The sequence below is a fragment of the Phodopus roborovskii genome, unplaced genomic scaffold, assembly GCF_943737965.1.
Source record: "Phodopus roborovskii unplaced genomic scaffold, PHOROB, whole genome shotgun sequence".
Classification (NCBI taxonomy): domain Eukaryota; kingdom Metazoa; phylum Chordata; class Mammalia; order Rodentia; family Cricetidae; genus Phodopus; species Phodopus roborovskii.
Genome location: NW_026125052.1, coordinates 29,434,380 through 29,503,290, shown reverse-complemented (window position 1 = coordinate 29,503,290; position 68,911 = coordinate 29,434,380). Strand labels below are relative to the sequence as shown.

Here is a 68,911-nt window from a genome sequence, read left to right as displayed (position 1 = left end):
TTTTGTTTTCTCTTTATGTGCATTGGTGTTTTGCCTGCATGTATATCTGTATGAGAGTGTCAGGTACCCAGGAACTGGAGTTACAGAAAATCATGAGCTGCCATGTGGGTGCTGGAAATTGAACCTAGGTCCTCTGGAAGAGCAGTGAGTGCTCTTCACTGCTGTGAGCCATCTCTCCAGCCCTAGAAAAAAAATTTTAAATAAATTATTAGGTTTGGGAATATACATAATACAGTAGTAGAACATTGGCCTACCATGGGGAGGCTGAGGTTTCAGTCCCCAGTAAGAGGTGGTTGGAGTTTATTATTTGGTAACTTCCATTGAACATTCACCACCTTCAGATTTCTGGGGGGAAATCTTAATTTTCTTTTTTTCTTTTTTAATTTATTTTTTATCTTGTGTGCATTGTTATTTTTGCCTGTATGTATGTATGCATGTGTGAGGGTGTCAGATCTTGGAGTTAGACAGTTGTGAGCTGCCATGTGGGTGCTGGGAATTGAACCCAGGTCCTCTGGAAGAACCATTGAGGCATCTCTTCAGCCCCAAAATCTTAAATTTTATTTTTTTTCTAGACAGAATTTCTCTGTAACAGCCCTGGCTGTCTTAAACTCACTTTGTAGTCCCGGCTGGCCTTGAACTCACATAGATCCACCTGCCTTTGCCTCATGGGTGCTGGGAGTAAAGGCCTATACCACCATGTCCAACTTTCACAGGAATCTTGATTACTTGGGCTTCAAAAGGGTCCCAGGTTCAATTTCCAGGGCCCGCGTTGCAGCTTCTGTTAAGATTCTGTTAAATATGTAAATAGGAATGCCTAGTTCAGAAAAAACAAGATTCCCATTTTCTAAAAGTATAGAATAACATGATTTAAAGTGACAAGATTCCTACCCACTTTGTGTATTTAATTTTTTTAATCAAAAACATCTTTTTAAATATGATTACCTTACAAAATGGATGTATATCTTCAACATATTTCCTTTTAATGAAAATTTCACTTTTAAACATTAAAGGCATGAAAAAGGCCAGACTCTAGTTTAAGTCAAGGAGATTCATTCATACTTCAGGTACTTGTTTTACTTTCATTTAGTAAAATCTGATGTAATTTTGTAAACCTTGATGTCTTCCAACACCATACTGATGAGCCATCAAATCCTAGGAGTGCATTAACAATTTCTTGTTTTGTTTTTCAACACAGTTTCACTGTGTAGCTTTGGAACTCACTCTGTAGCCCAGGCTGGCCTGGAACTTGCAAAGATCTGCCTGCTTCTGCCTCCCAGATGCTGGGACTAAAGGCGTGCCCCTCCAATGCCAGCTCAACAATGTGTCACTCTTCAGTGTGAATTCTTGATCCCATATATACTTGTCTACACGCTCCAGGGGCAGAGGCTGGTGTGGGTTTCAGTTAGCCCAGTGGTGGATGTCTCACATGGTTTTTAATTGAGAGGGAGTAGTTACAAGAGTCGCATAGCTAGTTCCTTAAAGAGTTAGGAATGACTGCAGTGGCTAAGAGCTGTTTTTCTAGAGGACCTTGATTCAATTCCCAGCACCATATGCAGCTCACAACTGTCAGTAGCAGGGGATTGAGACCAGCATACACCAATGAGTTATAGGCTAGCTTGGTCTACATAGTAAGTTCCAGGCCAACCAGGACTATAGTGAAATTATATTGAAAAAGGGGTGGGGCCTGATGGTATGCACATCCGTCTGCTTGGTGAATTCCATGGTTTTCTAGACCCTTCCCGACAATAGAAACAACTTTTTTCTAAAGGGGTAGGAGGAGCTACCGATTTGCCATAGCAGCCCGGGCAACTTGATATAACTGCACCTCCTACTTCATAGACCTAGGGATTCAAACCTGGACAGTGCTAGCCATCTCAGACTTCTGTGTGCTTTGTGTATGACTTGTAGAGGTTGAAGGACAACTTTTGGGAATCCTTTGTTTTGGTTTTTTTTGGGGGGGGGGAAACGGGACGGGTTTCTCTGTGTATCCCTGGCTGTTTTGGAACTTGTTCACCGTACTAGGCTGGCCTCAAATTCAGAGATTTCACCTGCTTCTGCCTCCTGGGTGCTGGAGCTAAAAGTGCCACCACACCCCCCAGCTTGGAGTCAGATCTTCCCATCCACCTTCACATAGGTTCCAGGGATTGAACTTGGGTTGCCAGACTTTCATGGCAAGACCTCATGAGCCATACTGTCTGCCCAGACTTGGGGTTTTACCTCTAGAAATCTCTATGGCATCCTCATTCAGTAATACAAAGTCTAAACATTGGAGTCCTTGGTATTGTCAGAGCTACCAGTGGCTACTACTGATCTGTACCTCCCCTCATATAACATACCACCACTTGGATTGTTACCAATATTGGGAGGTGCTATCAAATGAGAATACCCATATTTTCAAAATTTAGTTTAAAAAATTGAATGCCTTAATCTCCCCTTTTTTATTTGTTGTATTTTGTATTTTATTTTGAGATGGCTCTCATGTAGCCCATTCTGGTTTCCAAGTGCTGGTACTACTACAGGCATGTGTGTACCATCTTCATTTTGAAACAGGGCCTCTAAGCATGAGAAACACCATATGTTGCGTAGAAAATGTCAACAATTGCTGATTGTATACATGCCTCAATTTTTTTATGGCTACATTTATTTGTAGTTTTAGGAGAATGGAGTTTTTATCCAGCTTTGTCTACATATATAGTGAGTCCCTGATTCAAAGAAAGTTTTTAATGATTATGTGCTGTTTGCTTTTAATCTCGTTAGGGATTGTCAATGAGGCAGATCAGATTCCGGTTTGATGGACAACCAATCAATGAAACAGACACACCTGCACAGGTAAAAATCTCTGTACTATTTACGAGAATTATGTCTCGTGTACGATTACATATATTTATGCATGGTCTTGTGTGCGTACTGAAGCCAGTGAGAACATCACGGTGCCTGCTCTGTTGCTTTAAGCTTTGTTTCTTTGAGACTGGGTTTACTTGAATCTGGAGGTTGTTTGCTACTGATCCTCTAGTTCCTGCCATCCTTGGTGCTGGGGTTAGCTGTCTTAACAGCATGAACGCTGGGCATCTAAATGCTCCGCTTTTCTGTAGGTGCAGGAAACTGAACTTGGGTCCTTTAAGCAAGCACTCTTACTCACAGCTATCCAGCCTTGTGTTTTGTCTTGTTTGCTGGCTTGCTTCTGCCGCCATCTCCTGTTGTGTTTCTTTTTGTTTTTTGAGACAGGATTTCCTCTGTGTAGCCCTGACAGTCCTGGGACTCACTTGGTAGACCATGCTGTCCTTGAAACCCAGATTCATCTACCTCTGCCTCCTAAGTGCTGGGGCCACCATGCCCTGCTAAAGCGAATTTTTTTTTCCCCTTTTTTCTTTTAACTTTGTTCTTTTGGGGACATTTTTGGTTTTCATCTCTTCTTGTCTCAGTCTGCCCAGTCTTGTACACTGAGCTTGACTATGTATGTGTAGATGACTCTTTACAAACTTGGAGTCAGTAAAGGTAATTGATATGGCTGGCAGAGAGAGGAATAAGGTGGGGTGTAGACAATTTCAGCACTTTTCAGGTCTGAGGAGTCAGGTAAGAGTGACTGGCTGGCTGGTCCCTTACTTCTCTGTTCTTTCAGCTCCCATATCTTGACTCCTCTCTTTGCCCAGCCATATATCACTTACTGTCTGAACAGACCTCTAGACATCTATGGTTAACTAGTAGCTAGCTCCACCTTCTGATCTCCAGGCAAACTATTTGTCACAACACAAAATATTACACAACAGGTAATTCTGACATAGCACTGCAGGTTTATTGTTTTTGTTTATCTGTGCAATATATGGTTTCCCTATCTAAAGGCATTCATTGTATCCTTTTCTTCTGAAACTTCCTGAAAGTTAAGAATGTAAATCACTGGATTTTTTTTGTTTGTTTGCCTGTTTTTGGTTTTTTCCAGGCAGGGTTTCTCTGTAGCTTTGGAGCCTGTCCTGGAGCGCTCAGATCAAGCTGACCTCAAACTCACTGAGATCCCCCTGGGTCTGCCTCCAAAGTGTTGGGATTAATGGAGAATGCCACCGCTTGGCTGTTTTTGTTTTTTGAGACAGGATTTTTCTGTGTAGTTCTTACTTTCCTGGAATTTGGTCTGTACTATAGATTAGGCTGGCTTTGAACTCAGATCTCCCTGCCTCTGCCTCCCTAGTGCTAAGACTAAAGGTTTACAACACCCTTGCCTGGCCTGAATAACCTAATTCTTGTGAGGAGAGTTTTAAATTGGATCCTTTGTGCTTCTCGCTTTTCATTTTATTGTTTTGGGGGTTTATAGTGGTCATACCTCTTCCTCATAGAATTCCTGGAATTACAAAGTGTAAACTACTGACTGATTTGAATTTCAGCTTTAATTCTCCAATAAGAATTGGAGAAAAGGATATGTTGGCTTACACCTTAATTTAATCCCAGCACTCAGGAAGTACAGCAGGTGAATCTCTGAGTTGGAGATCAGCCTGGTCTATAGTGATTTCTGGGATAGCCTGAGCTACACATGAAACAGTTTTAACCCATCTTCACCACCACCCCAAAAGAGAAGGGGAATGAATGGTCTGGAGCTATGGTTCAGTGGTTAAGAGCATTTGTTGCTCTTGCACAGGAGACTTGGGATTGCAAGTTACCCAGAGCTACACAGAAACTGTGTTTTTATTGCTCCTGAAAACTATATACATAAAACAATTTTTTTATGATAAGATAGTGGTGAGGGCTAAGTAGTCAGGAACATCAGCATCAAGGTATGATTTTGCACTACAGAAATTCTCACAGCAGTCTTCAGCTGTTTTGTAGCCACAAGGGGGTGCTACCTTCTCCGTTGTAAATATGCTTCTGTGTATGGCCTGGCGATGGTGGTGCATGCCTTTAGTCCCTGCACTCAGAGGCAGGTGAATTTCTGTGAGCTCCAGTCCAGCATGGTCTACAGAGCCAGTTCCAGGACAGGCTCCAAAGCAATACAGAGAAACCCTGCCTCCAAAAACAAAAAGTGTTTTGAGGCATTTAAATTTTTATCATAAAATGATATTTTAATGTGAAAATTAATATGTATTCAGTTAAAATTGTTACATTGGAATATTATAAAATGTTTTTAGTTGAATTTGAAATTCATTTTGAGAATTGTTTTCTTCCACTGCTGTTTATTCATTCATTGATTTATTATAGCTGGGCATTGGTGGCTCATACCTTTCCTCCCAGCACTCCGCAGGCAGATGCAGGTGGGTCTCTGTGAGGCCAACCTGCTCTGCAGCGCTAGTTCCAGGACAACCAGAACTGTTAACACTGAGAAACCCTGTCTTGAAAAACCAAGAAAAAAATTTTATTTATTATGTATATAGTGTTCTGCCTGCTGGTCAGAAGGCATCAGATCCCACTATAAATGGTTTCGAGCTGCCATGTGGTTGCTGGGAATTGAATTCAGGACCTGGAAGAGCAGCCAGTGCTCTTTAACTACTGAGCTATCTCTCCAGCCACCACTGTCCCATCTTAAGATTTAAGAAAGTATGCTGGGTTGTGATGCCTCATACTTTTTTAATCCCAGCAGAGGCAGGTGAATTTCTGAGTTCTAGCTAGTCTTTAGACAGGGTCTCACTATGTAGCTCTGCCTGTCCTGGAACTCCCTCTGTAGCCCAGCCTCCAATTCATAGATAGAGATCCACCTGCCTCCTGAAGTGATTAATTAGAGGGCTATGACACTATGTCTGGCTTCCATTGTTTACATTTTTCTGTGTGTTCCCAGAATTAAGAAAACTTGGACGTGGTGGTGCTTACCTTTAATGACAGCACTCGGGAGGCAGAGTTCTGTGAGTTACTGGGACAGCCATGGCTACATAGCTACACAGAGAAACCCTGTCTCCAAAAAAAAAAAAATCCAAATTTTAGAGTTAGATTTATAAAACAGGTTTACTAAACAACTAAAGCTCCAGTCTGTGGTAGTGTACCCCTTAAATCCCAGAACTTTGGAGGCAGAGGCAGGTGGATCTCTGTGAATTTCAGGCCTGCCTCATCTACAGTGGGAGTTCTAGGACAGTCAGCTGTTATGCAGAGAAATGCTGGCAAGGAACTCTTATGTTGGCCAGGCTAGTTTCAATTACAGAAGCTCACCATTGTCTAGCTACTATGTAATAAATTAAAATTTAATTTTAGCCTAATGCTTTCTTTTTAGAGTATTTAACAAATAAGTTATTTCCTGAGAGTATTGAGCCTTATTTTAAAACTTTATATTGATGTTTAACTTATGATAGATAAGTCTTGGTTTTTGTGGAGACTGGGCGTCACATGTTATAGTCTAGGCTGGTGTCAGAATCTAGAGCATTGTCTCAATCTTTGAGGTGCTGGGGTTATAGGTGTATAGTGTACAGCCATGTATTTGATTAGGTTAATCAGCACTATTAAAATTCCAACATTTGGCAGACCGATGGTAGATTTGCTAAGTGTTTTTTGAGACCAGCCTGTGGCTGGTACCTCATTCATTTCCCTTTCTTGATCTCCATAATGCTGGGGTTTTACACAGGTGTGTGTCACCATTCCCAGTGTTTATGAAGCTGACTTCTGTAATAATGAAGCCTGGAGTGAACTGGGACTTTTCTGTAAATTTAATATGAAAATAGAAATTTTAAATTCTTCCTCACTGGTCTTAAATTTGTTTTCTTTTTTGTGCTAGTTGGAAATGGAGGATGAAGATACGATTGATGTGTTCCAGCAGCAAACAGGAGGTGTCTACTAAAAAGGGAACCTGCTACTTTACTCCAGAATTTTGTTATAGACCAAGAATACATTCGCAATTAGAAAGCCGCAATTTGGTTCCGCCACATCCTGACTACTACAGTATAGTTTTCTCTATTCTTTCATTTCCCTGTCCCCATTTCTTTATTGTACATAAAGTAACTGGTGTATGTGCACAAGCATATTGCGCTTTTTTTTCTTTTTTAAACTAAATGGCCAATGTTGTGTTTTGATTGACATCAGATGGAGATGGTCTGGGGGGGAAGTACTGGTTCTGTGAAAATATCCCCCTTTCTCCATAGTGGCATGCTCATTCAGCTCTTATCTTTATATTCCAGTAAGTTATTTTGCTCTCAATGTTTTAACAAAAGAACCCAACAACAAAATCCTTGCATACCTTGTTCGATTGGAGAATTTTAATGTTTTTCATTTATCATTGTAAAACCAAGGACAATTTTATAACTTTTTTGTACGTAGCTGTTACATGTAGGGCAATCTGTCTTTAAGTAGGGGTAAATTACTCTTGAACAAAATGATCCTAGATAGTTTTCCCTTCAAGTCAAGCGTCTTGTTGTTTAAATAAACTTCTTGTTTAAAATCAGCTGTTCTCTTTATTCTGAGGAATATTAAATAGGAAAATGTTTAATACCAAGTGTGTTGTCTCACACCTTTAATCCCAGCACATAGCAAGTCCTATAATATTCACAGCTACATAGAGACCCTGTCTCAAAAGGAAAGCTAAGTTAGATGTAGTGGTACATGCCTTTAGTCCCCAGCACTTGAAGCAGGGGCCAGGCTGATAACTCAGAAGCAAGCTGGTCGATCTGGTGTGTTTCAGGCCAACAAGGGGAATAAGTGAGACCTTATTTTGATCTTTAAAAGGGGGCAAGAGAAGGCTTTAGATGACTGTGGTTTGGTTCCCAGCTTCCCATCTGGTGGGTCACAACTAATTCTACTTAGGCAGATCGGATACCCACCCTCCTACCCTGAGTACCAGAAGTGTACACAAGAATCTGCATGCCAGGTCGTGGTGGCACACGCCTTTAATCCCAGCACCCGGGAGGCAGAGGCAGGCGGATCTGTGAGTTCAAGACCATCCTGGTCTACAAGGGTTAGTTTCAGGACAGGCTCTAAAGTAAGAGAGACCCTGTCTCAAACAAATGTTTTCTGGCTCACGTTAAGAATACTTGCTGGGTAACCATGGAAACTAAGAGTTAAGATTGCATTATCCACAATCTGGGTGTCCCACACATGCCTGTAACCCCAGCATTGGAAGAGGTGGAGACTGAAGGGACTTCTACAAAAGAATAGGCAGAGTGACAGGAAATTTGTCGCTTTCACATCTAATCACACAAAGGTGGAGGGAAGGCTGCCAAGATGACTCAGTGTAAAGGCACTTCTCACTGAACCTGGTCTGCGTTTGATAGCTGGAGCCCACATAGGAGGAACATCGATCCCTACAAATTGTCCTCTGGTCCATACACGGGCCCCGACATACATGTGTTCTACAAACATGCCTATGTACATTTATTAAAAATCCATTAAAGTGAGCTGGGCGGTAGTGGCACATGCCTTTAATCTCTGCCTCTTCTGACCACAGGCCTAGCATGCATATGGTGCACATACATGAGTGCACTCAGACACACTCCTACACACAAAAAGCTTTTTTTAAAACTAGAAGAATAGGCTAGGAAGCTAGGCAGTGGTGGTGCCACACACCTTTAATTCCAGCACCCTAGAGGCAGGCGGATCTCTGTGAGTTCGAGGCCAGCTTGCTTTACAGAGTGAGTTCCAGGGCAGACTCCAAAGCCACACAGAGAACCCTGTCTTGGAGGGAAAAAAATGTCCAGACATACTGGCACACACCGTTAGTCCTATCGGTGGGGAGGCAGAGGCATGAGTTCCAGGCTGGCTTGGTCTACATAGTGAGTTCCAGGACAGCCTTGTCTCAAAGAACCTAAAATAAGCTGGTAGCCTATGCCCTTTATCCCACACTCAAGGCAAAGGCAGGAGGATCTCTGTGAGTTCAAGGCTAGACTGGTCATCAAAGGGAGTTCCAGGACAGTTGGGGCTGTTACTCAGAGAAACCCTGTATGCGTGTGGGGGGACAAAACTAAATAATAGCTGGTGATAATGGCATGGCTTTAATCACAGCACCAGGAGGCAGAGGCAGGCAGATCTCTTGAGTTTGAGGCCAGCCTGGCCTACAGGGTTAGTTCTATAGTGAGCTACACAGAAAAACACTCTCTCAAAACCCAATAATTAACTAAAACAAGAGGATGTCTCACTCTGTAGACCAGGATGGCCTTGAATTGATAGAGACCCACCTACCACTGCCTTCCAAGTACTAGTCTTGTATTAAAGGCATGTGACACCAGCCTTGCTCACTTAGGTTTTACACCATTTCCTCTGTTGTGGGCAACTTGCTGTTTCCTTGAAACTGAAGCCAAGGATGATGTATCCACAGGGTATTCCAGCCATGGCGTGCTGCCCTAAGTTCCTCACTGTCAAGGTGGGGTTAGTGCTCTGTGCAGTAAGAATTGTAACGTGTGTAGTGAGGCTGCCCTTCAGTGATTGCTCCTTAGGATGGGACATAATTAGAACACAGCAAAACAGGTTGGAATTTAATCTGTTGTTTGGAATGTGGAGTGTTATTTTCCTGTAAGCAGTGACATGTGACTATGAAGTCATTTTAGGATTTAGTATATCCTTGGAGCTTTTTACAAAAGTTCCAAGTCCAAAAATCATCATGTAGTTTTTCTTTATAATTAATGTTTTGAAGGTATATTTTGCCACTAACTTCTCCATATGGTTGGTGTAAAACTTGCAACTGTGAAAGAAAGGATTTCCTCAACGTTTTCTTGGTTCAGCTGTGTAAATTTCCTCTGAGATGGAAACATCCCATCCAGTAGGGACGCTCTAAAGAGCGTTTAAAAACAGAAAGGTAAATGAAATTACCCCAGGAAGTCCCTGAAACTGACCAGATTCACTAGGGCCCTCCCTGTCAGTGTAGGCTGAGGGAGGCCTCTGAGTCCAGACCAGCTGCCTGCAACAAGCAGAAAGCAGCTATGCATCTAGAAGAGGTTTAGATCAACTGAGGCACCTGGAAAGTATCCTCTAACTTGTTGATTTGCCAGCAGGCTGCTTTGTGCCCGGGGCTCCTGGGTTTGTAAGCTGTCACTTATGCTTTGGTGGGCTTTGTTGATGCGGCTGTCTCTGAGTCATTTCTGCTCCTGTGAGTAACCCATATTCCCTTAATTTACTCCAATAAAACTCATTGACTGGTTCACCAAGTTGAACTTTGGTGGCTTCCATACTTTGGCCTGTTGCAGGGTTTTCTGTCTGGGTGGGGTAGATGTGTAGATGTGTGTTGTTTCTCCCCCTGTGTGTGTGTGTGTATGTGTGTGAGAGAGAGAGAGCGAGAGAGAGACACACACAACATCCACCAACCTTTCTATATATTTGTTTGATTTTTTTTTGTGTGTGTTTGTTCCTTAAATGTGTTTTTTAGATAGATTCTTGCCTGATAGCCCTAGCTGGCCTTGAACTGACTCCTCTATAAACCAGGCTGGCCTGGAATTCACAGTGATCTTCCTACCTCTGCTTCCTGAGTGTTGCGCTACTTGCACTACACACCTGGCTCTATTTTCTGACTTGCATTTTGCGTGTATGAGTGTCCCTGAGTGTAGCCATGTGCACCACATGCATCCAGGAGCCTGTGGAAGTTAGAAGAGACGTTGGATGGGCCCCTGCAATTGTAGAGATTGTGAGCCACCGTGTGGGTGCAGGGAGATCCCAGGCCTTCTGCAAAAATAAGTGTTCTTATGTGCTAAACTGTATCTCCAGTCCCTATTTTCATGTACTGTTCTTGTGGAGAAACCTGGGCTGGGTGTAGCTCCCAGCTCCCACATGGTGGCTTAGAACCATCTATAACTCCAGTTTCAGGGTATTGATGCCCTCTTCTGATCTCCTTGACCACCAGGCATGCATGCGTTATATAGACATACATGTATACAAAAACACTCACACATCAAATATGAATGCATAAGTACATATGTCCCAGCGTTTGCAAAAGGTGTGGAAAAAGTCCAAGGTCAGCGGGGAGGTGGTGGCCCACCTTCAATCCCAGTTCAGAGACAGCAATCCCAGCAGAGACAGATGAATCTCTGTGAGGTCAAAGCCAGCCTGGACAAAAAGAGCCCAAGGACATCCACAGCTACAGTGTGAGCCTGGATTACATGAGACCCTGCCTCAAAAGAGAAACCTCATGCTTGTAAAGGAGGTAGAATCTGACCATAGAAAGTGCAACAAAATGGGAAGGGAGTTAGTTTATTGTTGCTGTTGTTTGTTTGTTTTTTAATGACTTTTAATTCCTGCGTCTTGTGCCTCCACCTCCCACTAGCACAGACTCTTAGTACCAGTGCGTGCCCTGCCCTGCAGCTTTCATAGCAAGAGGAGATCATTTGGAAGTGGGGCAGTGTCTTAAAAGCATTGATCTCTGCTTTTGGCGAAGACAAAGCTAAGACAAGGCCAGACAGATGGATACTAAATTTGGCTTTAGAAGTGATGGCTGTGACTCACTTGATGAGAGGTTAAGTTACAAGTGACACATTCAGGAGATACCCTCAGGGGTTGGGATTAAGACATAAATGGTGATGGTTTTGGAAAAAAAAAAAAAAAAAAAAAAAACCCACAAACAACTATCTAGGGTTTTATCAAAATCCATTCGTTCTCTAAAAATCTAAGGAAATAGAAGACAAGGGAATCCATCAATGGTGAGAAGGGATGGTCCAGGTTGATATTAAACTATCATCAAATGATTCAAGTGAACAGCTGAGAAATTGAAGCTCGTAGGAGGGGCCTAGAGTCTGGCCCCAACCCTGCCCTTAGCTTCCCCCTCCTAGTGGCACAATCTCTGTGTCCTTAAGATTCTTTTTCTCCTGCCTTGTGTGTGTGTGTGTGTGTGTGTGTGTGTGTGTGTGTGTTTCAAAACAGGGTTTCTCTGTGTAACAGCCCTGGCTGTCCTGGACTCTGTGTAGACCAGGATAGATCTGTCTGCCTCTGCCTCCCAAGTGCTGGGATTAAAAGTACCGCCCAGCTCAAGCTGTCACCCAGGTGGTCTATCCTCCTTCAGTGGAATCCCCGGCCTGAGGCATGGGCTCTCTCAGGTTCTATGAATGTCTTGTATTTTTCTCTCTCTTTTTAAAACAGGGTTTCTCTCTGTATCTCTGGCTGTCCTAGAATTCACTGTACAGATTAGGCTGGCCTCAAACTCGCAAAGATCTGCCTGCCTCTGCCTCCTGAGTGCCCAGTTTTACATTTATTTATTTTATTGTGCATATATGAGCATGTATACATTGATTCATGAACACATGTGTGGGTGAAGGTCAGAGAACAATCTCAGGGAGTCTCTTCTCTCCATTATAAGGTGCCTGGGTATTGAACTTGAGACCTCAGGTGTGGGAGCAAGGCCATCTTGCCTGTCCATGAACAATATACTCTTTCTCCTTCTTAACAATAGAAAAGCTGGACGCAGGTGGTAATTACTCTGCACTGTTCAAAGGAGGTCAAGTTGACAGGGTGGTGCACACTTATAATCCCAGCAGCCCTGAAGTACCCTTTCCACTTCTGCAGTTGGTGATTGTGAAAGCCTAGAGGGAGGGAGGATGGCTAAGCAAGCCCACTGAAAACTAACTTCCAACTGCCTGAAGAGGGCTTCATGGAAATACCAAGGCTACAGAGGATTGGAGACATCTCCTTTTAGAATTAGGTTTGACATGAGAAAGGGTCAGTCAGCAGCTGCCTCCGCCTTTACCTAAGGCTTTGCCTATTATAATCTCTAAACAGTCCTTGAGGTCTCCAAGGGCTGCCTGCATTTGTTACAGGGATAAATTTACCCAGACAGGTGGCAGAATCATGACTTAAGGGTTAGAAACAGCTGCAGAGTCTCTGGCAGCTCTGACAGTTTGGGAGATGAGGCCATTCATTCACCAGACATTAGCCAGCTTTAGAACAAGCTCTAAAACTAAACCGCAGCTTAGGCCTACTCATATGCCACCCATTGGAGCTTGAAGAGTAATAAAAAAAAAAAAATTTTTTTTTTTGGTTGTTTTTTCGTAAAGAAATTCCAGTCTTTTCCAGGAGTGTTGGTACAGGTCTTCGAGCCCAGCAGTCGGGAGGCAGAGGCAGGTGGATACAGGCTCCCAAGCTACACAGAGAAACCCTGTCTCGGAAAAAAACAAAACAATAATATATTTTTCTTCTCAAACTTTTTTTCGTAGGGATTAGGGGCGTGTGCCACAGCTCGACGAAGGGTTTCTTTTGTGTATTCACGAGTGCCTGCATGTACTTATGTGTACCTCGTGAGCGCAGTGCGTAGGTCAGAGCCTCTGGAACTGGAGCTACAGTTTGGAGCTGCCTTGTGAGAGATCTGAATTGCAATACTAGCAAATGCTGTTAACAGTTCATCCCCCCCTCCCTTCTTACTTCATTTTTGACACCTGGTCTTACTCTAGATGTAGATCAGCCTGGCTTCAAAAGTCAAAGTGATCCTCCTGCCTCAGTTTCCCAAGTGATGGCATTACAGGCAAGTGCCACCACACCCCGCAGAGGTAACATTTTATTTAGGAATCTTGGGTGTGTGTGTGTGTGGTGTGTGTGTGTGTGTGTGTGTGTCTGTGTGTCTGTGTGTGTGATGTGTGTGTGTGTCTGTGTGTGATGTGTGTGTGTGTGTTCCACTTTCTGGGTCTTGGAAATAGAACTCGAGTTGTCATGCTGCGGCGGCAAGCGCCTTTCCTTCTGGGCCACCTCAACGGCCCCTCAAGTGACTTCTAAAAGTGACAGTGAACACTCGTGGGGAGCAGGACCCGTTTGTCGGGGTGGGGGAGGGGAGGATATAGCGGCAAGTCCCAGTCAGGAAGGGGGCGGGGCTTGGGCTGAGCCGTGGCCAGCGCAGCCCGTGCTGATGCCGAACCGTGATTAGCAGTGCAGAGAGCCAATAGGAACGAAGAGATCCTTTCAAATCGGCCAATGGCGACGTGTGTGGGGCGGGCCCTAGGAGCCCTATAAAGAGTGAGCCCGGCGAGCTCCACAGCGGCAGAGGCTCGTGGAGCGCGGCTGGTCGTGATTGCGGAGCAGCTCAGGCCGGTTGGTCCCAGTCCCTCGGCGTCCTCCCAGCGCCAGCCTACCTCGCCCCTTGGCGCCATGACCACTACCACTACCTTCAAGGGTGTGGACCCCAACAGCAGGAACAGCTCCCGGTAAGGCGACGGCGCCGGGCTCGGGCTCTCCGGGGCCGGTGGGGGCCGCGGGGCGTTGGCGGTAACGGGCCGGGGGGCGCCGTGCTCGCGCCCCGGCGGGTGGCAGAGCGAGGAGTGGGCGCCGCACAGCGGCCTCGGCTGGCGGCCCCGCCCCAATTCTCCCACGGAGCGGCGGCTGAGGGGACCGTGGGTGGCGGCCGTATGGCGACACGGCAGCTTGGAGCCCGCGAGAGTGTGCGGGAGGACCGGCTTCCAGCCACCCGCGGCGATACTGGTCGGATCCAGGGTGGTGGGCTTGGCCTCCCCGGAGCTCACGGAGCCGGCAGGGCCGCGGATCCGGGGCCCATTGTCCCACCCGCGGCCCACGCGCTCCTGCCTCTGGCCTCGGCAGGGTGCTAGCCCCGGCCTTGGGCGCAGCGAGCCAATCTGAGCGTGAGCCTGCGGGTTTGCAGGCTCCCGGTCCTCGTGGGGGCCCGCTCGGTCCCCGGGTCCGCGCAGCAGGTGCACCTCTGTCTGCTAGGGCGGGGCTGGTCATCGCCTCCCTCATTTGCAGCCCAGGATCCGAGTGACGGTCCTCTTCTCCGAGTGCCTCTCTGCGCCTAACAAAGGAGAGACCGGGTCTCCTCCCCCTCCCCACGCCCACCTCCGAGTGCGCGGGGCGGCGGGCCAGCGGCTCCAGTGGGGTTTCTGCGCTCAGACCCTCGGACCCCAGCCCTGGTGTGCCACCTTCCTCACTTCTCAATTGACTTTGGCCCAATGAGTTCACCCCCAGAGCAGGCTTCTCTCGGAGGAGGAGGTTGCCTGGGCTTGGGCGGGGCCATGGAGCCATCCATTGTCTCTCCCGGAGTATGTAGCTGTAACCCCTCCTGGAAGCTGGGACCTTGCTTGCCACCAAGTAGACTGCATTTTGGGGAGGAGCAGGGTGTCTGGACTGGGACCCTTTTTCTAACCCTCTCTGACGTGGTGGGAGGGCTTGGGTTCTTTGAAGGGAGTCCACATGGGTTCAGCTAATTGCACACAATTGTCAGCCCTGTACGTGGGCTCTGAGGCATCTGTCGGTCTCTGGGGTCTTTCTGAAGGCTCTGGAGAGGGTTGGGTCCCACTTTGCCTGGCAATGTTTTCCCCCTTGATGATGACCCGCAGTCGTGTGTGGCCAAGCCTCGGGGTCCTGGCACAAAGGGAGCCATTTTGTGGGTCTAAGAAGACAGCCGTGGAGTAACAGTCTCTCACAGAGGTGTGACAACTTGCCAACAAGAAGCAGCCTCCTCAGAGTGGCAGCAGTCTTAGGAGGAAGCGCTGGGTGGGACAGGCGGCGGCAGTGATGCTTTCAGTTTCACGGAGTAGAAGGGTGGGTGAGATGGAGGAGAGCTGAAGGAGCAGTTACAGGGCGGGGCAGAACTTGAGAGTGTAGACCTTGAAGAGTGGTCACTCCCTCTTGTCATCCTTCCAGTGAGGTAATTTGTTACAGAGGACACAGGGACCGATTGAGCCCTGGCTGTTTGGTGTGATGAGGCCAACTTTCTGCTGTTCAGGCCTTGGTTACTGGTGTGAGAATGTGTAATGTGTGACCCTTTTGAGGGTCAAGTTCATCTCCAGGCTTTCGAAAAGCATCTCTGAGCCCAGGTCCTTTACAAGTGTGTTTGACATGTGTGTAAGACAAATAAATGCAAAGTAAGTGTTTCCGGCCACCTTTGTCATCACTTGCCCTGGGGTATTGTTGCTCAGGCTCCCTGCCTGTCTTTATAACTTCCTGATTCTTCTGTCATCTCACCAGTTCTGACCCCTCCTTCCTCAGTACTGGGCTTCCTGCTCTGCAACCTCGTGGTGAATGTGGTGTGGCAGGGTGGTGGGGGCTGGGGTTGGGAGAAAGGAGCTATTTTTTACATTGCTGTCTGTGGTGTAACATTTTGGGTCTTAACTCGGGCAATCCTGAGGCTGTTACCATATATGAGGTTCAGAAAGAGAGAGTCCAAACCAAAGCTGAAGTACTTTGTCTTGCAAGCAAGTCCTTTGTTTGGGAACCGCTCTGTTTCAGATGGGCTCTACAACACTGACGTCATCGGGGAGGTAGTACCTGCTATTGCAGGACCAGTGGAAGTTGGACTAGACAGAGCTTTGACATGTTTTTAAGCTGTTTGGGTGCTAGTATTGCCCCCCCCCTTGTTATTTTATGGCCAATAAATTTTTATGTCTACTCTAGTTCTGAAGATTTCATGAGGGTTAATTACACTTAGTGAAGAAAGCCTCCCCTCCCTGGGGAAGGAGGGAGGGAGGATAAAGATGCTCACTGATTCTAATATTTCAGGTGTTTGGTCATTTAAGGCAAAAATTTAAAACCATCCCAGCCAATAAGAAATTGTAGGGCTTGCTGAGTATGTTTACCGCCCACAGCCTGGGCAGGGCTCTGGGTCCCATCCTCAGCATCTCCCATTTCCTTTCACACCCGCCCCCAATCACCCCAGAATCTGTCTATACTCTAGTAGTAATTTAAACAGTTTAATGACCTGGGAACCTGGGTGAGGGGGTGTGAGCCAGCACTAGGGAGTTAGAAGAAGTCACTAGGAAGTTGACTGAAGATGACTTCAGTCAAGCTCCAGGCTAGCTACAGCTATGTAATGATACCCTTCCTCAGAGTTCCTAAAATTCATGTAAGGATTATCATCTTTATAAAATATATGCCTCAATGCACTTATCTTGGTTTATATAATGAATTTACTCTGTGTGTGTTTAATTTCTGAAACTTAACAAACCATGTGGCTTTACACTGTCCTGAACTCAGTGTGATGCCCAGGTTAGTCTCCAACTCCTCCAGGCTGTTGAGTGCTAAGATTACAAGCATATGCAGACATAGTTTTAGATGTCTGTCTGTCTGTTTGTTTGTTTATTTATTTGAGACAGTGTCTCACTGTGTAGCCTCGGCTGGCTAGGAACTCAGTGTGTAGACCAGGCTGGCCTCAGTCTCACAGAGATCTACTTGCCTCAGCCTCTGGTATACTGGGATTTAAGACATGGCCACCATATTCAGCTGAATATTTCCTTTTGAAAGTTTCGTGGCTGTGTGGCTGTGTGTACATGTGTTTGGGTGCTGGCGGAGGGCTGAGGCATCCGGTCTGGAGTTAGAGAAGGTGAGCCAGCTGATAGGCTCAGTGCCAGGGCAGCAAGCACTGTGACTGCAGAGTCGCGCTTTCCCCAGGTGAGGTCACTGTGCCCCCCCCATTTCTTTTTTAAAGTATCTTTTACATTTAAAATCTTATTTTGTGAATGTTTTGCCTGAAAGTATGCATGGGTACTACATGTGTGCTTGGTCAGAGGCCAGAAGAGGGTGTCAGATCCCCTAGAATTGGAGTTACAGATGGTTGTGAGCTGGGAATTGAATCTGAGTCCTCTGGAAGAGCATCCAGTGTGTTCTTAACCTGAGCTTCTGTATCCCTGGGGGGGGGATTTATTATATTTTGTGAGGGGTGCCTGCAGAGTCCAGAAGGTGTTGGATCCCCTGGAGAGTTAAAGGTGGCTCTGAGCTGCCTGACATGGGTGCAGGGAACTGACAAGGGCCCTCTACAAGAGCAGCCAGCCCTCTGAAGCACCGAGCCTTCTGCCAGGCCTGAGTATTGCATCTTATCTGAGTGAGACACTAATATCACATTCCAGGGAGAACGTTGAGGTCCAAGTCCAGAAAGCAAGAAACCCTTAAAGTAACACCATGGGTGTGTCCCTGAAGACAAACATGGCATTGTTTGATTGGCCCTTGATACATTGGAGCACTTGCCACAAGTCCACCTGGCCTGAGGACTTCAGTGAACGCCCTGCAGCTGCTTGGAGCCCAGCGCATTGCTAGCTAGACAGCCGCAGCCACCCCTGGCTTTACAGGGCCCTGGAGTAGGGGCAGTTCTTGTGTTGGTGGGTGCTGAGGAAAACAAGCTGGTATGGCTGAGAATGCCCTGATAGTCCACAAGTCAGGGTTGCCACACTCACTCATCTCCGCGCTGCGTGCTGCATGGGTGAAGACTGAAACACATCCACAAGTCCAGCAGCCTCCCTCCCAGGAGCACTAAGTGCTGTGCTCCCCAGCACTTGCAGGAAGCAGGGGTGTAGGAGTGGGGTTCAAGAGATTGCCTGAAGTGTAAATGGCTCTGAGGGGAGGGTGGAGCATGCTCCAGCCAGCGGAGTTGGCTCCAAGTGGAGATGCACACTCCATTGAAGGGAGTGGAGAAGAAGGTGGCTGGGGCCATCTTGGTTTGTTGAGACAGGGTTTCTCTGTGTAGCTTGGCTGTCTTGGAACTCACTTTGTAGACCAGAATGGCCTGGAACTCAGGTCCTCCAGCCTCTGCTTCTTGAGTGCTAGGATTTAAAGGTGTGTGTCACCACTGCCTGGCCCCAGAAGCAGTCTTTAAAAGAATTTTAGGTTAACAGAAATATAGAGAAAATAGGAAGACACTAAAACTAATCTAAAACCCATTAGTGAGAGGGAACACCCCTGTGGCATTGTGACATGTAGATGGTTTTAATAATAGTTTATGTACATGATCACCGTGTTCCAGATTTTTATATATATATATATGTGTGTGTGTGTGTATGATGTTCCTGTAATAACAGTCTGATGGGCAGATACTACTGCCTGCCCTCATTTTATAGAGGAGACACCTGAGGCATAGAAAGCGTAGGCAACTCACACTGTGTCCCTTGGAAAGTTGTGTCAAGCTGGACTTGGTGGCTCACTTCTGTAATTCCAACACCCAGGGGGCCGAGGTTTGTACATTTGAGGTTTGTTCAAATTTATAACTTTCTGTGTCTTTATACCATTTCTCCCTAATAAGTACACAGTATATACCCTTTTGTTTTAAATTACATTTCACTTTCTAGTCTGAGGAGGAAAAACCAACTATGTTATTTCCTCTGTCTTACACCACACCAGATTTCTGTCACTTCAGGTGTGGAGCCTTCACCAGCTGGCAGATGTGGCAGGGATAGATGCAGTGCCACAGCAGGCACCTGCTAGCTGACCTCTAACCTTATAGAGAGAGTGAGTCCTACACCCCGGGTGCCACCCTGTCCAGTGTACGTAGTCCTGGCAGTTGAACCTAAGGCTTCATGCATTCGAGGCAAATGTTCTTCCAACTGAACCACACTAGTAGTCACCTCTTTCTTTAAAGGCAGGGATTCATTTCTAGCCTGGATAACCCTGAGTACACTTTAGTCCAGGCTGGTTTCGTTCTGGGATACCAGGCATGAGACACAGTGCTTTGCTTCCTCCCCCCGCCCCCAAACTTTTGACCAACTGGCTGAAAATCAGAATTCCTATAACCTGTCCTTAGGTTTAATTAATTTGCCTTACAATTCAGGGAAACTCCTACATTTATGGGATTATCCTGAAGAGTATAATTAGGTTTAAAGTATGAGAGAAGGGCGATGGACTCCCACGGTCAACAGAGGTGCCCCCCCTCCAGGGGCCTTTTACATAGACCTGGCTGCCCTGCCTGTCTCTGCCAAAGGTGTGTTCTGATGCCCCTAACTCCCTTCTGGGTTTTTATGAGATGGCATTGCTTTGCCCAGGTGGGGTTGTACTGACAAAGGCACATTCCAAACAAGGGGTTGTGGCAAGAAAATCCAAGAGTTCCAGGCTATGGACCTGTGACCCTGTCTCAAAAAAATGAAGCTTGTCACGTAACAGATTGGGTCAGGAAACAGCAGGTTTTTCTGCCTGTCTCTTTTTGGTTAAATGTTTTATACAGCGCAGGCAAACATTGAATTGTAACCCTCCCGCTGCTGCCCTGCAGTACTTGGTATCACAGATGTGTGGACCCTCCCTTCCCTCCCTCCCCTCCCTCCTTGCTTTCTTTCTGGTTTGCAGTGGATTAAACCTAGGGCTTCATACAAGTTAGGCAAATGTATCAGTGTTTTGCTTTTTCCTTGGAAACAAGGTCTCACTATGTCGACCAGGCTGGCCTAGAACTCAGAGACTTCCCTACCTTTGCTGCTGCTGGGGTTAAAGGTGTGCACCACGACACCCCTGCTCTGCCAGTGTTTTGTCTGCCCCTTCCCTTAATGAATGTCCTTGTGGCCAGGGCTAAGGTAGTTGGGACATGATGTGGATTTTTACAGTTTTATTTGGGGGCTGGAGAAGTGGCTCAGTCCTTAAGAGCTCTGGCTGCTCTTCCAGGACCTAGTTTGATTGCCAGCATCCACATGGTGGCTGACAGGTGTCTGTGACCCCAGTCCCAGGAGAGAGGCACACCCAGGTCTTTGTCCTCCTTGGGCACCAGGCACGCACACACATGCACATAGACACTCATGCAGACACACAGAACTAATAATTTAACATTTTTTGTTGTTTAGAAAAAGAGACCCAGTTCATTTAGTCTACCACGGTGGCAGCAATAGCGGGTGTGTGTGTGACAAAATGCCTGCCCTCTTGTGTTTCTGTGGCTTCACATGGGGAGGGAGCTGTGTCCCAGGGACCAGAGCACACACAACTCTGTAGCTAATGACGCAGCTTATGTATTTGGGGAACATGTTACCTAAGGTGGCGTCTGCTTTCTTGGCTCCTCATTTTCTCCTACCTTAGTCTCCCAAGTAGCTGAGCCCGCTGGCCTTGCTCACCACCCCAACTATGAGGCTGAAACCTGCTGCATTTTAGGTTGCCTAGTAATATGGGCTCCTTTCATCTGGTCTTCCCTTGTGCACCCTCTTCGCACCCTTAGGAGCATTTTTATACTCAGGGTCCTGTCGTCAACTGTTTGTCCCTGCCAACTTTCTGTAGCTGGCTTTCATCTTGTGCCTAGGAAGCCTTTCTCACCCCTGTCCCCTGCCGTGATGACCAGGTTACCCTCCTGCTTCCTTAGTGCTGGGATCATTGGTGTGCTGCCGCACCTAGCTTCTCTCTTATACAGTCTGTAGCCCAGGTTGTTCTTTAATTTAACTGTGGTCCTTCTACTTTGGCCTCGTAAGTGTTGGGAGTACAGGCTGCGAGAAACAAGCAGGGTCTGGAGCTAACAGACTCCGCAAGTACATGACTATAAAAATGAACATGTGCCGGGCGGGGGTGGTGCACGCCTTTAATCCCAGCACAGGCAGGCAGATCTCTTGCATTTGAGACCAGCCTGGTCACAGAGTTAGTTCCAGGGCTAGAGAGAGAAAAACCCTGTCTACAAAAACAAAATTGAACATGGAACACCTTAATTAAGCCATAAGGCAAATGCCAAAGAATTCTCGTCACAAAGTGGAAATGAATAAACTAGAAAGGCTTTTGGAAACATAAGCACACTTTATTTTTTGATTATTTTGAGATGGTCTCCTCTGTTGCCTTGGCTGCCTAGACCTGAGGGAATCTTCTGCCTCAGCTTCCTGAGTGCTGGGATTGGCAGCAGGAGCCCCATGCCTACCTAGTTGCATCATTTATTTTTAACCATTGAGTTTTTTTTTTTTAATGTACATTTTGTGTCTTTTTCTTAAATTTTTATGTGCATTAGTGTTTTGCCACGGGTTTTGGGTCCCCTGGAACTGGAGTTATAGACAGTTCTGGGAACTGAACCCAGGTCCTCTGGAAGAACAGTCAGATGCATGCCTGTGCATGACCCTGGAGGTCCGAACATGGTCATCAGCGCCTACGGGACTGGGCTGTGAAACCACCACGTGAATGCTGAAATCCAAACTGAGCTTCCCTGCAAGAGCAATGCATGCATTTGCCCACCAAGCCGTCTCTCCAGCCCCTAGTTTTGGCATGTGTTTATTGTATTTGTTTCTCTGTATCTAGCTCATTTCATTTAATACATAGATCTCCAGCTACCCTCTAGAAGTCACCCTCCTCACCCTGTGTGGCTGGTAAAAGCTCTGTGGAGCTTGAATGACATGTTCTCCTTTCCGTGGTGGGGCACCGAAGCTCATCCGCTTGGCTGTTGTGAACAGTGCCTCAGTAAACATGGACATTCATATATCTCTGTAGAAATGCTGATGCTAGTGCTCTTCAGGAGTTGGTCAGCTGGCACAGTGGGTGGAGGCACCTGCTGCGAGGCCTCAAGACCCAAGTTAGGTCCCAGGGCCACACACAGAAGAGGAAAACCCATTCTTGTAAGTTGTCTGTCCTGTGTTGAAAAACAGATTGGGGGGGGGGCCGGGCGGGGTGGAGAGCTGGAGGTATTAGGGTTAGCTTAGCAAATGCTTTCACCTGAGTCATCGTGCCAGTGGTGTTTTTGTTTTGTAAGACAGGGTTTCTCTGTGTAGCTTTGGAACCTGTCCTGGAATTCTGTACTGACAGAGATCTGCCTGCCTCTGCCTTCTGAGTGCACCATCACCTCCTGCCTTTATTTTATATTAAATGTATATCTGTGTGTACATGTGAGTGCACTTTGCAAAGCTGGAGTTACAAGTGGTCGGGTACTTCAATGTGGGTGCTGGGAACAAAACTTGGGTCCCTGGGTAAAAGCAGCATACATAATTCTTGCTCTCTCTCTAGCCCCAAGAGTCGTAGGTCTTATATTAAGATTTTGGTAATTTTAAATTGATTTTTTTTTTTTTTTTTTTTTTTTTTTGGTGAAATGTGAGTGATAGGGATCTAGTTTCTTGTAGGCATTCAGGGTTTTTGGCAACATTTGTTGATGTTTAAAAAGGGTTGCACTTATTCTATGTAAGTGTTTTGCCCACATGTATGTATAGGTACTGTGTACTTGCCTGGTATCCATGGAGCCAGGGAGAAAGTCAGATTCCCTGGAACTGGTAGTTACAGATGGTTGTGAGCTGCCATGTGGGTGCTGAGAATTGAAACCTGATCCTCTGAAAGAGCAGCCAGTGCTTTTAACTGCTGAGCCATCTCCCCCATCTCAGATTATTTATACATACATATTTTATTAAAATTGAATTACATCATTTCCTACTTCCCTCCAGGCCCTCCTAGATATTTTCCCTAAAACTCCTTCCTCACTAGCAAATTATTATTACATATATCTATGTGTATACATGTATGAACAAATAAAATTCAACCTCGGTTGTGTGTATATGGTTATTGACAACTTTAGTAGGTAACCAATAGGAGGGCTCATCTCTGGTAGGGGTAATTAATTCTTCCTCTCCCAGAAACCATTACTTGCCCATTGTTGTTTGTCTAGGGGTCAGACGGTTGAAGTCCCTTCCCTTCCATGTTATGTTTTTGATATTGTCATTGCTCCGGGCTGGTCATGCAGCCGTTTCTAGGAGAGGCTGTTTGGGAAGCAGCTGTCCTGGTGTTGTGGCCCTTAACTCTTTCTGCTCCCTCTTCCATAGTGTCCCTTGAGCTGTGATGTAGGTGTGGCCAACCCTAGGTATTTTAGTTGTATGTATAGGAGTGTTTTGCCTGTATGTATGTACAGACACCACATGTGTGCAGTGCCTGCAGAGGCCAGAAGAGGGTGTCCTCCTCCAGAACTGGAGTTGCAGATGAGTGTAAACTACTGTGGGTACCGGGCATCCAGCTTCTGTCCTCAGGCTTAGAAGACAAGCACCTTTGTCTGCTGAGCATCTTGCTTGTCTTTGGGGTAACTTTCATATGTATATTCACCTGTTTTTTCCAATTTAGTTGAATAAAAATTTTATTCTCTCTTTTTTGGGGGTGCTTACTATCTGATGCTATAGTCCTTGGAGACTGGCAGTCCTGCCTCAGGCTCCCAAGTTCTTATCACAAGTGTGTACTGCCTTGTCCAAGTTAGAAATGCTTTCCAAGTTCATAAATAATAAAATGTCCTTCTGAACGTCTTTGCAAATATGTTCAGCTAAACCCAGAGAGACCCTTCTTCCTTTACCCTTTCTTAAAGGGGCAGAACTGTTATTTGGATGACACTCGGATGTTACAGGGTTTGGCTACAGTGAGTCACCTTACTGAAGATGGGTAAAGTACTGTTGGTATCTGATCCCCAGCAGTGCGCTTCTGTGCGGACCGTCAGTTAGCCAGCAGTCTTGGAGGAGGGGGAGATGGGGAAGGGAAGTACTTGAACACATGTATGCCAAGGAGTGTGTGATCTGAGGCTAACATCTTACTGTTGTTTCCAGGGTTTTGAGGCCTCCAGGTGGTGGCTCCAACTTCTCACTAGGCTTCGATGAGCCATCAGAACAGCCTGTGAGGAAGAACAAGATGGCCTCTAGCATCTTTGGGACACCTGAAGAAAACCCTCCATCTTGGGCCAAGTCAGCAGGTACTAGTTTGTCTTGTTTTTGGTTTTAGAGAGTTTCTCTATGTAGCTCTGGCTCTCCTAAAACTCACTTTGTAGACCAGACTGGCCTTGAACTCAGAGATCCACCTGCCTCTTACCGCCCTCCCCACCCCCACCCCCATGCTGGAATTAAAGGTGTGTACTACCACACACCCAGCAGCAAATACCAGTTTTACAAGGTAACCCCTATCAAAGTCACTGATCCAGCTGGATTTGGTACTGATTAGCAAAGGCCAAATCCAAAGAGGCAAGAAAAACAACATTGTCTGGGTGTGCATCGTATGTAACCCAGCACTTGGTAGACCCAGGCAGGGTGACTGGGAACTGTGGGTAGGACCCGGGACCTTTGACAGTAGTATGTATGATAGCTGGGGCAAAGGTCAGAGGCAGAGTGGTCTTCAGCAGCCTGCCCTGGAGCATTCTTCTTAGAGTGTGTCTGCTTTTGTTCTCCTATATTCTTTTTCTAATGATGTATGCATCTGAATCATGTGGTGCTAGGAAGGGAACTTGGCTCAGCCATTTCTCCAGCCCTTCTGTAATATTCTCTAAGAAAGTCTATTTGTTTCTAGGTGCCAAGTCTAGTGGTGTCAGGGAAGATTCGGAATCACCTGGAGCACAGAGAAGTGCTCCTTCTGAAGCAAGCTCTGGAGACTTCTTAGACCTCAAGGTCAGTGTGAGAACAAGGTGGGCTCCTTGGCCGGCCAGCATGTGGGGTGGTGGATCTTTAGTCCCAGCACCTGGTAGGCAGAAGTAGACATCTCCGAGGCCAAGGCCAGCCTGGTCTACTACAGAGTGAGCCATAGGACAGCTAAAGCTACACAGAGAAACCCTGTCCTGAAAAACAAAACTAATTTCATTTTTTAAATCACTCAGTTCTCCTTAAGGGAATGAGCTGGGCCATGTTGGTGATGAAAATTAAAAAAGCCTTAAGATTGGACAGAAAGCCAGACAAGGAGGCTGGGGTGGCGCTCACTTGGGGGTGCTTTCTTAGCTTCCCAGAAGCCCTGGTCCGCTCCCAGTGCTGTCACTTGAGACCAAAATTAAGTGGCTCATGCCTATAACAACCCCAGTACCTGGGTGGTGGCGGCAGCAAGATCAGCTACACAGGGTTCTAAACCGGCCTAAGCTACATGAATCCCTCCTTCAAACAAAAGCCTAAGTTAGGAGGCCAGGCAGCCAGATAGTAAATTAACCTGGCCTCATCCGCTTAACTATCTCTTACCATTGTGTTAGTTTCCGGCCCTTCAGCATTAACTCTGGGGCCTTCTGAATCCCTGGCACTTATTTAACCTCAAGTTCGTTGGAGTGGAGGGCCTGTCAGTTGTCAGGTGTGTGTGTTGAGCTCCTGTGGGAGCTCTGTAGACAGGGCTGCCCTGAGGGAGGCTGCGAAGCCACTGTGGAGTGTGCAGCTCCATAGGGGAAGAAGAAAAAAAGGGGAAGTCTAGGCTCCCCATATCCTGTTTAAGTGTATGTGTGTCTGTCTCACTGGCATTGAGGCATTTCTTGTGCAGGACAATTGCATAGCATTGCTCCAGATTGTATTGATTGGACCCTACAGTTACTGAAATGGAATTTCCCGTGCAGTTTCAACTGGGTTAGCTGCTCTGAACTATGACCCTTTGTGCATTGCAGACTTAAAACAGGAACTAATTTTGAACTTTTCTTTTCCAGGGAGAAGGTGATATGCATGGTGAGTACATCTGAGTGCTGATCCCTGTCTTGTATTGCTTAGGTCTGAATTAACGTTCAAATCATGTGTCTCAGGGAAAGAAACCTGAGTATTCCTCAGGGCCAGCATACCCTAGAGCATAAGGAAAAACGGAGCTGGGGTGGAGTCAGTGTGGCCACATTTATTATACATTTACACACACACACACACTTATTTGTTTTGGAGCCTGTCCCGGTACTTGCTCTGTAGACCAGGCTGGCCTCAAACTCAGAGGGCCACCTGCCTCTGTCTCCCGAGTGCTGGAATTAAAGGCGTTTACCACCAATGCCCGGCCACATACACATTTATTATACACACATACAGTCAATGTGGGCAGATTTATCTCTCACACACACACTTTTTTTTCTGAGACAGGGTTTCTCTGTGTAGCCTTTGCAGTCCTGGAACTCTCTAAGAGAGATCGCCTTTAATCACAGCTCACGGGAGGGAGATCTCTACACAGAAACCCTGTCTTGAAAATCAAAAATTAAAAAAAAAACAAACACAAAAAAACCCCTGGTTCCTTGGGAGAGTAGCAAGTGCTCTTAATCACTGACTGTTCTTCCAGAGGACCTGGGTTCAATTCCCAGCACCCACAGGGCAACTTGCAACTGTAATTCTAGTTCCAGGGGCTCCAACACCTGTGCACATAAAATTAAAAATCGCTAAAACTAAAACTCAAGCCACTTAAATATAGTAAGTCAAGTAACACAAACCTTTAATCCCAGCACTTGGGAGCTGGGGCTTTTACCCTCCAGTGTCTCCTTGCTGGTACACTGCTGTCCGGATTTATTCTATTAGAAATGAAAAAGCATAAAAACCAAAGAACCTGTTAAAAAGAGACATATTAATCAGGCCAGTGTTTGATGTGCTTACTGACAGCTTTTTCTAAGATGTTCTGGGCTAGAGAGACAGTTCAGTGGTTGAGAGCACTGACTACTGTTCAAGAGGATCCAGGTTCAAATCTCAGCACCTACATGTCTCACAGCTGCAAGTAATTCCACTTCCAGGGGATGCAATAGCCTCCTGACTTCTGTGGACATTGTGCATGCAAATGGTTTATAGAGACACACTCAGGGCATGGTGACACAGGCCTTTAATCCCAGCATTTGGGAGGCAGAGGCAGGAGGATCTGTTAGGATTTCAAGGCCAGTCTAGTCCCTATCTCAATTTCCAGGACAGCCAGGACTACATAGAGATCCTGTCTTAAAAGAAAAAAACAAAAACTCTATTAGAAAATAGTCCTGTGTGGTCTGGACTTTGCAACAGAACCCTGACTCAGGCATTAGAGGCCTGAGTCATTCTAGGGTAACCTGTGTGTCTTTTGGGGGGGCAGCACAGGGTGGCAATCTAGGGAAGCACTGACCACCACACCTAGCCCTCCTCCTACCTTTGCAGTTCTACTCTTCATGTTCAGAACACTGTCAGACCAAATTTAACAGAGCCTGCTAAAAACAGCCCCTCCCACATAGCCCACACCATGTGGTTGCTGGCCAAGTATTCTACCATCGAGCTATATATATAGCCCTAGCCAGCTGACCTGATGTAATTTAAAATTTGGAAAACCTGGAGGAGACCCGAAAGCCCCAAAGCAGTGTCTTGATTAATGGTTTCCTCCCTGCTCTGTATTAGCTCAGCTGTAGGTTCTACAGGGAAATTGCTCACTGAACTCAAATATGGAATCCTCTCGAAATGGTCGTGTGTCCCCTGGTTATTCTGGGCTTCTGACTGCTGTAACTTTTAGCCTATTTGTCATAAAATAACAAATAGGTACCTGGTAGATTAAAGGACACTCTTTCAGTTAGCATCAAGGAAAAGATGTGCTGAACATTGAGATAGACTTTGTTTGGATATAATGCAAGTTGTCCCTACCTTGTGGGCAAGCAAATACAAGAATGGATACATGGAGGAATTTGGACCTGCTCTTAGGGGAGGGCTGTGCCTGGTGGCTCTGAATCCGAAGTCTCTGCACACTGGAAGGTGAGGCAGAGCAATCAAAGACAAGAATTCAAGGCCAAGTCTAGGCTGCAGGAGTGGGTGGGGGGAGAAGGGGCAGTGGGAACTAGCTAATGAGCTGGATGTGCTGGTTTATGTCTTCACTTTTAAATAGCGGCACTTGGAAACAGAGGCAGGAGGATCTGGTGAGTTCCAGGATAGCCAGGGTTATATAATGCAACCCTTCTGGAAGAAAGCGGTGGGGGGCGGGGGGAACGACACAGAGGCTGCAGTGGAGTCTGAGGCTCAGTGGTAGTGTTGGCCTGAGCAAGCCGGGGGCCTGGGGGGGGAGAAAGGGGATTTTTGGCAGCTGACTTCCTCCCGAAAGATAGAGGCAGCACTCCCCTTCTGACCCTGAAGCTTACTGTGAACATGTTATCAGCACTGGTGGCTTCACTTTGCTGATAGGCTAAATAGCCAGTCACTATATACAGAGTTTATTTTGATGTACAAAGAAAGCCCGAGGATTTGATCTTCATGATTGCTCTATGAAAGTATTCCTCTTTAGAATTACCAGTTTGAACACTAACATTGTCAAATTGCTGTGGAAGTGATACCTATGCTTGCCTTTTAAAACTTTTTTAATGGGTGTGAATTTTAGGATTATGGCTGTTATAGCTGCATGTATGTCTGTTCACCATGTGTGCTGCAGGCCAGGGAGGCCCGAAGAGGGCCTTGGAGTAAGATGGGACCATTGTAAGAGCAGCCGGCGTGTCTAACTGCCGAGCCATCTATCTCCCCTGGTTCCTTGTTCTGTTTTTGAAAGATTTTTGTTTTTCTGTGTAACACCTCTAGCTGTCCTGGCACTAGCTCTGTAGACCAGGCTGGCTTTGAACTCTGCCTCCCGAGTGCTGGGAATAAAGGTGTGCGCCACCAGTCCTCGGGTATTTTATTTTGAGGTGTGGTTTTATGGTAGCCCAGGCTGGCCTTGAGCTCTGTCCTCTCCACCTCCTCAATGCCGAGGTCACCGTGCCAGCATGTGCATGAGCTCTGGTTGCCTCATCCTCATCACCGACTTCACGTGCACTCTGTGCTCCCTGTCGTTTGTATTTAGTCTGCACAATTGCTTTGTTTCTTTGGTTTTATCTATTGTGAAAAATGACACAGGCTCATTAATGACACAAGACAAGTGTAAGATGCTGGGAATGAATAGTTCATGAAAATTACCTGCCCTATAGTTTCTGGGAGATTTTGGGTTTGAGACAGGGTTTCTCTGTTGCTTTGGAACTTGCGCTGGAACTTGATCTGTAGACCAGGCTGGCCTCGAACTCAGAGATCCACCTGCCTCTGCCTCTGCCCTGGGATTAAAGGCGCATGACACCTTGCTGCTTTATTTTCCTTTTGAAAAGGTGTCACTGTGCAGCCCTGACTGGCCTTGAATATTCGATGTAGCAGATGTTGACCTTAAACTCCTGATTCTTTGCCTCCACCACATGGGATTAAAGGCATACACAAAACAAATAGGCAATAAATACACTAACAGGTTTCATTTCAGGGTTATGGCATCAATTGGCTGATAGCTTTTGTATGGTTTTTCCACTTGTTTGAACCATTCTCAAACTGTCTTCCTAGAAAATGTGGACACAGACTTCCAAGCCAGCCTGGGGCAGATTGAAGAGAAGCCTGTGCCTGCTGCTCCTGTGCCCAGCCCAGTGGCCCCGGCCCCAGCGCCATCCAGGAGAAACCCTCCTGGCGGCAAATCCAGCCTGGTCTTGGGTTAGCTTCTTTTGTTGGAACTCTGTCCTTCTGTCTGTCTGTTTTTCCATGCTTGTGAACTGCACACCGTGAGCCTGACTGTACATCTTTTTTTGGATTTGTTTCATTAAAAGAGAAGCACTTTATGTATTGCTGTCTGTTTTGTTTTTGTTTTTGTTTTTCCTTCCCCAGCTTTCTCTATTCCTTTTCCTTCTGTCTGACTTCTGGGTCTGTGGGCCATGGCATGAGTGTTTTCTAGTAGTAGACTGGAGTAGTAGACTGTTTCTAAGAACACATGATCTGGTTCCTGATGGTAGAGACGCTTTTGTACCAGGGTTCTTGATGCTGTTATTTGGTTTGGTGTGGTGGGACGATGGCAGTCACAGGTGCTGCCCTGCAGCCCCTATACGATACACGTCGGCTGTGATGCGGCCTTGGTGTCACCCCCACCATCAGTGTCCTTTGCTAAGTGCGCCTTCCTCTGCCATGTGGGATGATAAGCACGCGCACCTCACCCCGCTGCCTGCAAAAGGAAGGATGCCAGGGCCACTGTGACTGGCGAGCTGCTGGGCAGAGCCACCCGAGGGGGAGAGGAAGGCTTCAGGTGTACCGTCAAACTGCCTGGAGTTGCAAGGTGAAGCACACAAGGAGGCAGGCCCAAGGGGCTAGATCCTAATGGGGTAACCCAATGCCATGTGCACGACACTGGTGCTTGACCATGAAGAAAAGTCTCGTCCTTGAAATTTGTACTGTTGCCTAAAGTAAACAATACCCACCTTTTGAAGCACCGTGTTTTGTCTTTTTTCCTCAGAGAGAGAGAGAGAGTGTGTGTGTTGTGTGCATGCAGTAAGGGGGAGGGAGGAAAGAAGACAGGAAGGGAGTCAGTTCACAGTGTAGCTGAAGCTGGTCTTCAACTCCTGATTCCACCTTCATGTGTGGTATTATAGGCATGCACTAGTATACCTAGTTTATGCAGTGCTGAAGACGGAACCCACCCAGGGTTCATGGCATGCTGTCTTTCAATGACACTGCACCCGGTCCTGGCTTTCTGACAGTGTCTGGGTGTCCTTCCCTAGAAAACAATCCTGCCCAATGGTTTGAAAGTCCAAAGGGAAGTGGGATTTTCTTGAAAATCCAGGTTTGATTTGATTTGTTTTTTCCTTTTGAAACATTCTCACTCTAGCTCTGGCTGGCATTAAGTCTGCTTCAGCCTCCCACAGGCTGGAGTATGGCTATATACAACCATAGCTGGCCAGGATGGACAGCCCAGGGCGGATGTAGGAGGCCCAGGATATGAACCTCTGCAGCCCCTTAGCCACACGTGTAGGTGCCTATGGAGGTCAGAGTTTTGCCTCTGGGGATTACAAATTTCTCAAAGAGGAGACTATTAGTATATAAAATAGGTCTATAAAATATTAGACCACAAAAGGTACAAATTAGAGATTGTAGACTCTTCAAAGATTGCTAGGAAGACACTTCCAATTTACAGACCACTGTTAGGAGAGAACCTTATGAACTGAGTAATTTGTTCAGTGCCCTAGAAGGGGATAAGAACTTAAATAGTCCAAGAAAACTACCAGATAAAGCTGAAAGAGAATTGGCTTTGGAAAAGAATTACAGAAATGTGTATCCTGTGGCCCAAAGCTTGACTAACTCTGGTTATATAACCCTCTAGGCAGTCCCTTACAGGGACTCTGATGCAAAGGAAAGACTATATTAGAATGGCTATTTATGAGCTGCCATGTGGGTGCTGGGAATTGAACTTGGATTTTCTGGAAGAGCAGTCAGTGCACTTAGCCACTGAGCCATCTCTCCAGCCCCTGGAAGATATTTCTATCTAACAGAGTAAGGATTTCTGATTTGATTTTAAAAGAAAAATTAAGACTTATGTCAACTGACAGGCATGAACCCAGCAATAATTATAGTACCTTTAACTAATGAGATTTCTTTATAAGACAGTATTAGCCGGGCATTGGTGGCATCGAACTTTAAATCTCAGCACTCGGGAAGCAGAGGCAGGCATGGTCTATAAAGAGCAAGTTCCAGGACAGGCTCCAAAGCCACAGAGAAACTGTCTCAGGAAAGGCAACACTGACAAAGAGCTTAGAAATTTTTTGGGGAGAGATAACAGTTACCCCCAAATGAGAAAGCTAAATTCATCAAAGAGAAAAACCCAGCTGAGTCCTGAAACAGGTTAGCCTTCTAAATAGGGATGTGGCTTTCTATTAGCCTGGGTTGCTACCATGAATCTTACAGGGAATCTTTCTCAGCTTCTTCCTTTTTAGAGGTCATGTTTGCAGTGCATGTTTGCCTACACACTGGTAGAGGACACCAGAGAACAATTATGGACCCGGGTTCAGTTCTTAGCAACCATTTAGCAGCTCACAACTGAAGTCTGCTGGCCTCTGCATACATGTGCACATACATATACGGGGCAAAATAAAATCATGTTTAAAATGTGGGGTTCAGTGTGCATGCATTTAATCCAAGAACTTGAAAGGTGGAGTTCAAGGCTAACTTCAGGGACAGTGAGTCTGAGGCAAACCTGAGTGCACAAAACCCTGTGGCTGCTTCAAATTCCCAGCAACCACTTGGTGGCTCTCAACCATCTGTAGTGAGGTCTGGTGCCCTCTTCTGGCCGACAGGCAGACAATGCAGGCACTACACAATAAAACTTTAAAAATAAACACTTGCTCTGCAAGCAAGAGGGACCCCAGTTTGAATCCTGGTAATAAGCCAAGTGTGGCTGTGCGTGCCTGCACCATAGCACTGAGGAACAGGCAACAATAGAAACCAAGAGCTTGCCAGCCAGTAGTCAACCGGGAAGAAACATCAAGCTTCTGACTCCATGAGTCCATGTCTCAGGCAATAAAACAGGCTTTCACAAGGCACATTAACCACCACACACAGAGCACATACCACTATAAAACAAGCCATATAAATTAAGAGACTGTACAAGAAAAAACAGTGACACCAGGGCTGTGGTGGCCCACACCTTTAATCCTAGCACTCGGGAGGCAGAGGCAGGAGGATCTCTGCGAGTCCGAGGCCAGCCTGGTCTACAGAACCAGTTCCAGGACAGCCAGGACTACACAGAGAAACCCTGTCTCAAAGAAAATAAGAACTAGGGCTGGAGAGAGCTCAGAGGTTAAGATAACTGCCCTTCCACAGGTCCTGGGTTCAATTCCCAGCAACCACATGGTACCTCACAACCATATATAATGAGATTTGGTGCCCTCTTCCAGCATGCAGGAATACATGGAGGCAGAATGTTGTAAACACAATAAATAAATAAATCTTCAAAACAAAACAAAACAAAAAACTAGGACAGAAAGTGGAAGAGTAGGAATGTAGTAGTGAATGGAATGGAGCTGATGGCTGATGCACATTTAATGCTGAATTATATCCGTCTCAATCCACAGTAAAAACGAGGGTGCCCTACCTGCACTCCTTGATCACTTGGTGAATGTCGAACTCAAAGGCTGCCATCAAGATGTTATCCAATGGCTCCGGACTGCTCTCACCTCCCAGAAACATGTCCAGGCTAGACTGCGGACAGGTGATAGCCTGCTCTATCTCCAACACGGAAGCAGACACTGGGGCTGGGGCGGGGGAGGGACAGGACTGCCTGTGGGCAGTCTGGAGGAGTTCCTTCACAGACGACTGAAGGAAAGAGCCTCCAAGTCCCGTGGAGGCCACACCAAGAGTTAGGGAACCAAGGGTCCCCTACACTGTCACTCACTCACCTGGGCATAGAAGTGCAGGTCGATGGGTTTCACTGTGGGGTTAGAATACAGCAGCCTGGTCACTAGGAAATGGTACCAGTTGCTCAGAAGCTCCTTGTGCTCCAACAAGGTGGCCTCATCCCCCAGCATGATCTGAGGAGAGACATTCCCTGAGCTCTGCTGATCTCATCTGGGGCCATGGCTCTCAACTACAAGTTGAAAGTTCCCTCCTTTGCAGCCAAGTGACTTGACAGCCCTCTCCACAGTGAAGCCAGCTCCTTGCTGCCTGGATGCCAGGCTCCCAAGGAGGTGCCCAGCCCTGGCCTGAGCCCACACCTTGCAGAGAGACTCCAGGCGGGGGCTGGCTGCGAATGTGCTGTCTTGCAAGTGGCGCTCACATTCCTCACGCCAGTGCTGCCACTTCAGCTCCAGCTCCGTCAGCGTCTGAGTGTTGCCAGGCTGTGGGAGAGACCCGCTGTGAGGTGCTCGCTAAGACCCCAGACCTACATGATCCCTGACCCCCAGCTCCAAGACCGGGCAGGCAAGGCGGCTCCCACATACACTGAGAATGGGCATTGTCCTCATCAGATCCCCAAGGATGCGGCACATGCTTGCACAAGAGGGGTTGGCATCAGCTTCTTTGGACAGCATCTGTCGTGCCTCGTCCAACCGGCCCTGAAGCACCAAGACGGTCACCTGCAAACATGGGAGACATGAACCCCAGCACAAGGCTCAGTGATGCCAAGTGCTGACTCCTCCACGCTGCCCTTGACCGGAGTCAGCAAGAACTCCTCCCTTGCAGCAGTAACTCCCAGTCAGACCCAGTGCTGTCTGATTTTATAGTCATCAGAGAGACTGGAGCCTCCGCTGAGAAAATGCCTCCATAGGATCAGGCTGTGGGGAGACAGGTGAGAGCATTTTCTCAATTAGTGATTCATTCCGGAGGGCCCAGCCCATGGTGGTGGTGGGGGGACCATCCCTGGCCTGATGGTCCTGAGTTCTCACTGGCCAAAACATCTGCCGATAAACTGTCCACCTCACACACGTGCAGTCGGACCCAGTCAAGAAGATGGAGGAGGACAGGGCCAGCTCAGAGGAGAGACTCACATCACACAGAGGCCCCGGCTTCCCCTGCAGCAAGTTCCACTCTACCCAAAGCACAGACACTGATGTTACAGCCGAAACTCTGACTGCAGAGGGGAAAAGCAGGGAGCTTACAAGTCATTCCTCATCTTGTAATTACAAGATGGCAGGACCATCTTGTAATTTAAGAGAAGCAGTGTTCGAGAGAAAGATGCCATGCAGCAGGGTTCACGCAGAGGGGTTTTTATTAAGGAAAGGGATCATAAAAAGGAGAAAGGGAGGGGTAAACTGGCCTCCAGGGACAGGAGCAGCAAGAGAGAGGGAAGAGGGGAGGATGGGCGGCGGGCAGGGCCCTTTTGAAAGCACAGGTGGTGCTCTTAGTGGTTGTAGTTGAGGACATATCCTGTCTAAACCCTAAGGACAGACCAGAATACTAACATTCTTCCCTTTTTATTTATTTTAAAAAGGTGAGGCATTAGAAAGGGGTAGCAGGTGAGGCAGGAATAGGGTGAGGTGTTCTAAAGACTACTTCCTGCTGACCTGGGGGGTCGCTCGTCTTTGGGGGACCTGGGAAAGATGGGGTGCTAGCCATGTCCTGGAGTAGCTAACGGTTTCACCTCACTGTCCTGGCTCTGTGGAACCATCAGGCACCACCTGGACCTGGCAAAATGCCATTCTTAGTGGATCCAAGTCAGCTCCCTAGGGCTTAAAGCACCTGATCCTTTGCCATCACCACAGCATCACCGGGACATGTTTGGTGGGCTTGCGCCTCCAGTTCTGTGGTCAACAGCTGGTACTCCTGCAACAATAGCTGATTGAGAATGGTCAGTGGGTCTCCATCAAACATCCCAATGGGAGCAAGGAGACATAGACGATGACATAACTCCCATGAGTGAGGCAGAGAAGACCCAAGCATCTGCAATTCCCATCGTCCCAGAAATTCAGAGAAGGCTGTATTTGAGACAGGCACAGACTACCCAGTGAGTCATCCTGCAAAGGGTGGGGGCCAAGGACTCTGAGCCCAAGAGGGACACGGTCCCCTGGTACCAGGACTTCAAGGAAAGCCAGAAGGGGAGGAAAAGGACTGTGTTCGAGAAAGGAAGCCTCACATCCAGGGAGGATGGTCACAAGTGATAACCCCACCAGAGACGCAATGGTTGGCACTAAATGGAAGGCGAAGCTATCAGAGAACGAGAAAGCAGATTTGTTGCAGGTGGAAGAGAGCTGATCTATGGAAGGTGAAGCAGGTGGGCGGGGTCTTAGGGTGAAGTGATCAAAGTGCTGGGAATGGGAGTTTTGGTAGGCTTATTCCCTGTTTGTGAAGCAGAGCAATGGCTTTTATCAAGCGAGCAAGAAAGCCATGAGCTGCCTGGGTGATTGTCAGTCAAGGGGCGGGGGAGGAAGGACCAGAAGGTCCCAGACTGGCACAGGCCACCCAGTGTGTCGTCACACAAAGGGTGGGGACAAGGACTCAAAGCCCGAGAGTGCTGTGGTTGCCTGATACCAGGACTTAAGGAGGCCAAACCAAAAGGCTCGAGAGGTAAGATGAATCCTCACTCATGGGAATACCCTAATGTGGGCAGGGTGGAGTGGCTCACCAATCATGCCGATTTTGGCTGGAAGGACCCAGGGATCCGGAGAAGCGAGACTGCTGGATGTGACCTGGGTTCCAGGGTCCTGGTGTGCCCAAAACTGCCTATGGACAGGAGAAAACACCAGGAGAACCTTCTTGGTCAAGGAACCAATGTTGTAATTCAAGAAAAGTGATGAGAGAGAGGGAGAGGGAGATGCCATGCAACAGGGTTCAAGCAGAGGGTTTTTTGTTTTGTTTTGAAATTAGGAAAAGGAATCATAAAAAGGGGAAAGGGAAGCTGGGAGATTGACCTCTGGTGACAGGAACGGGGGGGGGGGGTAGAGAGAGGGAGCAGGGGGGGACAGGGGGAGAGAGAGAGAGAGAAAGGGGAACAGACAGAGGGAGGGTGAGTAAAGGCTGGGAGGTGGGCAGGGCCCTTTTAAAGGGAACAGAGTGAATGTGCACAGGTGGTGCTCTTAGTGGCTGCAGCTGAGGACGTACCCTGTCAGAACCCCAAGGGCAGGCCAGTACAGGTGCTGAATACTAACACCTGAAGTAGTGTAGCTCTACAGTCAAGGCTGGCCTCGAACTCACAGAGACCTGCCTGCCGTTGCTTCTTGAGTGCTGGTGACTCAAAGGAGTGAGTCACCACTACACCACCTGATATAAGAATATTTTAAAATTAGTTACCCAAAGGGCAGGATAGACACACTTTCAGGTGAAGGTTTTAACTCAGTTCCTGTGAGTTCCTTGACTTGGTGAAAACTCAGTCACAAAGTAAGGGCTCACTGCTTTGTTTTTGAGACAGGGTCCTCACTATGAAGCTCTTGGCTACCTTAGACTTTATGGAAGCTTCTGCCTTCAGAGTGCTGGGATTAACACTTGGCTCGTTTGTTGTTTTAAACTGGTCTTTCTTCAAGTGAGATTTCAGGCTGTGTTTGGGAGTCATCAAACTGTAGGAATAGTGGCCTCTCCTTTAATCCCAGTACTCCGGAGTGAGTTCCAGGACAGCCAGGGCTGTTACACAGAGACGCTCTGTGGGGTGGAGTTTACTCGTTAAACAGGGAAGGGCAGCCCGCAAGAGGGCTCACTCAAACCTGCGTTTATATTTGGTAAATCGATGCGACAGTCGCCATGAACTTTGTGAAATCTACAACAAAGTGTGTCTGTGTGTCAGCATTTAACATTTTCTCTGGAAGGAAACACGCTTTTGATTGCACTGATAAAGCAGTGGACACATTGAAATCAACGGTACTGTTTCAAGCCAACTCTGGCTTATGACTCAGTCTCTTGAGAGAGCCCGGCTCGTGCCCACAATTGTCTATAAGGGGTCGTCCCTTCTTGAACTGGGAGCCTCGCTCATGATCTGGGAATCGGGGTCCCCGTGTGCTCCTGCCCATCTCCAGCCTGGACAGGCACGGGGGAGGCAGAGAAGGCGCAGGCCACCCTGGCTGGGTACCCCGCGGTATGCAAATGAGCCGGGTCGGGCCCCGCCCCTGCCCGCGTCCCGGAAGCTCGTTCCGGGGACTGACACCCTCTGCCTTTGCCCGGCGGAGACCCCGGGCGCGGCCATGGCGGCGCGGCGGCCAGTGCGCGTGCTGGTGGACATGGACGGCGTGCTGGCCGACTTCGAATCTGGCCTCCTGCAGGGCTTCCGCCGCCGCTTCCCCGGGGACCCGCACGTGCCGCTGGAGCAGCGCCGCGGCTTCCTCGCCAGCGAGCAGTACCGAGCCCTGCGGCCGGACCTGGCGGTAGGAGGGCGGACGCGGAACCCCGCTTCCCCGCTCTGGGCAGGGCCATCGGGGTTCTATTCCAGACACCCCAGCTTCTGAATCCACAGCGCGCACACACACACACACACACAGACACAGACACACACACACACCCCAGAAAGCTTGAGAGCACCCACCCACCTCCAGCGTTTCCCCCCTGCGTGGACTCGGGCTGCTTATTGTGGGTCCTCTCTGGGGCTCCCCCTGCTGTAAGGCAGGGGCAGGACGAGGTCTGTCTCTTCCAGGACAAACTGGCCAGTGTGTATGAAGCTCCAGGCTTCTTTCTAAACTTGGAGCCCATCCCTGGGGCCGTGGACGCTCTTCGAGAGATGAACGACATGGAAGAGTAAGGAGGGTGAGGAGGAGGTGGCGGGAGGTCAGCCCGCCCCCCAGGCCTAACTGCCCCCCTCTCTCTGCAGCACCGAGGTCTTCATCTGCACCAGCCCACTGCGGAAGTACGACCACTGTGTGGGCGAGAAGGTGCCGGCGCCTGCGCAGATTTAGCTTTCCAAATTAGATTTTAAAAATAAACCACAGAAAGTGGGGGTCGGGGGAATGGCGTACCTCACTTTTGAAGGCTTGGTCCTTATTAACCCAGCATCTCACGCTGCATTTAGAGCGTCGTAGCAAGCCCGCCCCCCCCCCTTTTGTTTCCTGTCTATTCAGTACCGCTGGGTGGAGCAGAACCTGGGGCCTCAGTTTGTGGAGCGGATTATCCTGACTAGGGACAAGACAGTGGTCATGGGAGACCTGCTCATTGATGACAAAGACACCATTCAAGGTTAGGCCAGTTAACCTTGACAACCTCCAGGCACCTGGCCTGTGGGATTGGGTAGAGGGGTAACAATAACCAGATTACAGACGCAGGCGGTGCCTTTTCTGCCCCAGGCCTGGAGGAGACCCCAAGCTGGGAGCACATCTTGTTCACCTGCTACCACAATCAGCACCTGGCCCTGCCCCCCACCAGGAGGCGGCTGCTTTCCTGGAGTGACAACTGGAGGGGGATTATAGACAGCAAGCGAGCCGGCCTGTGAAAGACCCTGAGGCAGGGGCCACTGTAGCAGACTCCGCCATATGGCCCTTCCCCAAGATGGCTACACACAGGAGGAGCGGGGCTGGCACAGAAATACAGTGGGAACTCAGGAGGACTTTAATAAAAATAGCTAAAAGCAAGGCTTTGGTTCTTTGAAAAGGGTGCCCTGGGGGAGGGTAGAGAACTGTGACTCCAACAAAGCCTCTTCCTGCCCTCATCCACTTCCCTAGGCTCTCCTTCCTCCAACAGTTTTAGTTGCTCATCTAAGGGGGACAGGGGACAGTGCTGGGGTCAGGACCCCACTTTTCCTGAACCCCAGCTTCTCACCAGGTCCGCCCTCTCTTCACCACCCCCTTAGTTTCGGTTTTTCCTTCCCACTGGCATAGGAGAGGGAGCTGCCAGGCAAGGGGCTGGCTGTCCTTCAGACATTAGTGGGACCCTGTTTCTTCCTTCTGTGACAGGATCTAACCCCATAGCCTCTGCCCAAGTGGTAGACTACAGGTTTACGCCACTGTGCTCTTTTTTAAGATTAACCTATTGATTATGTTCTATTTGCATGTACACCTGCAGGCCAGAAGAGGGCACCAGATCTCATTACAGATGGTTGTGAGCTACCATGTGGTGGCTGGGAATTGAACTCAGGACCTTTGGAAGGGCAGTCAACGCCCTTAACCTCTGAGCCATCTCTCCAGCCCTTTCTGGGTGTCTTTATTGAAGATCTGCATCACAGCCCTAACAGGTTTGGAGGCTGATGGCTCCTGGGAGAAGAGCAGGAAGCAGATCTGAATAGTCAAGAAGGGTTTGTATCCTGCGGTCAGAGGATCTGGTGATAGGCAGAAGGGGGCAGAGCAACATTTCTGAAGGACAGGGATGCCACAGGTAGCAGCTGGTACTGCAGCCTGGTCACAAGGGGATCAAAAGTCGCTGTCTGTGTCCCAGGGTCCTATGTAGGGCCTCAAAGGGACAAGGTGTGCACCTCTGTCTGTTCTGCTCGTAACTCCCAGGGGCCCTTGCTCCTAATGCCTGATGGCCATCTGGCTAATAGCCTTTGAGGCGTGACACCCAAGGGCAGACTTCATCTTGGCATTGCTCACAGGATGCCTAGCAGGGGGCTGGGTTGTGTGGACAGTTGTTCCTGGGCTGCAGAGCTGTCCAAGTCAATGTCTGCTGTGCCCAAATGCCCAGCCTCAGGACTGGAGGAGTTACCCCGAAGCACCTTCCCAGCTAATGAGGCTGGCCAATCTCTAGCAGTTAGCATTCCTCTGGATACCATGTTACTGGCCACTCTCTGAGTCTTCGTTCTAGCAGCTGCTCTTGAGTACACCCTATGCAAAACTTGTTTACAGAGGGTGTCAGCTGGGCACTGGGGGCACCAGAGGCGGTCTTCTGCCTGTAGTCTGTTGGGAGCACTAGTCCATGAAAGCTACACTAGCTTTGGTTTTCTCCTCGAAGCATCAAGTCTGGCTTCTTCATTCCTAGCTGTAAACGACGGCCACATGCGGGGACCGTACCTTGCACACAGCCTAACAGGTACCACTTGGGCAGGATAGGCTCAAGGAGCTGTTATTAGCCAGCACTGGTCTCAGGCAGAAAGTGGCGGGGTCTCGGGGTCTCCTGGGGTCAGGGCTGCTGTGGGGCCTCGGTCTTTGGCAGTGGGATACCCAGGGCAGAATGGGCCTGCTGGCTTCGGGCCTCAGCCACCTGGCTCGGGGAGCAGAAGTCCTCTAGGAAGATGTGGGCCAGATTCCTGAGCCTTGCGTTGGCTGACAGTGAAAAGCGCAGCATGCACTGGATCACTGGCAAGGAGGTGAGCTCCGGGTGGGAGCCAGTGCCGGGCGAGCTCAAGTACATGAGTGTGGTGACAGCAGATAACACCGTCTCCTCGTTGGGACTGCACAGACAGTTGGTGATGAGAGGGACGCCTCCGGCCTGTAGGATGTGCTCCTTGTTGGCCCTGTCTGGGCAGAGGTTGCAGAGGCCGCCTGGAGAAAGGCAAAGATGAGTCTGGGTGCTGTGGTCCGGGCGTCCTCTCCTCCCAGCTTCTCTCTAGCTAGTGAGTCCTGGGGGAGTGCCCAGGCCTGGGAAAGTGCCATGGACAAGGACTGCAAGGCCACCAAAACCCAGTCTTTTCTCCAGGCTTCAGGGAGTCCAGCCTGCCACCACTATCCTTCAAGTAAAGTACACACAACACTGTACCTCACTCCTAGAATTCTAGGCGGAAGGAAAGTTCACAGTGAGAGACCAGTGATTCTGGATTAAAAAAACTGTCAAGAGCTGGGAGGGACTGGGAGGAGAGGAAGGAGGGAGGCTACTATCAGCATGCAAATAAATAAATAAATAAATAAGTTTAAAAAAGAAAAACTGTAGGAGATGGCTCAGAGGCTCAGAGTGATTATTGCTTTCCCAGAGGTTGTGTTCAGTTCCCAGCACCCACGTGGTGGCTCACAACCACTGTGACTTCAGGGGCTCAATGTCCTCTTGTCTGTGGGTACCAGGCATGCATGCAGTGCATGGCCACGCAGGCAAGACACGAACATAAACCAAACACCTGTGTTTGCACACGTAGATGACCAAAACCCCCGTCTTCCACCCTCAAGTTAGGTACCCTCAACTTAATGACCTCTTGGTCTTTGGGACCGATGCTACCTTTTCTAGAGGAGCTCTTCGCTGAGCTCTGGCTCCTGGTTGCTGGAAGCTGACTTCCTGTACTCACTGACTCAGCTTCCGGCCATCAGCTCTAGGCCCCTCGGCCTAGCTGGCAGCATCTTTCGAGGATGAAGAGTAGGGTGAAGGTCCAGGGGAAGGGCTGAGAGTTTGAGACAAGAAGACTGGGCTGGGACACCATGATGGTACCAGACGGGGCCACCAGAGCCCCTGCCCCAGCCACGTCCCTAAGCTGCCTGCTGTGAAGAGCTAAGAAGGGCAGTAGTGGAACGCCTTTAATCCCAGCACTCTGAGTTCCAGGTTAGCTACAGAGAGAGGGATACACAGAGAAGCCCTGTCTCAAACAGACAGCCCCACCCCCTATTAAAAGCTGAATCCAGGGGTCAGCCGTGTCTACAGAGTGAGTTCCAGGACAGCTAGGGGCTGTTACACTGAGAAACCCTGTCTCAAAAAACCAACAAACAAAAAATAAAAACAAACAAGAAAACATAAAGGACTGGCCAGGAGGTAGTGTGACACGCCTTTAATCCAGGTGGATTTCTGTGAGTTCGGGGCCAGCCTGCTTACAGAGCAAGTTCCAGGACAGCCAAGACAACAAAGAAAAACCCTGTCTCAACCTAACCCCTCAAAAAAGGTAGAAGCAAAAACTGAAGGCCAGCTCTGCCTGGGCTTCCCCTCTCCAAACTGTGGGCTGGACAGAGCAGTTAAGAGCATTGACTGTTCTTCCAGAGGACCCAGGTTCAATTCCCAGCACCCACATGGCCACTCATAACTGTTTATAACTCCAGTTCCAGATACAGATGCAGGCAAAATACCAATGCACATAAAATAAAAATAAATTAAAATAAACCAACAACACCCTCCCCCCAAGGACTGGGGAGAAGGCTCAGCAGTTAAGGCCACATGCTGCTCTTGCCAAAGACAAGAAGACCTGGGTGCAGTTCCCAGCACTCTCGGGAAGTAGCTCAAAAGCACTCCACTCCACTGCAGCCCCTTATTACTGGATTACCATGGCCCTTTCTACCTGCCCACAGGGACCTACCCCCACCTCTTAAACAAAATAAAAAAATATAAATTTGGGGGTTGGCATGCAAGATGGGGACCTGAGTTTGATCCCTAGCACCCACATAAAAAGTCAGATATGATCGTGTGGTCTGTAATCTCTTTAGAGTAGTGCAGAGATAGGAGTGTGTGTGTGTGTGTGTGTGTGTGTGTGTGTGTGTGTATGTGTGTGTGTGTGTGTGTGTGTGACAGAATCTCACAGAATAGCTCTGGCTGGTCTGGAACTTGCTATGTAGACCAGGCTGGCATTGAACTCACAGAGATACTTTGCCTTTGCCTCCCAAGTACTGGCATTAACGTCCTGTGCTACCATGCTTCCTTACAACCCTCTACATTTTTTTTTTTTTTTTTTAAAAAGAAACCAGATTTAGGATGGAACTCACATGGGGACAGAGGTCAGAGTTGTACCTGTGTGGGGTACATCTTGACAGAGGAGCTGTTGCATGTAGGGACACATACCTTAATAAACTTAAGGATTGATTAAACTGCCACTTACGTGCATTTTACTGTACACTCATCACACTGCATTTACAAGATAATTACAAAAATGAAAAGGGCAGGCTGGGGCGTGGCTTGACAGAGGAGTGCTTGCCTAGGCTCCTGGTTTATTCCCAGCACCACCAAAAAAAAAAGGAGAGAAAAGCGAGTCCGGACTAGTTGAAGAATTTGCTTTGGACAAAGAACGGGGGAGAGGGGAAACAGCTGGAGGCAAGAGGCAAAGGCTGTGCTGGACCCAGTAACCATAGAAACCCTGAGAGGCAGGAGAGGAACTAACTCCACTGTAACTTTATGAGAGCTGGACTTGGAGAGCAGGTGAGCTGGGGTCACGGGGTTGGCACTGGTGCTGGGAAGGCTCTTACAGGGATTTTCCTGAGGTCTAAGAGGAGACACTGGGCACCTGCTACTGGGAGAGCTCTCCTGGAGGAGGTCCAAGATGTTACCTCAACTTAAGGGCTAGTCCACACCAGGGCACAAGGCTGACTTAGTCTGTGGTCGAAGTCTTCCTCAGAGCAGGATGAGGTGGCAAGCCCTCACAGTCCTAGCTACTAGGGCAGCTGAGGAAGGAGGGTCACTTGAGCTCAGGAGCCCATGGGCAGCTGGGACAAAAATGTAACCCAGGCAAGGGAAGTGCAGACAGAGGTACCTGAGCCTGCCTGCTGACCCAAGACTGCCCACAGGTGTGTGGGCGCGCGCGCACACACACACACACACACACACACACACACACACACACACGAGCAGGAGGAAAGGACTCCTAAGACTGCCCTCTGACCCCCGTATGTATGCACATCCCTCACACATCACATACAATAATAATGCAATTAACTTTAAGAACCTAATCTGTTCTTAGGTTTTACATCAGCACCTTGAAAATGCTAAGTCATCATCTGTGACTGAAAGAAAAATATACATGCATGTGTACGCTCACATCCATGTAACATTCTGCGTGAACAACACAGAAACTGGTTGGCTGTAAGGACAGACATGGGGTGAGGCTTCTCTAATATTATTTTCCTTCTTTTTTTAAATACATAGGGTGTCACTATGTAGCCTAGGCTGCTCTTGAATGCATCATCCTCTAGCCTCTACCTAAGTGCTAGAACTACAGGTGTGTATCACCACTTTTGGTATATGGTATTGCTTTTTGTTCACTATATTGGCCAGACTGGCAAGTTCTATTGCAGGTCAAGAATATACACCAAGGTACATAACTATATTTAAAAATCTCTAAAGTAGGGTGTGGTGGCTCACACTATAATTCCAGTACTTGGGAGGCTGAGGCATGATGTTGCCCAAGTTCAAGGACAGCCTGGACTACACAGTGAGGTGCAAGCTATCCTGGTTACTGAGTATGACCATGCCTCAAACAATAACACACACCCATGCATCGATACAGGCTACCTCTTGCATAGATTATACAAAAATTACACATGAAATGGAGCGGATTGCCTGGCAAGCACACAGGAGGCCTTGGACCCACACCCCAGCAGAGTATCAACCACAGAAAGTAGGGCGGCCTGGTGGCACACACCCTTAATCTCAACACCTGGGAAGAAGAGGCAGGCATCTCTCTGAGTCTGAGGCTAGCCTAGTCTACATAGTGTTCCAGGCCTGCTAGTACTACATAGCGAGACGCTACCTAAAAACAAACAAACAAAGCAACAAACACAAAGAAAAAAAGGAAAGAAAAAGCAATACACTTTCATGTGTATATACATGCCCATGACAAGGCATCCTATGTAGCCCTGGAGCTCTCCATGAAGACAAGCCTAGCCTTGCACTTCTGGAGATCTTCCTGCCTTTGTCTCTCAGTGCTGGGATTATAATTGTGCATTACCGTGTTAGGATCTCACTCTTGAATTCTATAAATCCTGTACCGTGTTGACCAGTTATGTGTCCCATGAATAACACACACATATAATTGCCTATGTCTAGAACAAGCCTGCTTGGTCTCCAACTAGAGGGCTCAAGAGATCCTCTGGCCCAGGACTCAAGTAGTTGGGGCTGTTCATATAAGCCACTGTACCCCTCTTGTGTTTTACTTGAAAAAGACAACGCCTTCAAATGCCCAAGACATCTAATTAAACCAAGAGAAATACATTGTTGCTTTCCAAAGCTGTGGAGACCATCTTTGAACACTACTACCCCCTGGTGGCATCCATATGTATTGCAATATATAGGAAGTCAATTTAACCTGAATTCTCAGAGGGGGTGGGGGGCTGGGGTGGCAAGACAGGGTTTCTCTGCCTTTTTTTTGTTTGTTTGTTTTGGTTTTGCCAGACAGGGTTTCTCTGTGTAGCTTTGGAGCCTGTCCTGGAACTCACTCTGTAGACCAAGCTGGCCTCCAACTCACAGAGGTCTGCCTGCCTCTGCCTCCTGAGTACTGGGATCAAAGGTGTGCACCACCAACACCCTGCATTCTGCCTATTCTTGGCTGTTCTGGAACTCACTCTGTAGCCCAGGCTGGTCTGGAACTCAAGAGAGCTGCCTGCCTGCCTCCTGAGTGCTGGGATTAAAGATGTGTGCTTTTGACAACTGACGCCGCCGCCACCACCACCACCAGCAGCCATGGACAGCCTTTGTGTGACTAGAGCAACTGCCCTGTGGTTTAGTCTCTCTGGTTAAATGTGACCCTGACCTTGGGCACCATCATGTGTAGCAGAGATGCTCTTGCACCAGAGTTAACCCTGCAGGAAGGACAGCACACAGCCATCTACTCAGGGAAGCTACCCAGAGAGCAGAACCAGGCCCAGCCCATCTCCCACGGAGCCTCCATAGAGGATCTCAGGCACCCTGCTCTGGGGACTCTGCCTCCTGGCCCGGAGCGGGGGTGGGGGTGAGGAGCTGAGGAGACACTGGGACCTGGGGGAGTGTCTGCACTGTGATTGGGTCATTTTCACTGGGGTCAGCAGCCTATTGTAGAGATCTGTGGTTCCCAGAGGAGGCATGGCCAACTGTCTCCAACAGTAGTCACAAATGGAGGTACTTGGGAACACATCTAAAGACCAGCATTTAGTTGTATGTAGGGTTTCTTGTTTTTTAAACCAAAGCCTCACTATACAGACCCTAGCTGGCTTCTGTCTCCTGAGCGCTGGGAATAATGTGTGTACAAGCTTAGAGAGGGTTTTGAGACAGAGTCTTGTAAACCCAGGCTTGCCTTATGCCTTACACTCACTATATAGGTTGAGGCTGACCTTGAACTCCCAATCCTCCTCCTTTCCGGTCTGGGGACAATTTTTAGACTATCTAGTATAACATTCTTCTTAGAACAGAGATAGGTGTGAACCAGTAAGACCCAGGCAACGGGGGCCCCGCCATAGCCCAGCCATACCCCAGAGGAGGGCCCTGAAAAGCCCGGGGTCCCACCTAGGGCCCCACCATTGCCCCAGACTTGTGCCTCCGGCTGCATGGGCCTCTTTTGGGTCCGGACTCCTAGGGTGGATTCCCTCAGCCCCACACTTAGTGGAGCAGCTGCTCGTGGAGGGTGAGCGCAGCTTGGATTTCTGTGTGTCCTGGTGCTCCTTCAGAGAAGACACAGAGAGAGGGTCTGTATTCCCGTTCTGCGGACTGCAAACATAAGAACTGGGTGTCTCTAAAGACACAGTCAGGTGGTGGTGGCGCACGCCTTTAATCCCAGCACTTGGGAGGCAGAGGGAGACCAGCCTGATCTAAGAGCTATTTCTAGGACAGTCTCCAAAAACCACAGAGAAGCCCTACCTCGAAAAACAAAAAACACAAAACCAACCAAACAAACAAACAAAAGACAAAAGAATCCAAATCACACCACAATGTATTCAGGGATAAAAAGTGTCACTGGGCTGTAAGGCTATTCAATCCAATTCTTAGGTTACAGGAAATAAAGGAGACAGAAGGACGAGCTAAATTACTGCTCCTTCTTTTTCCCTTTTTTTCCTTCCAAGTTCCTCTGTGTAGCCCTGGCTGTCCTGGAACTGGAATTCTCTCTGTAGAGCAGACCCACTTGGAACTCACAGAGAACCGCCTGCATGTGGAGTGGGGGTTTAAGGCGTGCACCACCACTGCCCGATTTAAGTCACTGCTTCTTATACTGTAAGTCACAACCACACATGACGTTATGTAACTGAATATGCAGGCCCTGACACAGCAGGCCAGCTGGGTATGCTAAGCACAGCTTTAATCCCAGCCCTAAACATACACCTACCATGTGTCACTATATATTTCTATAAATCAGTGTTCTCTGCACTGACCTCATAAAATCAACACCATTAAAACTCTGACGAACACCAAGGATATTCTATGTCACACAGTATCAAACATTCACCCAGGTTTGATTATGTGAAAAAATAAACAAACAATCCTTCTTATTAGTATACAAATATTGTCTTTAATAAACAGTAAAATTATATGTTCACCAAGGATTTCCCCCACCCCCTTGAACAGGGTGTCTCATGTAGCCTCAAAGTTTTTAGCTGAAAAAAATTCACCCTACATTTGTGATTCTCTTACCTCCACCCCCCCAATACCAGAACTATATGTCTTTATGATCTGTTATAGTAATATTTGTTTTGTGTACTTATTTTATATAGCTATATATGTAAGTAAAAATTTCTCAGCTTAGGCAGTAGTGGCTCAAGCCTTTAATCCCAGCACTCGGGAGGCAGAGGCAGGCAGATCTCTGAGTCTGAGGCCAGCTTGGTCTACAGAGTGAGTTCCAGGACAGCCAGGGATACACAGAGAAACCCTGTCTTGAATTGTACCCATCCCTCTAAATTTTTTTCCTCAGGCAAATAAGGCTTCTGAGAGAGAAAAGGTTAAGGAGGCCCACACTAAATGATACACAAGAAGGTGGGACATCCATACACATGGTGTAGACCATTCAACCATCGGCGCTATAGGAAGAACATCTTAAGGAACTGTCATCGCTACCCTCCAAACGTGAGGCATGCTGTCATTGTTTTTTCCTGTTTGTCCTGGGAGCTGAGATTAAACACACGTGGCCTAGAGCTGTCATTTTCGTGCAACTGTGACTGTCCACAAGAGAATGCCCACTGTGACTTCTGACTACTGATGCTCCCTCAGAAAGGGAGGGGAGAGAGAGAGCACCAGAGAAGGAGAGAGCATCATTAGACCCTCACTCAAGGTCCCAGGGTTCTCTCCTGTGCCTCTCAGTTGCTGTATGTGCCTGTGCCCTAACTGCTGTGGCCTTGGAGATGCTACAGTTTACTGAGGGAGCAGGGCCTCCATCTATGGGGAAGTCGCCCCTATGCTGGGGCAAGGCCTTTTGTTGGTACAGCTGCTAAAGGGTCACCCCATTCTTCAAGTCCAATAAAAATCAGTGGCTGCCCAAGTTGTACTTTGGTGGGATCTAACTTGGTTGCTGTTGGTACCCTACAGAGAAGGCACAGATATTGTTTACATCTCTCCTGACAAAGAATCCCCAAACCTAAGGGTTAAAAGAGATTTAAGGGCACTGCTGCCAGGCCTGACAACCTGAGTGTCATCCTTTGACCTCACACGGTGGAAGGAGAGAAGTGACTCCTGCCTGTTGTCCCTGGACTTCCACATCCCCAACCTGACACAGACACAGATACACAGACACAGACAGACACACAGACACAAAATAAATGTAAAGGAAAAATTTTAAAAAGCTTTAAAAAGAGATTTAAAATAATTTACGCAGTAACTCCTTCCCAAGAGTGCACTATGGAAAGGTGGTTGGTGGTTTCACAATAAAGACATCTGGCAAACATGTCCTCAGTCAGATCACAAAGGTTAGCATAAGCAGAGCTACAACACACGAGCCCCAAATGCTCCTGACATGTGGTAAAACACCTCCCTTTCACATCAGAACAGAAGAGAAACATCAGGCTGGGCATGGTGGCACAAGTCTTTAACCCCAGCACTCGGTAGGCAGAGGCAGGCTGATCTACATAGGGAGCTCCAGGCCAGCCAGAACTATGTAGTGAGACCCTGTTTCAGAAAACACTACCACAACCCCAGCCCCAAATGAGACATGATGATCTCGTCATGTGTGTCATGTGGGGTCTTGGGCCAGAAAAGGGGCATTACGAAAAAACTGGAGGACCTTTGACCAATATAAAGTCTCTGGTTAATGATGATGCACAGGTACTGGCTTATAGCAAACATACCATACAATTGGGGGGGGGGGGGTTTGAGAGCAGGAAAAAGTGGGTGTTGCCATCTGGGAACTTTGTATTCTTGGGCGGCTCAGGCTTGGACTTGCTGTGTGGCTGGAGAGGCTCTAGAGCTCCTCATCCACCTGTCTCCATCTCCTGAGAGCTGGGATCACAAGCATGGGCCACCCACACACTCTATGGACTAAGCTATTCCCCAGCCTCCTCTAAGTTAGACAAAATGTATAGGTCCCAAACTGGACCTTAGTTTATACAAACCACTTGTAACAAACAGTGTCCTTTTAGGCCTGTAAGACTCTTGACGAGCTCCTGACTAGAGGACTCACATACTAGAGGAACGGATGCTACAGCTTGTCCTCTGAAAGTCAGAGATGGCAGTTCATGCCTTTAATCCCAGCATCTGTGAGGCAGACGAGTTTCAGGCCAGCCAGGGCTACATAGTGAGACCTTGTCTCAAAAAGATAACAACAAAATTGTCCTTTAACAGGGCACATGCCCTGAACTTATCCACACACACATACAAAAAATGTTCTTTAGAGTATTGTTAGAGAAATGTACATAATTAAATATGAAACAATTTTGGAATTACCTTCTTCCAATGCTGAGGATTGATCTACAGAGCTTCAGGCATGTGGGTACATGCAACATAATACAGGTAACTCCATCACTAGCCACATTCCAGCCCTGAAGTTATTCCTTATTTATTTACTTATTTTGGTTTTTCAAGACTATACAACAACCCTGGCTGTCCTGAAACTCGCTCTATAGACCAGGCTGGCCTGGAACTGAACAGAAATCAGCCTGCCTCTGCTTCCTGAGGGCTGGAGGTAAAGGTGTGAGCCACTGTCTTCTTACCTTCAATCAAGCATACACCTAGGTACATATACCCACACACACACACACACACACACACAGTGAGTGAGTAATTTAAACAGTCTTACAATCATCTAACCCAGGAATCCTAAGCTATAAATTCCAAGTCACCATTTCGTCTCTTGATATAAGAGCAAGCTCCAAACTTCTATCAAAGCAATTTCGACTCATTTCTTTGATTATTCTCTCTTTTCTAAGAAGGAAAGACGCGAAGATCTGGCAGTGACTTCCAGACCTGTTTCAGACTAGCTGTGACCCCGACAACGTATGGAGGAGGAGATGGGAATTCTGCCCTGGCAGATGAGATTCCTATCCTAAAGACTGGTTTCGTTTTGTGACAGTGTCTTATTCTGTATCCCAGGCTGGTCTCCAAGTAGTGGCAATCCTCCAGTCTCAGCCTCCCATAATGCTGGGTTTACAGGCGGCGGGTGCCATCACGCCTGGCTTATGGACTCACTTCTAAATCTCTGATGTCACTTTAGTCCATACCTGGGGGCCGGTCTAACCCTTACCAATGGCAAACTTCACTAGAGTTTCATTCTCTTCCGACAGCGAATCGAGGAATAAGTCCAGGACTTGCAGTTGCCGCAGATAATGGTAGTTGCCCGGGTCATAGGCGAAATTGGCAAGGTTGGCGAGGACTTGTTCCTTGGCGTCTGCAATGGGAAGCGGGGCTGGGGTCGGGCCCGTGCGGCTGCTGCCGTCGGGGCCCTGCCCGGTCCCTCGCGCCCACCCCGCACCTCTCACCTTGGCTCTCGGTCTCCTGGAACTCAGTGACCAGCGCCTGCAGGTACCCGAGCCGCCCGACGTGGGGGTCTATCTTGGGTTTCTGTGCCATGGCTGAAGCGGCGAAGGGGCCGGGAGGATGGGTGGGAAGGACGAGGCCACAAGGCCGCGCGAAGCCTTCGCCTGGACCCTGATCTGTGCTCGGGGGCGACAAGCGGCAGCCGAAGCCGGCCCGGCCCTGGGTTCCGAGCCTGCAGCGAGTGGCAGCCGGAAATGGGCTATGGGGGTCGGTGAGGGTCTCAGATCCTGTCAGAGCCGGGTTTGAAAACCGAATTCAACCCGGGTGACAAGCCACGGCGATTTGGAACCGGAGACACGCCCCTCTCCGCGCTCTCCCCGCCGTTTCCGGGCTCGGGCGGAAATCGCTCTAGCCCCGCCCCAGGGAGCGGAAGGGGCAGGGCCAGGACGGGGCTGGGCGTGGCTACTGAGCGCCTCCTGGGTTTCCCGCGCCGATTCTCTGGCTCCTGGCTTTGGGCGTCAGCTGCGCAGCCGCGGGGATTTGTAGAGGGAGGAGGGAAGGGAAGCCAGAAAGAGGGGAAAGGGAGGGAGGGAAAGGTGGATGGGACCGATGGACAGACGGGCCTTGCGGTCATCTAGGCATCTAGGTGGTACTTTAATCCCAGCATTTGGAGGAAGAGGCAGGAGGACCGCTGTGAGTTGGAGAACAGAGCTCAAGGCAAGCCAGGGCTACATGGCAAGACCCTGACTACAAAACAAAACATTCCCCAAACCCAAAACAGGATCTAAGGGTCCCAAGGCGCATCAGGAAGGGATGCTGTCGTCATGGAGGTGGAGGATGCAGGCAGTGAGGTCTTTTAGGGCAAGGCTCAAGGGTCAGGTACTTAGCTCTGTGTTTGGTACCAGGGTCCTGAATTATAGCAGAATGGCGTATGTACTTTACCTTTCCCTGGCTCCCACCTCTGGGGTTCAAGTCTGTGGTTAATCCCTGCCCAGTGCCATCCTGGGACGAGAGTTTTGACCTTAGTCTGGGTGCTTGAGTACACAGGCTGCTCCGAGAGAACTCTGGGCCCTATGTGTTTTGTGAGGAGCCTGTCTAGCCTGGGGAAGTACATCTCAGCTCAAGATGGTGACGGGTCTCTTTGGCCTCTGACTAGAAAGAGAGTCAAAGACCAGGAGCCTGGGGCTTGGGGACAACATGGAACCAAGCTCCAGGTGTTTTTGTTTGTTTTGTGGCCAGGAACTCCTTTGAACCATCTCTAGATTTTGAGGGGATCAGCAAAGTGTGGGTTCTGGAATTTCAAACGTCATTCAAGTCTCCCAGATTTTCAGGGTGCTCCCTCTGGGAAAGAAGCCTCAGCCTCTGGTTTTGTGCCAAGGGCAGAGTGACATGGACTTAGTGTAAGGATTCAGGCCTTACGTTGGCCTACTCCTGTCACCTGGCAGAATGCACTCAGGCAGTACTCTGGTCAGCCCAGAGTTCCATGACTACTAGTCTGCAGGCAGGTGCAAAGGACCCTTTAAAAGTCAGACCCTGCCCACTTACCCTCTCTCTTTTTCACACTCTTTAGCCTTCCAGTTCTCTTCTATTCCCGGTGCCTCTATGTCTCTTCCCTTCCCCCTCACTCCCCTTTCTAAATAAACTCCTCATTTAAGCTCTGTCTGCCTGGCGTGTTATTTATTCCCTTGGCCTCGGTCATCCTCACCCGCTATGGAACCTGCTATGCTCTCCCACGTGGTCCCTTACCTTGAGACCCCCATGCGGGACCACTCCACCCCCTTCTCCAGCTTTTATCACTATAACTGTAACAAAGGAACAACACTTAGGCCCTCTGCTTGGTTCCTGGAATACAGTAGATGCTCAATAAATATTTGTTAAAGGGATTTTGCCCAGAGATTTCTTTTGAACTTACTATGTAGCCAAGAATGTCTTGAACTTGTCATCCTCCTGCCTCCACCTCCTGAGTGTTGGGATTACAACACGTCCAGGCTTGGTTGAGGCTGGGTATTGAACCCATGGCTTGGTACACACTACCATTCTAAGCTACATTTCCTACCCTCGTTTCTTCTTTGCTGGTTGCTTATAGACTAATGCCATTATTACCAATGGGTAAGTGAGATGAACATTTCTTAGCTGGACGTTACTTAAACGCCTCCTGGAAGTGGACCTGTTAGCACCAACTCTGTTTTCCATTAGAGCAGAGAAATAGGTCCTGGCATTCTCCCCTTCAGAGCAAAAGCTATGCCTGTGACCAAGCTCAGGACCAAGTTGGGATTAGGAAAACAGTGGGGGTTAGACACAGAGGCAGACTTTTCAATCTGAAGGTGACATTATCTCCTACAGGCCAAACATTTTTTTAAAATTACATTTATTTTTGCATGTATTTGTGTGCGTGCAAATGCCAAAGTGCACACGAGAAGGCCAGAGAACAGCTTGTGGTAGTGGGGCCTCTCCTTCCACCATGTGGGACCCAGGGATCAACCTCAAGTTGCCAGGCTTGGCAGCAAGGACCTTTACCTGCTTATTCAGCCATCTCCATCCGAGGTCTAGAGGTAGCGAACAGAAGCAACAACTCAGCAAATGCACCGCTGCAGTACTACCTTTGACCATGAGGGGGCACTCAAGATAGCATCTTAGAGGAGTCGGGACAATCCTAGAGATGCTTATTCATGCCAGATGGCTCTGTGGAGGAGGAAGGCTGGCGTCAGTCATGAAAATAAAATCGTTTTTCCTGATAAGGTTTTCTTGTTGCAGCCTGGCTAAGCCTGAACCAATAAACACGACCAAGAACTTTCTTCCAAGCTGAGAGAGCGGAGGAAATTTACTCAGGCAGCTTTTCCTGCTTTGTTAGTCCAGGGTTTATGACCTGCTTCAGGGAATGTTTTTGTATAAAATTCAAACAGTCTGTTTTTCCATCCCCAGGAGTGCCCCTGGGACAAGCCTTGGCTGATGACAGCTAGCCCTCGGTAAATGACCTCAGAGAGCAGAAATGTGTGCATAGGCATGGCTCCAGGCCATGGGTTCAGGCTAGCAGCAGTTACTGCCACATCCTGGAGGAAGGGGAACCTCAGAAGGTCAAGAGCAGAGCACAGGCTACCGTTTGCATATACACATCCAGTTTCCACAATGTTCTGTAGGCTGCTCAGCCGGCCTTCTGGTTTCCTGCTCTGTCAGATGTCCCTTATGTGGATACAAAGTATGGTAAAAGGGAAGATGCTGAGTCAGGCCCTGCTTGACGGTAGATGACTCCTCAGACTTCATAAATTTTGAGACCCAAGCAGGAGGACCTCTCTGGGACAGCTATCTGCATAGGTGTCAGGACCTGTAATCCATCGAACAATTTGTGCCCATCTTGTACTGAGGCCGACTTCTCATCCTGGCCTCCAGCCCTTCCTCTCCCATGGTTATGGTCAGCGAGAGGGTCTGTTTCTGAAGCAGCACCCTTAACCCTCCTCACCTAAGGGGCCAGGGCTGATTATTTGAAAAGAGAGAAGAGGAAGTTCTTGGAATCTTTGAAAATTTTCAGAATTGTCTGGAGGCTAAGAAGGACAATCGTCGTGGGAAGGTTGGGTGGGAAGATGCACCGTGTGTTGGGTTGTAGGAGCAGCTGGGAGAAGCCAGCGCAGGGTAGCTAGCCAAGACTGCTTCAAGCAGGGCTCACATCCATCTTCTTGGGACCCAAGGACCCATTTCTACACTCTGCTTTCTGGAAGGACAGTCCCTCGGGGACTTCCCAGCTTGGAGGCAGGTCACATGGGACCTCTGGAGTTCAGACAGTGGTCACACATATGTTTTCAGTGCATAGTTGCTTCTTGGTGCTGGCCTTGTCTTCTGAGGTAAGACCCTGCATCGGGGTAGTCTCTGAGATGGCATCTTCCACCTTGGCTTGTCCATTTTGCTTCAGCTTCTTCTTATGCACAGCATAGAAGCCCCCTCCTATGAAGAGGGAGGCCGAGATGAGCAAGAAGCTTGACACATAGAAAATATAGTTGAAGTTGTTGGTCATGTCCAGCAGGAGTCCTAGGGGACAGAGAACAAGTTAATCCACCATGGGAGCTAAAGGGGGTCCTCCAACTAACGTGTATTTGAGGAGGGTAGAGATTTTAGATTCCTTTCTGCTCAACAAGAAGTTATGGCTGGTACCTTGGAGGTGCACAATAGATTTGTGTGGAGTAAGAGGAAGGGAGGAAGCACCTGGCCTCTGACCTAAGCAGATGTCCTCTCCAGGAGGGAACCCAAGGGCCCTTTACTTTTGGCATCAGGGAAAAGGAACGGAAGGGCTAGAGGAATCTGAGCTGTTTGCCCAGCCATAGCCCTACCTTAGCCCCAACCCTGTCTCTTTAGTCACTCATCTGCCTGCAGGACTTCCTGGGAAACTGAAACTCACACTCGGGAAAAGGGCTCACTGATGCTGGTGGCGCACACCTTTAATCCCAGCACTCAGGAGGCAGAGGCAGGCGGATCTATGAGTTCAAGGCCAGCCTGGTCTACAGCATGAGTTCTAGGACAGTCTCCAAAGCTACACAGAGAAACCCTATCTTGAAAAACCAAAAACAAACAAATAAATAAGGTTGCTTACTGAGGTGAGTATAGGAAGGGTCTGACCATGGTAACTGGCTGCTTTAGTGTCGCCACTGCCTGCAGGACCAGCCTCCTCCCACTCACTCTGAAGATTCCTCCCTCAGCTGAGCAGTCACCTTCCCCCTGGGTCTCATTTTACAAACTCCGTTTGTTTTCCTCAGTCCCTACATGTCCCTTTGCTTCCGCTCCTGAAGGTAAGGCCCAAGTCTGAGGTTTTGACTCGGGGCACTCACTCCGTGACTGTTCTGGGTGGAGGTCATAGCACGTGCTCTATTCTGTGTTTTGGAGTTGGCGCTGTGGTTTTCCTGGCAGGATGTTCATTACTGTAAGCACAGGTACAGCTCTTATCATGAGCCATGCCCTTTCCTTCATACCTTGGGATCCTTACAAGGCCGTGCCTCTCATCAGCATGCTTTACTGATAGGAGCAAAGATTCGCGTGGGTCTGGAGCGCAAAACCTTTCCCTCTCTCCTCCCTTCCCTCTCCCTGCTGAAAAATCTTTTACTTAAGCGAATGAGTATTTTGTCTCCAGGCCACATGTGTACAGTACCCACAGAGGCCACAAGGGGGCAGGGACCCTCTAAAACTGGAGTTACAGGTGCCTGTGAGCTACCGTGTGGATGCTGGGAACTGCAAGAGTAGCCAGTGATCTTAACTGCTGAGCCATCTCTCTGAGCCATCTCTCCAACCCCTCCCTACCTTAATGTTCATATACCTACACTTACATACATGTAGGTATATAAACATTTTACCTACATGTATGTAAGTGTGCTGTAGAGGTCTGAAGAGGGCCCTGTATTCCCTGGAACTGGGGTTATGAGCCACCATGTGGGTGCTAGCAATGAGCTCAGGTCCCTCTGGAAGAGCAGCCCCTCTCTCTTTTCTCTGATGGGGAGGCTGGGACAGGGTCTTACATAGCCCAGGCTGGCATCAGATTTGCTATGTAGCCAAGTATGACTTTACACTCTTGATCCTTCTGCCTCCGTTTCCCATTGTGGGGTTACAGCCGTGTATCACCGTGTCTGGTCAAAAGCCTATCTTTTCATACCTTGATTGTCAGGCAGATAACACACTGTAGCATGGTCCCTGAGCTGCTTTGGAATCCCAGATTCCAAGACCCTTGTGGCAATGGTAGACTCGGCTCAGATCTGTCTAGGTGTTCTCCTCTGCTTTGCCCTCTACGACCTACCGATACAGGCTCCACCTGGGCATGCCTGGCTGCCCTCCCTCCCAGGCTCTCACCAGCTAGTGGAGGGGAGATGAGAGATACCACACCACAGAGGACAGTCAAGAGGCCCAGGGCACTGGGGAACCGATCCATCGGGACAATGTCCATGAGGACCTGGAAGAGGAGGGTCCCGACACCACATGTGGACAGGCTGTACACCAAGCAATAGCTCAAGAGCCCCGAGAAGTCCGCTAACACCGTGCACAATAGATTGGTGAGCCCATTGACAAGAATTGCCGTGGCAAACAGATATATCCGGTAGGCTGCCAAGCTCTTCCTGCCCGCCAACAGCCCTGCCACCGGCCGTAAGAAGATGTTGCAGAAGCCGATGACAGACATGAGCATGGCTGCCCAGTACTCATCCACCCCTTGGTGCAAGGCGTATGGTACCAGGAAGATATGTGGCAGAGGGAAGCCCAGCATCATCCACGCCACACCCGTCACATAGATGCAGAAGCCCACATTGTGCCGAAGGATGTCAAAGGCCAGGTGGTACTGGATGGTTGAGACACATGTCGCCAGGCAGCTGCGTGTAGGTGTCTTGGGAGGTAGAAGGAGATCTTCTTTGGGCTCAGGGACCACGTTGGTAGCAACAGGCCTCAGGAGGGCTCCACATGCACAACAGTGGAGAAAGATCCCACCGAAGATGAGGAAGGCTCCTCTCCAGCCCAGGGTTTCCAGAAGATACCGGGCCAGCAGTGGCCAGAGAGTGACGCCTATAGAGATTCCTATGGAGGCCAGTGCATTGGCTAGTGGTCGACGGCGAACAAAATAGAAGCCCAGGACCGTGATGCTTGACTGGAAGCTGAAACACATGCCCAGGCCTGTAGAGCGAGAGGAGGCATCAGCTCAGGGACATTTTGGGACTTTCCATCTCTACATGGAATAGGGGGGTCTTGGCTCATGTTACATGTCTGTCTTCTTTGGCTCTAGGTCAGACACACTTGCAAGTTCCCGTGATGGAAGGCACCTGACCGCCTGCCTGTAAGCATCTGACCCATCTCTTCCTCCCAGCTCCCCTCTGCCAGCACCGTAATAACCTTAATTTTTTTCATTCAGGCATTATTGTAGTTAGTGACATTAATTCCAGAATTCAGAGGCAGGCGGATCTCTATGAGTTCCAGGCCAGCCAGGGCTACATAGTGAGACTTTGTCTCAAAGAAATTTTCTCTTAGAGTTATCCATTTTATGTGTATGAATGTTTTGCCTGCATGTGTGGATACGCATCATGGTCATGCCTGATACCTGTGGAGCTCAGAAGAGGACATAGGATCTTCTGGAACTGAAATTTCACTCGGCTGTGAGCCAGCGTGTAGGTTCTGGGAACTGAAGGCAGGTCCTCTTGCAAGGGCAGCAAGTGTTCTTAATTGCTGAGTCATCTCTCCTGCCCTTAGATTTGTTTAATTTATTTATCTGTCTTTTGGTTTTTTGTTTGTTTTGTTTGTTTGAGACAGGGTTTCTCTGTATCGCTTTGGAGACTGTCCTGGAACTCGCTCTGTAGACCAGGGCCACCAACGCTCGGCTTATCTTTGTTTTTAATTACATGTGTGTCTGTGTATACCCACCTCCCGTACCCACAGAGGTCAGAGGCATCAGATCCTCTGGAGCTGGAGCCACAGTGTTGTGATCCACTTTATATGGCTCCTGAGAAATAAACTCAGGTCCTTTGCAAAAGCACTACACACTGATAGCACTGAACCATCTCTGGAGCTCTTTGCAGTGACATTTTATTTATTTGTTTGTTTATTATTTTTGTTCTTTGAGACAGGGTTTCTTTGTGTAGCTGTGGAGCCTGTCCTGGCACTTGCTCTGTGGCCCAGGCTGGCCTTGAACTCACAGAGATCTGTTTGCCTCTGCCTCCTGCGTGCTGGGATTAAAAGGGTTTGCCACCACTGCCTGGCTACAGTGACATTTTAAACATCAGCTTTTAAGGACTCCCAAAGACTTCCTGTCACACTTAAACATCCTAAGTGTCTTCTCTGCCCTGGAAGACTTTGGTTTGGCTTTGGCCTAAGCCCTGGGATTTGTCTCAAGCCGCTTGTTGTCAGTCACCAGGGTCAAACGCTACAGGCTCCTTCTCTAAACAGCAAACTGCCCTTCTACTTTGTGACTTTTGTCAGGGCCACGTCTTTACCCGCACCGGGACACCACCCTCCCAGAGTGTCTCCCTGTGCCTCCTGTGATCAGCACTGGGGGAAAAGCCCCTCTGGGTGGCGGGCCAGGCTTCTTCCTCTCTGCCGTCCAAAGCCCTCCTCACTTAGCTGTCCTTTGGCAGTGGCTCACCCATGCCCTCAGCTCTGTTTCTGCCCTTTGGCCTGTCTCCTCAAGCCCTCCCACCAGCAATTTCTCTGTTTTGAATTATTCTTTTCCCTTCTTTACTGGGCCAGTCTTTGTGGTAGTAAACACCTTTAATCCCGGCACTCTGGAGGCTATGCAAGCACATCTCTGTGAGTTTGAGGCCAACCTGGTCTACATCTAGAGTTCCAAACTAGCCAAGGGCTTCCCTGTCTCAAAACCACAATAATAAGCAAAACAAATACAAATTTCTAGGAAAGCAAAACAGATGAATATGTGTTGTTCTAACACCACAACTTCTGGTTACTACTCCATTTCTCGGAATCTTTTACTCAGGGGCTGGGGATGTACCGGGGTAGAATGCATGCTTGTATAAGGCTCTGGATTTAATCCCTAGACCTAGGAAAAGAAGAAGAGGAAAAAAGAAAGAGGGTTAAGGAACTGGACATGGGGGTACACGCCTGTCCTCCCAGCACTCAGGAGGCTGAGGCAGAGAAAGGGCTTGCTCTGAGTTCAAGGCCTGGCTAAAGGACATAAGGGAGCCCCTGCTTTAACCCTTCCAACAAAAAGAATGAAGAGGAGAGGCCGAAAGACCGAGGGGAGGCTGGAAAGACGAGGGGGAGGGGCAGAGGAGAGGGGCAGACAGGGACAGAGGGGAAATGCCAGGTCCCAGCCTCATCTCTTGCATCTGCTTTCCTAGTGGGGATCCAGGAAGGCAAGGCAGGCACTGTGCACTGAGCACATATTCTCCGTCACTTATTTTCACGGCTGAACTGAACGAACTTGCTCCTTCCATATCTTGACCCATAGCTGGGTTTGTTCTCATCAAGGTCTTAGTGCTGAAGGGCAGGCATGGTCCATCACTCACTCGAGTGAAAACTGTTCTGACCATCAGCTTCTGGCTGAGCTTTACCCAGATGCTTCTCTCCTCAGCTGTCACCCTCATTCCCTCAGGGACGGCAGGGAGATCCCTCATCTCAAGATTTTGTTTGTTTGGTTTTGGTTTTTTGAGTCATGGCTTTTCTGTGTAACCCTAGCTGTCCTGGAACTAGCTCTGTAGACCATGCTGGACTCACAGAGATCCACCGGCTTCTGCCTCCCTCCCAAGTGCTGGGATTAAAGGTGAAGCACCACTGCCCAGCACCCTCATCTCAAGATGTTCCCATCTGAGCCTGGGCTGCCTGTCCCTCTCCCTAGGACCTCAGCCTGTCTAAGCTTCACATCTTGTTTCTCCATCCTCCAAGTAGCTTTGTGGTCATCTCACCCTTTTAATCTGAACCCTGCCTACCCTATACTTCATCATTCCATGCTGCTCAAACCACGAGCACCTGGGATCTGGATGTGTGCTGCCTGCTCCTGTCCATTCACCCCTAGAGTCACCAGAGCCAGAACGATGCTTTAGCATCTTAGACAATGTCACGCACCCCTCTGCCTGAACTCAGGTGGTGTCCCATCTCAGTACAAAGACACTTCTAAATTAAGCCTCCATTGGGCCTCTGTCCTGCCTCTTGGCCCCTTGTTCCTACATCTCTAGTCTGTGACCACTGTCTGGTGTGTGCATGTGTGTGTAAAATTCTCAAGTCTCATCCCTTAGTGCCATGCATCCTATTTTGAAACAGAGTCTCTCGCTGGCCCAGAACATACCAAATACCCTAGGCTGGCCAGCCTGTGAGCCGTAAGGATCCGCCCTCTCGCCACCTCCTCAGCACTGGGAGTAGAAGATGGGACACCACACTTTGCTTTTCCATGTTGAGTTCTGAACTCAGGTCCTCATGCTCACAAGACAAGCTCTTTACCAACTGCCCCGTACCTCAGAGAACTTTACATTCGCAATTCCCTCTACCTAGAATGCTGCTCGGTTCTAATAAGCGTCCCTTAAAAACACACATAGCAGCTGGGTATGGTGGCAAATGTCTTTAATCCCAGCACTTGGGAGGCAAAGGCAGGTGGATCTCTGATCTACAGGGCTACACAGGGAACCCTGTCTTGAAAAACCCAAACCAAACCAACTAGCTCACATAGCAAAGGCTTGGCCCCTAGCTCAGTGCTGTTGGCAATATGAAAACTTTAAGACACGTGGCCTAGGAGTAGAGAGATAACTCTGTGGTTAAGAGCGCTGGCTGCTCTCCCAGAAGACTTGGGCTCAAGCTGCAGCACCACATGGTGGTTTAAAACCCTCCATGACTTCAGTTCCAGAGAATCCAATGCCCTATTCTGGCTTCCTAGGGGTAACAGGCGTGGATATGACGTACAGATCTATACTGGTACACACACAATGAAAATAATAAATCTTTTTTTTGTTGTTGTTGTTTTGTTTTTTCAAGACAGGGTTTCCTCCGTGTAGTCCTGGCTGTCCTAAAACTTGTTCTGTAGTAGAGCAGGCTGGCCTCGAACTCAGAGATCAGCCTATCTCTTCCTCCTAAGTCCTGGAATTAAAGGTGTGTGTCACCATCCCCAGGCTTATTCTTTTTAAAAACTTATTTACTTTTATTTGCACTAGTGTCTTGCCTGCAGGTGTGTCTGTATGGGGGTGTCAGACCTTGAAGTGACAGACAGTTGTAGCTGCAAATGGGTGCTGGGATTTGAACCTAGGTCCTCTGGAAGAGGGGCTAAGCTATCTCTTCAGCCCCGGGGGGGGGGGGGAAAGTGAGGCTCAACAGGAGATCATTGGGTCATGGGCTACTGGGACCCTCTAATTCCTTTTGTTCTCTCTTGCTCCCTGACCATGCACTGAGTACAGCTTTTTCTTTTGCATGTTTGTTTGAGACTGAGTTTTACTCTGTAGCTCAGGCTGGCTTGACACCCATGATGTAGTCCGGTCTGCCTCAAGCTGACACAGGGTCTCACTCCGTAGCCTCCCGTATCTTCCTTCTTGACTCTTCATACTTGCTCACATTCCCGCAGGCCAGGAGGCTGTCACATCCCTAGCCCTGTTCTGGCCTGTCCTCTCAAGCATTCTTATGGACCTGTCCCCTGGCTGTCTTCTCCCCCGGGCTGTAAGCAATCCCACCTTCCCCGCCACTTTGAACAGAGTGACAGTTACCCGTGATGAGTCCTGCAGTAAGGAAGAGCTGGCTGAGTGAGGCAGAGAAGGAGCTGACCACCATACCCAGGCTGGACAGCATGCCACCCAGCATCATGGTCACTCGGCAGCCAAAATGTTTTATGAGGACGCTGCACAGGGGTCCTGTAGGCAAGACAAGCAGCAGTGGGTGAGGAGGTCTGGGGTCAGGACACAGAAGGGCTGAGAGAGGGGTTCTAGGAGGAACTAGCCAAGGGGATTTAGAGATAGCGAAAAATCTGCTAACGTGGCTTCTGGTCTCCACCCTGACGCAGTCTGGCCATTCGGCCCCAGAAAGGTTTCCCGCCTCTTTCTGCCTCAGTCTCCTCCCCTAGAGAACAAGTGGTTGGGCTAGGTGGTGTGAGACCACCGTAAGGACGTGGGTGGGATTATGATGCCCCCCCCACCGTGAGCATCACACCCTTGCTGGGGTCACCCCAGAAAGAGCCCCTAGAATACTGAGCTCAGCATCCAGCCCTCCCTCTCACACAGCCCACAGAAGATCGGACCCTTTACTACTCTGTGCCACCTTTCTCTGACCTTTGGAGTGCTGGGGAGAAAATCAGGCCAGATTCTCTCTGCCCTCTCTCACCGATTCTAGCCACTTCCCAATCCATGCACCCAAGGCTGAGGTTGCAGCTGCAGCCGAGCGAGCGGGAGAGGAAGCATGTTCAGCATGTAGGCCTTGGGCTCTGTCTTTTGGACACGCAGAGAGAAAGACAGAGAGGGGGGAGAGAGATTGAGATTGGGAGGAAGAGAGACTGAAAGGGAGATATACTGAGAGACAGAGAAACAGAGAGAGGCCGGAAGCAGGGAGAGTCTAAGAGATACAGAGAGGAAAGGGAGAGAGGGAGGGAGGGAGGGAGGGAGGGAGGTAGGTGGCTCCCGAAGCTATCCAATCTGAAGCTCCCTCAACCAATAAGCTATCTGGCCTGCATGGAGAAGGGCCCGGTCTCACGCCCAGGTGCTTTCTGACAGCCCTGCCTCCTGGCAAGGGGAAACCAGGCAAACTGGCCAACTGTTCCTAGATATCTCACAGGCCCACACTCTTTGAGCACCCCACCCCCACGCCGAGACACGTACAATGGAGAGGCTCGCGGTAACGTTCCCAGAGGGCAGAGGAAGTGTATGCACACAGATCACAAGTGCGTATCTTGGATGGGAGGAGGTGCCTTGTGTGAGCCAGCCCATGCCTGAGAACAAGCCGCCGAGCCAGCCGCCGCCGCAGTGTGGAAGGAGTCTTGGATGGATGTGACCGCAGGCCCACGTGTCTTCCCTACCTCTGGGATGTTACCTGACTCAGGGAGGTGACCCTGGGAAGAGTTCTGAGTCATAGATGGGCAGAGGGTGGAGCTGGGGTGGGGATCCTGAGTCACCTGTGCCCTTTGCCTGGCTGAGCATTGTCCCTTGCCTTCAGACCCCCCCCCCCAGTCCCTGCAGGCCTTGCTTCCCTCTACAGATTCACACACGTATGCAAGTGAGAAGATGGGCAGGTAGGGAACTCACACCAGCAGCAGAAGTTGTGGGTGTGTCTGTGACTGGGCAGTGGCCCAAAGCTGGCTGGTGAATTGGGGTGTCCACAGGGTACCCAGTCTCTAGCCTCTAATGCCTGCAAGGCAACGATCCCTCTGAGACCTCCACTGTACACTCCAGCCCTGTAAGGCTGGAGGCCACACATTCTAGACCAGGCTCGGCTTCTCCTTCTCACCCCAAGTCCACACTTTTGGTGGTCAATTCAGGGTCATCATGGAGGCTGACAATCTCCGCAACCCCGACTTTCCTTTTTCTCAGTGTGAGGGAAGTATCTGAAATAATCATCAGGCAGATGGAGGAATGGTGGGAAGGCTTCTGGGGAGCTGGGATCGGCAGAGCCAAACAAACGTGTGTGTGTGTGTGTGTGTGTGTGTGTGTGTGTGTGTGTGTGTGTGTGTGTTCGCTGCGCTGTCATTGACCGGACCCCCTTCGAGGTCTCTGTCTGTGGAGTCACCCTCCTAGGTCCTGGGGAGAGGTCACTGGTGCCACCTGGTATGGTAAGGAGAAGGGGGGGATGGGGGTCAGTCTCCTCTTTAAGCTCCAGGGTCTGTAAGGGACTCTCCAGGGAGAGATGGAGCTTTTGTCTGCCGTGACCCCCTTTAAGGCTTGTCCTGTCCTGCCAGGAAGCCACAGTGAGGATCGCTAGCTAGAATACTAATAATTCACAGCCCCATATATTTCCTAGTCCATACTAGACCCATGAGGTCTCCCCTGTTACATCACACGGGAAAGAAAGTCCTGAGAGGCGGCCTCGGTACCAGCTGTCACTCTGCCACTGAGTGCCTCGCTCCAGATCAGTCACCAAGAGGACTCTGAAATCCTTGCTGACAGCGTGCCTCAGGTGTCATTCCACTTTCTCCTCACTAATGCAGCCCAGGCTTCGAGGAACAGGGCACAATGCAGCTGGCTCCTAGCCAGGTGGGCCAGGCCCTGGTCAAATCAAGGAAACCTCAGCAATGCATCCGGGGGAGGGGTGGGGAGGTAAAGCATGTGGCCCCGGAGAGAGGGTCCCCCCCAGCCCCCAACAGACCCTTCGTCCCCTCACCCCCTCTTCAAGCCGCTCACCCCCACCATGGAGCATGGCCCCCATGACAGAGGGAAACCATGAGGTCTCACTGTTGGTGGCCTGGAAGTCACGCTGCAGATCAGTGAAGAAGACGCCGATGCAGGAAGGGAAGCTCACGGTGAGGGCCTGGGTCACCAGGGAGGCCAGCAGGACCACCCAGGCCCATCTGCCGTCTGCTTGCTCCAGAGCCTGGGGCATTCTCAGCTCCTGGTCTTGTGACAGCCACTTCGTGGCCACAGCACGAGAGGAAAGGGGATGGAGCCTGGGGCTGGCGGGCTGCCAGCCCTCCCTCAGCCCACCTGCCACCACCTGGGTGACTGAAAGTGCTTCTTCCTTATGCTCCGGCGGGAGTATCAAGGAGGGGCACCGCCCCCTGGGAGGTGACGAGAGGCCTTGGCGTTGGCCTTGGCATCTCCTTTCACCCACTTCCCGGGGACAGCCTGGCTGGAGGTGGCAGGAAATCGGCAGGGGAGGGGCGGGCAGTGACCAATGGCACAGGTAGGTCAGTGGAATTCTCTCTGACTGTTATATCACCTGAAAAACGGGCAGGCAGCACTTTCCAATCCACTTGATAACTGTTTCCAGGCAGCAGGACATGGGCCAGTAATGTCCCGTCACGGTGTCTCCCAAAGTGGATAAGGATCTGATTCCAAACTTCCATAACCAAGCTGCCTTCCTTCGTATGAGGAGCAACGTCCACCCCCACACAGCATTACCCCTGCTCACCACCAGTGAGCAAGCTGGTGCAGAGGACACGCACAGCAGCTCAGCAAGGGCACCGACCTGAAGGCTGCAAAGAGAGCCCTTTGAAGCCACCTTGCAAAACTCCTCTTACAAGGTCTTGAAGATCAAGAGTCAAGCTCCAAGCTCCACACCCATTCTGAATCCTGTTTCTGGGCGCCCACACACACTTGCATACATCCGCAGAAATGTGACACCATTTCCCCTTTCCCTCCGCCATCCGCTTTCCTTTCCTTTCCTTTCTTTTTTTTTTTTAGGTGGGGTCTGGCTAATTGGTCTAGAATTTCTGTTCACTAAGGATCCTTCCATCTCATCCTCCTGTATCCCTGAGTCCCCGTGTCCCCCCCCCCCCAGTTTGAAAACAGTTCTTGTGCAGAGGAACAGGGTCATGCCCTGCTCTGGGTTCTCTACTTTGCATAGAGCCAAAATCTGGAGAGAAAATGCTGAAGTAGGGTCTGGAGACAGATGTAGTTCATGGGTGCATCATACACCTGGCAGCTCAAGGTCCCAGGCAGTCACCGGCACCCCACAATTAAAAATAATGCTAAGGAAGAATGACTCAGCATCGGTTTAAAGTCTCTCCCTCCCCGCTGTCTCTGTATGCCCTTGTTTGGTCCCTCGATAAAATTTATTTTTATTTTATATGTGTGTGTGTCTATACCACTTACAAGCCTGCTGTCCTTGAAGGCTGGAAGAGGGTGTCTGTAGCCACAATTACAGGTGGTCGTGAGACCCTGTGTGGCTGCTTGGAATTGAACCCAGGTTCTCTGGAAGAGCAGCCAGTGTTCTTAACTGCTGAGACATCTTTCCAGCCCCCCCCCTTTTGTTTTCTGAAACAGGGTTTCTCTGTAGCTTTGGAGTCTGTCCTAGAACTCACTCAGTAGACCAGGCTGGCCTTGAACTCACAGAGATCCGCCTGTCTCTGCCTCCTGAGTGCTGGGATCAAAGGCGTGTGCCAGCACCGCCTGGCTTCCAGCTCTCTTTCTTTTCTTTTTTCTTTTATTACTTTTAAGACAGGGTCACATTATGTAGGTTTGACTGGGGGGGGACTGGTTATGTAGACTAAGGTGGCCTCTGACTCTCAGAGAACATTTGCCTGACCTCCTGAGTGCTAGGATTAAAGGCATGCATCAATCACCATACCTGGCTTTATTAATTAATTAATTTATATTGTAAAAGAAGGTCTTGCTCTGTAGCTCAGGATAACCCACAACTCACAACGTAGTCCATGCACAGAGACTTGTCTTTAGTTATGAATGCTCATCCTACTAACTCTTCCGACTTCAATTAACCTGCTTCTCTTCATTTACATATTCCTTCAGGGCCATGTTTAGCTACCTAACTGGTCGCGGTCCTCTCCCTCGCTCCTCTCCCTCCTTGTTTCTCTCTCTCCCTCCCTCCCTCTCTCCCTCCTTCTCTCTCCCTCCCTCCCTCCCCTTTCTCTCTCCCTCCCTCTCTCCCTTCTTCTCTCTCTCCCTCTCCCTCCCCCTCTCTCTCCCCCCTGGTTCTCTCCTCTATCCTTCCTAGATTCCTCCTTCTACTTAATCTCTCTGCCTGCCAGCCCCTCCCACCCCTCTCTGGTCTAGCTATTGACCATTAAGCTTCTTATCAGACCAATCAGGTGCCTTAGGTGGGCAAAGCAACACATCTTAACATCACTAAACAAATCTAGCATAAATAAAAACACACCTTTACATAGTTAAAGTTCCACAACACTGTCTTAAGACTTATTTACTACATATACAGCCTTCTGCTTGCCCGCACACCTGCATGCCAGAAGACTGCGCAGGGTCTCATTACAGAGGCTGTGACCCACCTTGTGGGTGCTGGGAATTGAACTCAGGACCTCTGGAAGAACAGCCAGTGCTCTTAACTGCTGAGCCATCTGTCCAAATCCACACAGCACTCTTTAGCAGTGGTTTTGGTCTGACTAGATTGCTCAGTGGGAGTAAAGGCTTGCTGCACAACCTTGAACTTGGGAGTTTGATCCCCAGAACCTCTGGTGGGAGGTTGAGAACCGACCCCTGAAAGTTGTTGTCTGACTACCGCCATTCATATACACTTGTTCCCTCCCCAAATAATGACTATAAGTAAGTAAAATAAGGTAAATTTAAAATAAGAAGTAAGCCAGGTGGTGGTGTGGTACACGCCTTTAATTCCAGCACTTGAGAAGAAGGTGGTGGATCTCTGTAAGTTCAAGGCCAGCCTGGTCTACAGATCAAGTTCCAGGACAGCCAGGGCTATTAGACAAAGAAACTCTGTTTCAAAAAGAAAACAACAAAACAAAGAAACAAAAATTAGTATTCATACAAACTGAAAAGGGTCACTCTCTCATTTTAAAACTCCTTCCATCCCCTGTCTAAGCTTGCAACAGGGTCTGTTTTCTTCCCCTATAAGCCCTAGGCTATTAATGTGTCCCATCTGTGATTCCCAGGGGACGAAAGAGCCCAAGATCAAAGGTAACCTGGCATTCCTTCATGTTGGAAGCCGCAGATTGTGGGCCCTCCCTGATGAACCCTTGGGAAATGGAGGAAACAGACTCATGACTCTCCCTTCTCACTTTAAGTGGGGAGAAGCTGGGCCAAGGGAGCAGCCAACCTCAACACTGAGGGGTGCCCTATGCAGATAAGACTGGCCCCGGAGCCAACCCACAGAAGGGCATCAGGCTCCCCCCCCCACTAGACATACAGGTGGCTGTGGGCCTCCACCATTGTGGGTGCTACGAACTGAACCCAGGTTCTCCAGAAGAGTAGCCAGTGCCCTTAAGCACTGAGCTGTCTCTCCAGGACCAAGGTATCCCATTTCCATGTGTGTTTGCGTGTTTCTCATGTGTGCGTGCACATTTGTGTTGGGTGCTCCTGCACCTGTGCAGGTGTGGTGTGGAGGCCTGAGGGTAATGTCGGAATCGTGGCTTGTTCTTTGGAGCAAGCTCTCTTATCAGACCCAGGGCTCCTGGGCAAAAGGCTGGTCTCATAGCCAGCTTGCCCTGCGGGATGCTTTCTGCTCTCTGAGGTTGGAATTACTACAAGTGGTCACCAGGGCAACCTGGTGTTTACTGGATTTCTGGGGATCCAAACTCGGGTCTTCATGCTGACACACAAGGCAATTTACCCACGGAGCGGAGCCGCTCCCGTCTCCATCTACTTTGTAAAGCTTTTTCTTTATCAGTGTGTAGCTCAGGGTGGTGCCGGGCAGGTGGTGGTGTCTGTGAGCACAAGCTGAGTCTCCCTGCCTCTGTGCTGCATTCACAGTGAAGTCAAGCACTGCTGTGTGAAATGGAGTGCAAGGCCCAGGCTGCAGCCAGTGTTTCACACAGTAAGGCTGTCACTTAGAGCAGGTAAACACACATCTCCACATGGCCTCTCCTCTCTCCCAAGATGGGGATTCTCCTGCGTTTTCCTGCCTGGCCAGCGTTCCCACCAGGTACTACTCCAAAATGCCATGGGAGGCCGGCAAGGGACCCTGTAGCTCCACCAGCAGGTGCTCTACAACTGTACCATTAGGGACAGGCACTTTCTGTAGGAATGAGGGATGCTTTGGAGGCAGGGCAGCCTGCCTAGTCATCCTCTCCTGTGCCCTAAGGGGCTGGCTGCTGCTCCACTCCCTCTAAGCCTGTGTCCAGCTGCCCCGCCCTCCTGCTACAGGGACAACGGGTTACTTGGAGGGCA

The 68,911-nt window shown here is 49.1% G+C and overlaps 5 protein-coding genes across 6 annotated transcripts in view; 3 read left to right on the top strand and 2 right to left on the bottom strand.

Moving 5' to 3' along the window:
• Positions 1–7,342, top strand: part of Sumo2 (small ubiquitin like modifier 2) — an 11,079-nt gene extending 3,737 nt beyond the window's left edge. The window contains exons 3-4 of the mRNA XM_051180514.1: positions 2,758–2,829; positions 6,680–7,342. Of these exons, the coding sequence (XP_051036471.1) occupies positions 2,758–2,829; positions 6,680–6,742 (135 nt within the window). The 3' untranslated portion in view covers positions 6,743–7,342. The remainder of the gene's footprint in view (positions 1–2,757; positions 2,830–6,679) is intronic.
• Positions 7,343–13,839: 6,497 nt separating this feature from the next.
• On the top strand, positions 13,840–29,719 carry Jpt1 (Jupiter microtubule associated homolog 1). Of its 2 annotated transcripts, XM_051180500.1 has the most exons (5): positions 13,840–14,000; positions 24,015–24,157; positions 24,745–24,842; positions 25,847–25,865; positions 29,451–29,719. In XM_051180500.1, the coding sequence occupies exons 1-5, from the start codon at positions 13,945–13,947 to the stop codon at positions 29,597–29,599; spliced, it is 465 nt and encodes a 154-aa protein (XP_051036457.1). In that variant the 5' UTR covers positions 13,840–13,944; the 3' UTR covers positions 29,600–29,719. The 2 variants fall into 2 exon arrangements, with proteins under 2 accessions (XP_051036457.1, XP_051036449.1); XM_051180492.1 differs by lacking the exon at positions 25,847–25,865.
• Positions 29,720–37,498: 7,779 nt separating this feature from the next.
• Nt5c (5', 3'-nucleotidase, cytosolic) lies at positions 37,499–38,899 on the top strand. Its single transcript, XM_051180362.1, has 5 exons — positions 37,499–37,705; positions 37,972–38,072; positions 38,146–38,206; positions 38,393–38,507; positions 38,615–38,899. The coding sequence occupies exons 1-5, from the start codon at positions 37,526–37,528 to the stop codon at positions 38,758–38,760; spliced, it is 603 nt and encodes a 200-aa protein (XP_051036319.1). The 5' UTR covers positions 37,499–37,525; the 3' UTR covers positions 38,761–38,899.
• A 528-nt stretch (positions 38,900–39,427) lies between these two features.
• Positions 39,428–50,959, bottom strand: Armc7 (armadillo repeat containing 7). The gene is made up of 3 exons (XM_051180373.1): positions 50,741–50,959; positions 50,506–50,649; positions 39,428–40,741 (listed from the first exon to the last, which is right to left on the bottom strand). The coding sequence occupies exons 1-3, from the start codon at positions 50,829–50,831 to the stop codon at positions 40,380–40,382; spliced, it is 597 nt and encodes a 198-aa protein (XP_051036330.1). The 5' UTR covers positions 50,832–50,959; the 3' UTR covers positions 39,428–40,379.
• A 3,226-nt stretch (positions 50,960–54,185) lies between these two features.
• Slc16a5 (solute carrier family 16 member 5) lies at positions 54,186–64,763 on the bottom strand. The gene is made up of 4 exons (XM_051183536.1): positions 64,502–64,763; positions 61,886–62,029; positions 56,562–57,371; positions 54,186–54,758 (listed from the first exon to the last, which is right to left on the bottom strand). Exons 1-4 carry the CDS (start codon positions 64,698–64,700, stop codon positions 54,508–54,510), a joined length of 1,404 nt encoding a protein of 467 aa, XP_051039493.1. The 5' UTR covers positions 64,701–64,763; the 3' UTR covers positions 54,186–54,507.
• Positions 64,764–68,911: the final 4,148 nt, after the last annotated feature.

Coding starts and splice junctions, on each gene's coding strand:
- Jpt1 (XM_051180492.1), top strand. CDS start 13,945: ATGACCACTACCACTACCTTCAAGGGTGTGGACCCCAACAGCAGGAAC. Junction 14,001..24,014: donor AACAGCAGGAACAGCTCCCG/GTAAGGCGACGG, acceptor TGTTGTTTCCAG/GGTTTTGAGGCCTCCAGGTG. Junction 24,843..29,450: donor GAGACTTCTTAGACCTCAAG/GTCAGTGTGAGA, acceptor CTGTCTTCCTAG/AAAATGTGGACACAGACTTC.
- Nt5c (XM_051180362.1), top strand. CDS start 37,526: ATGGCGGCGCGGCGGCCAGTGCGCGTGCTGGTGGACATGGACGGCGTG. Junction 38,207..38,392: donor ACCACTGTGTGGGCGAGAAG/GTGCCGGCGCCT, acceptor CTGTCTATTCAG/TACCGCTGGGTGGAGCAGAA. Junction 38,508..38,614: donor TGACAAAGACACCATTCAAG/GTTAGGCCAGTT, acceptor TTTCTGCCCCAG/GCCTGGAGGAGACCCCAAGC.
- Armc7 (XM_051180373.1), bottom strand. CDS start 50,831: ATGGCACAGAAACCCAAGATAGACCCCCACGTCGGGCGGCTCGGGTAC. Junction 50,650..50,740: donor CCAGGAGACCGAGAGCCAAG/GTGAGAGGTGCG, acceptor TTCCCATTGCAG/ACGCCAAGGAACAAGTCCTC. Junction 40,742..50,505: donor TCTAGTGAAGTTTGCCATTG/GTAAGGGTTAGA, acceptor GCCTTTCTCCAG/GCGGCCTCTGCAACCTCTGC.
- Slc16a5 (XM_051183536.1), bottom strand. CDS start 64,700: ATGCCCCAGGCTCTGGAGCAAGCAGACGGCAGATGGGCCTGGGTGGTC. Junction 62,030..64,501: donor GGCCATGCTCCATGGTGGGG/GTGAGCGGCTTG, acceptor TCTTGCCTACAG/GACCCCTGTGCAGCGTCCTC. Junction 57,372..61,885: donor TACTGCAGGACTCATCACGG/GTAACTGTCACT, acceptor CTCGCTCTACAG/GCCTGGGCATGTGTTTCAGC.